The 65148-nt window shown below is 46.2% G+C and overlaps 1 protein-coding gene across 1 annotated transcript; it reads left to right on the top strand.

Moving 5' to 3' along the window:
* The first annotated feature begins 4550 nt into the window (after positions 1-4550).
* Positions 4551-38950, top strand: nuak1b (NUAK family, SNF1-like kinase, 1b). The gene is made up of 7 exons (XM_039017326.1): positions 4551-5768; positions 24365-24485; positions 29219-29370; positions 30544-30609; positions 30833-30952; positions 32477-32609; positions 33976-38950. The coding sequence occupies exons 1-7, from the start codon at positions 5478-5480 to the stop codon at positions 35064-35066; spliced, it is 1974 nt and encodes a 657-aa protein (XP_038873254.1). The 5' UTR covers positions 4551-5477; the 3' UTR covers positions 35067-38950.
* Positions 38951-65148: the final 26198 nt, after the last annotated feature.

Raw genomic sequence — 65148 nt, 5'->3', positions numbered from 1 at the left:
AATCAGTTTATGTAAAAATATATATACATATATTTTGATACAGCGTGTCCTTGTTTCACCTCTGTCCATGTTTCCTCAGGCTATTCCTGGTCTATTGGCAGTTAACACAACTTTCCATCTCAGACAGGTGGGACACTCACTATATACACTTTATGATGAGGTGATTTGGTAAGTCAGTGTGAGTCAAGAAAGATGGAATGATCTGTTGACATTGGGATGAAACTACGCCCAATTAGGCTGACCCCCACCTCTTTTTTTTGTTTCTATTTTTAGAATAGAAGCCGTAGGCCTATTCACCTGTAATGTTTACATTGTTTCTTAATTATTGTTTTTTTTTATGACTGTATCCCAGATATCTAATGTAATCTCAAAGTTTGTCTGAATTCTTGAAGTGTGGATCAGTCCCTATTTTGGGCATTCTAAATAGAGCAGTATTGTTTTCTCTTTATAGTGGCCTAGTTTCTTATGTCATATGAGAAATATTCTATTTTGGATGCCCACTGTGTGCCCAAATAGTTTTGTTGATCTTGAAGTTGTTATTGTGAGTTACCTCTGCCAGTGACCCAGAGGTTCTGAAACCTGGCAGAAACACATAGGCTATGTCCCAAACGGCACCCTATTCCCTATATAGTGCGCTACTTCTGACCAGAGTACCCATAGGTCTCAGTTCAAAAGTAGTGCACTATATAGAGAATAGGGTGCCATTGGGGACGTGGCAATGCATTTCACAGAAATCACTGATCCAGAGTTCAGAGATGTTTTTCGGATTCACCAAGAGCACAACGTGAAATTGTAGTTTGTGAATTATTACTCAGATTTTTTATTTAGTGTTTTGTAACCATAAAGTTACATAACCTCTTTTATAAATATATTTTATAACTTTTCGGTTGGGTACATTGCAGAGAATGGAAATTGGCATTTGGGACAGGGCTATGTATAGTGTTATAGCTGAGGCCTAATATTATTGAACACACTGACATGGAAACATAAAAGACGTTCTATATCAGGTTCCACTGTTTTGGAAATGATCTATAGTGACATCTGTCACTGACTGTCATAGGCTATAACTTATCGTCACCCGGCACAGACAGAAGAGGACTGGCCACCCCTCATAGCCTGGTTCCTCTCTAGGTTTCTTCCTAGGTTCTGGCCTTTCTAGGGAGTTTTTCCTAGTCACCGTGCTTCTACACCTGCATTGCTTTCTGTTTGGGGTTTTAGGCTGAGTTTCTGTACTGCACTTTGGGATATCAGCTGATCTAAGGGCTATACATTTGATTTGATTTTAACCTACATGGGGTAATCTACAAAATACAAGTTTATTGATTAGAGATTATTATTTCAAAAATATGACATAGGGGTCAATATGTTTCTAGAGGCGACTGTGACAAATACAAGCAGATTAACATCTCTTTTATGTAGAAGCCAATCGATTTATTTCCGCAGGTGCTGCCCAGAATCCACTTTTATGGCCATTTGGCAGCCATCATCGTCTGTCTAATGGTTAACTCATTGGGTTCTGACTAGCTGGGAACTCTAAAATCATAAATTAAAAACCTTAGTGGAGAGGAAAACATTTTTATTTGGAACTGCTGCTATTGTTTGGAAATAAATTGCGTTAGGAGAATAATGTGACTGTTAAGACTGTCCTCTTGGTTGACTTGGTAAAGCTTTAGGTCTAATCACCAACAACGACGAGACAGCGTATAGGGAGGAGGTCAGAGACCTGGCCGTGTGGTGCCAGGACAACAACCTCTCCCTCAACGTGATCAAGACTAAAGAGACGATTGTAGACTACAGGAAAAGGAGGACCGAGCACTCCCCCATTCTCATCGACGGGGCAGTAGTGGAGCAGGTTGAGAGCTTCAAGTTCCTTGGTGTCCACATCACCAACAAACTAACATGGTCCAAGCACACCAAGATTTGGCATGGGTCCTCAGATCCTCAAAAGGTTCTACAGCTGCACCATCAAGAGCATCCTGACTGGTTGCATCACTGACTGGTATGGCAACTGCTCGGCCTGCGATCGCAAGGCACTACAGAGGGTAATGCGTACGGCCCAGTACATCACCGGGGCCAAGCTTCCTGCCATCCAGGACCTCTATACCAGGCGGTGTCAGAGGAAGGCCCTAAAAATTGTCAAAGACTCCAGCCACGCTAGTCATAGACTGTTCTCTCCGCTACCGCATGGCAAGCGGTACCGGAGTGCCAAATCTAGGTCCAAGAGGCTTCTAAACAGCTTCTACCCTCAAGCCATAAGACTACTGAACATCTAATCAAATGGCTACCCAGACTACTTGCATTGCCCCCCCCCCCTCCTCTTTTACGCTGCTGCTACTCTCTGTTATTATCTATGCATAAGTCACTTCAATAACTCTACCACATGTATATATTACCTCAATTACCTCGACTAACCGGTGCCCCCACACATTCTGTACCGGTACCCCCTGTATAAAGCCTCACTATTGTTATTTTACTGCTGCTCTTTAATTAGTTGTTACTTTATTTTTTATTTTTTGTTGGTATTTTTCTTAAAACTGCATTGTTGATTAAGGGCTTGTAAGTAAGCATTTCACTGTAAGGTCTACACCTGTTGTATTCGGCGCATGTGACAAATACATTTTGATTTGATTTGATTTGAGGGGACATTTCCATATCTCTCCACACTAGAGGGCAGTATGTACATTATATTTGTCCATGAACAAATATTTGCCCGAGTGCAAATAAGGCCAACTTTGCATCATATCAAATACAAATCTTTGACTGAGTCAGTGTTGCTATAAATGGATACCCCAATGACCATGTTTAGAGAAAGAAAATAACACAAATGTTCTGCATGTATTCTGCTATCGTATAGATCATAGAGGAAAACAGGTCACTCTAATCAGATGATGTTTGACATAAACTTCCCCTCTCTCTAATTAGTGTATAAATTACACCATACACAACCCAACGTTAACAAGAGCAATTGCAGTAAACCCAATGAGCTGCAGGCTGTATCAGGTCATCTCCTGGTAACGTCTCAGAGTCTGGGTCTAGATTAGGACCAGAAGTGAGGTGAGTCTCTCTGGGCATAGTATGTCTGTTCAGAGGTATGCAACATTACAGAACCCTCCGATCGAAATGTATTGTGTAGAACTATGATCGTCTGCCGAGTAGAATTGAAAGTAGATTGAATTTCTAGCTGCAACATTCTGAATGTTTCACTAAATACAAACCAGTTTAGGACCAGAGGTGAGGTGAGGCTCCCTGATCAGAATGGCACTGGGCCATCTGATACTGCAGCTAGCTGGAGCAGGATGATGGCATAGCCCAGGGGTGAAGAATTCACTATGCTATTCTCCTTCCCTGGCTACTAAAGGAAAGTGATATCTTACAGTAGAGGGCTCTTTTTTTTCTCCAGAAGAGGGATAAAACCTGGACTCACTCAGAATAATCTTTCAATATTTAATCTATAAATAATAAATCAAATTAATATATTTATGTGGATTAGTGTTAGAGTTAATATGATCTTAATTAAATATCGACAACAGCTATGGCATCCTTTGACCTCTGCTGCTTAAAAATAAATGTCATATTTCAAGAATATTTCCATGCCAATCTATTATTCCGCAGTAAATGGCCACTGTATCCACTCTGTAGAAACCTACAGACAATAACGTGGTATTCTTGCACACAGTGATCAGTAGTGTTATACAATGTAGCCTTCAGCAAATTGGTAGGCCTTAATTAGAAAATCCCTTATGATATTCTGTTGCGTTCCTTTCCATTATAAGAACCAGATGCAAACATGAATTCATGTTGCATAATGATAACATACATACTGTGGTATCCCCAGGGAATGACAGTAACACTGAGATAGATTGTGAATTCTGCACAGCCAGGTTCTCAATGTGTCTTACTGCATGTCATCCGTCACTGTCATGCCAGAGTATGAATGCATAACATTTATTTTAGTGATAAACCTAACATTGGATACCTGTTTCTGTTTTTGCTTCCTGATTCATAAGTATCATTGGCTCTTATAGACTCGCCCACACTAACAGTAGTGATTGTATTATTAATGGAAAAAATATTGGTTTGAAAGTGAAGGACCTCCTGTGAAAGTGAAGGACCTCCTGTGACTTCATAAAGGTTTCAGCAATATTCATAATTAAACTGCCTCAACCTGAGTTGCCATTCAAAACTATATGTTCTCTTGCACTCTAATAACTTTGACACAGCTAAAATAATGAATGACAGGCATGATGATATTCCTTGACAGGTTATTACGATTTTAGGTTTTATTATGACTTTATATTGTATTTTGTGTCTGAAACACAGTTTAGTCATTAGGCTATAGTAAAATGACTGTAGCTTGCCAAAAACAGGGCTGTACTTCCACAGCCTCTGTCAAGGGAAAAGCAGTCAGCAGCAGCAGTCCAAAATCCAGAGAGAGGCAGAGAGCACAGCGGGAGAGAAGGAAGGAGGACTGTAAACTCCGCCTCCGGACTCGATCATTTCACATTCCTTATTCACAGCCCCTCACGTTAGAGAATATAGAGAAAGGGAGAAGAAGGGCACAAGAAGAAGGAGAGCAAAACGACAATGGCAATAATCAAAACGTCTGAGCTTGACATATCCGATCATAGCGCATCTGCAACGTCGACTTGGGCATGGAGCACTCGCGCCATACACAGAGCTCAGCTGAATGACGTTACACCTGGTTTGAGGACAAAATGAGGGTCATCTTCATCCAGAACGCCGGTTTCGTCGCTGCTTTCTCGGGAGGCAATGACGCTGACGGTTTCGCCTGTTAGTTGTGAGTTAACGATGTTGGCAGCATTTTTACGGTAGATTATGTGAACGGCCTAGAATAAACGAAAGACTATGAGATAATAATGCCAGTATAGGCTACTACACGGATAACGAGAATAGAATAGCCCGATGTTTAAATAACCTAAATCATTTTTTTTCTTTCTGGATTGCTAAATTTTGAGCACCATTGTTCATACCCGAGGAGACATACAATCGAAAGTGGATTCAGCTTCCGACATGCATTCGTCTGTCGAATTCTGAATACATATTTAGAGGACTGTAGCCCTAGAATATACCTTCATAGTAAAACATGTATAATATGCATTGCATTATGTATCAGGCGCGTAAAGACAGGTGATGTCACATGTCTCCTTTATAACCTTTTGCTTTTTTATTTAATCGTATAATAATGACTCACTCTTATAAGCCGACAAAGGAATGACTAGGTGTGGAGAGAATTCTTTGATCAGAAAAGAATGAACAAAGGGAGTGATCATTAGACAATCGGAATAATTTCTATGTTTATTACTATAATATTTACGCATTATTCCTTGTAATTTATTTTATTTATTACGACTATTATTAGGCCTATAATAAGTATAACTATAGTATAAATATTTGTAACAAATAGCTTAGTTTAAGATATTTAACCGTGGGAAGTTAGTTTGAATACTTCCCTAGAGATGGAAACAGCTTGTCTCTCGGCCCACCGAGGGCTGACCCGTCCTGAGGCCAAACAACCCCCCACCGCAGTGGGTAAACCATCTAGGGGTGACCTGTCCCCTCCATCGCTACCTGCCGGTCATTCAATGGCAGAAACACCGGCAGCTAGCGATGGCAGCGGGAGAAATTCAGGCTTCAAGAAACACCACCACAAGCATAACCTGAAACACCGCTACGAATTGCTCGAGACTCTCGGAAGAGGGACCTATGGCAAAGTCAAGAAGGCAATTGAACGACACTCCGGCAGAGAGGTGAGACATTTATTTATGCATAGGGATTTTCAAAACTCTTTATGTATAGGGATTTCAAGAACCATGTATGCCTGAGACATCTGTAAAAGTTATTCTTGCGTTTACACAGGTAGCCAATTCCGACCTATTTTTCACTAATTGATCATTTGACCAATCAGATCCGGAAAATATCTGATGTAATTGGCCAAAATACCAATTAGCGGGAAAAAGATCAGAATTGGGCTGCCTGTGTAATTTAAGTCTACAGACCTGAGACGCCCAATCCTGAGTCATAGAAAACATAGCTACAACAAAGAGGCCCCAAATAGCTACTTTGCTGTGCTCTAGACATGTGTGTCTTTTTCCCCTCTGGGAATTCCCCCGTGCTCATAAGGCCCTAGAGGCCCTGGGAATATCTTTAGCACGCGCTGTCCTCAACGATACACATCATTGAAACAGGCCAACACTCCTCCAAGATACTTCAGCCTACTCACATTGAATGGGCTGGAATGTGCCATTTATTGCTGTAAGGTTAAGAGGTTTCTAGTTTGGCAAACTCAAACTTGAGAGCTGGCCTAGAATAACACCTCTTTTTGATGTTGTTGAAGTAATTGAACTGCATGTTAAAAGAATATGTCTATATTTTTTAATGTAACCTTTATTTACAGTTGAAGTCGGAAGTTTACATACACTTATGTTGGAGTCATTAAAACTCGTTTTTCAACCACTCCACACATTTCTTGTTAACAAACTATTGTTTTGGCAAGTCGGTTAGGACATCTACTTTGTACATGACACAAGTAATTTTTCCAACAATTGTTTCCAGACAGATTATTTCACTTAAAATTCACTGTATCACAATTCCAGTGGGTCAGAAGTTTACATACACTAAGTTGACTGTGCCTTTAAACAGCTTGGAAAATTCCAGAAAATGATGTCATGGCTTTAGAAGCTTCTGATAGGCTAATTGACATCATTTGAGTCAATTGGAGGCGTACCTGTGGATGTAGTTCAAGGTCTACCTTCAAACTCAGTGCCTCTTTGCTTGACATCATGGAAAAATCTAAAGAAATCATCCAAGACCTCAGAAAAAAAATTGTCAACCTCCTCAAGTCTGGTTCATCCTTGGGAGCAATTTCCAAACGCCTGAAGGTACCACGTTCATCTGTACAAACAATAGTACGCAAGTATAAACACCATGGGACCACGCAGCCGTCATACCGCTCAGGAAGGAGACGCGTTGTCTCCTAGAGATGAACGTACTTTGATGCGGAAAGTGCAAATCAATCCCAGGACAACAGCAAAGGACCTTGTGAAGATGCTGGGGGAAACAGATACAAAAGTATCTGTATCCACAGTAAAACGAGTCCTATAGGGAGCACGTGATGCCGCGGAGCTGAGCAGACGTTGACAAACCGAGCTCTTCAAAGTTATTCTATTATTACCTAAATAACAACGTTGAAACAATATTCTAACATCGGCTGATAAATTGTCAAGTACTTACCTTCCCAAAGAGCCATGGACCGCCGAAAGAGAGGCAAGAAGGACGACCAAAACGTCGTTGATTCCCAAGATAACGATAACGCTAGCAAGATTAGCATTAGCCCTCATAACTCAAACGACAGTCCCAGACTGTTGCTCTCGGCCTCTTGCGAGCCTGCCGACATGCTGGCTACTCTCCTCCGGGAAATTCAGGATGGTAACAAAGGTCTTTCTATGAAAATCGATAAGAGAACGGCTGAACTCCATTCTTCCATTGACGACCTGAAATCCTCCATGAATGATCTCCTTTTGAGAACGACTGAGGCAGAGTTGCGCATTAGCACAGTTGAAGACACCATCGCTCGACATGACCAGGTCTTGATACAACTGCAAAAGGACAATGCCTACCTCAAAAACAAGGTAGATCAGATGGAGAACCAGAGCAGACGTAGTAATATCCGTGTGGTGGGATTGAAAGAGGACAGCGAGGGCCGTGACCCGGTCCGTTTCTTCACTCAATGGATCCCGGATGTCCTAGGCACAATCAACTTCACCAAGTCACTGGAAATCGAACGCGCCCACAGAACATCAGCGCCGAAACCCCGGCCAGATGAGCCCCCACGGGCCGTCCTGATCAGGTTCCTCCGTTTCCAAGACAGAGAGAAGGTACTGCAACTCGCAAGAGCCAAAGGGGACATAACCATTGATGGCAAGAGGGTCAGCCTTTTCCCGGATATGAGCGCGGATCTCGCAAGACGTCGCAAGCAGTTCAGACCTGCCGCCAAAGCACTGAAGGAGAAGAACATCATCGGCTACCTCATCCACCCTGCGCGGATGAAAGTTCAGTACAAAGGCCGAAGCCATCTCTTCAACACGCCGGGAGAAGTGTACACTTTTCTCAAAGAACTGAGCAACGTCTGAGCCAGGACGGTCTCTTTGGGGGATAAGATGCAGTTTGTTTGTTTTCTCTTATCCGGACTGAACCGCTGATATCCTCCGGTCGCTATAATTGATTTGTACATTTTCAACTAACCGTATCTTTCCGGGGTGAGTTCTATTACATTTACAGGAGAGTATATTTTGGTTTAGTACATATCACTGGGCGAAGCAAATAAGTGGATTTAGGCCCACTGCTTTTCCCCTCATTTATGTTAATCTTTCGAAAAGAGACTCAAGCAGCCCTTACCGTGGGCAGTAAATATTCAGCCATAAATATCTATTCACAACGTTTGTTTTCAATTTAGAGAGCTCGCAGGTTTTAGTTTACGCCAAGGTTTAGCTAGTAAGAGCAAGATGGAAAGCGAGCAGCAACGTATCTCTACAAGTGTATTCATGTTTGATTGTTGGGATTGTGGTTTTAGTCTAACAATCGGGGTGGGTGGGATTCTTTATTTTTTTCCCCTTTTTTCTATGTTTATTGTTTCCTTCCTAAAGAGACACATAGGTCACTTCTGTGTTCAAACCAAAGTTGAAACATTTCCTAACTATCTACATATGATAGATTTCCATTCAGTTACATATTTGAAACCCTACTATGCTTAACCCACTAAAATATGTCACATTCAACGTAAAAGGTCTTAACAGCCCGATTAAAAGGAAGAGAGTCTATACATACCTTAAGAAATTAAAGGCTGACATTGTGTTTTTACAAGAAACACATCTTACATCCAGTGAACACAAGAAATTGAAGAGGGAATGGGTAGGACAAGTTTTTGCGTCCTCTTTTAACTCCAAAGCAAGAGGAACTGCAATTTTGATAAGTAGACACATCCCCTTCTGCGTCAGCAACACCATCTCTGATCCCTCTGGCAGGTTTGTTTTGGTGCAGGGGCATATGTTTTCAGAGTCTTGGACCCTATTGAATATCTATGCTCCTAACTTCGATGACCATATGTTTATTCAGAATGTCTTCCTTCAGGTCGCTCAAGCACCACCAGGATGGTTACTGGTTGGAGGAGATTTTAATTTTTGTTTAGATACAGTTCTTGATAGGTCCTCTGATAAACCCTCACTTCTTACCAAAGCCAGCAAGCTCACCATGTCATTCATGAAAGATCTCAATTTACTAGACATCTGGAGACAGTTGCACCCACAGGATAGGGACTACTCTTTTTATTCACACCCACACAAGACACACACACGCATAGATAACTTTTTACTGTCGACACAACTGTTTCATAGAGTGTTAGATGTCGAGTATCTCCCCAGATTGCTTAGTGACCATTCTCCCCTGGTATTATCAATCTCCATTCCTACCAAGGTAAATGGAGCATATAGATGGAGACTAAATTCTACACTCCTAAAGCAACCTGAATTTTGTGCATTCATCAAAGAGCAGATCAATATTTTCACTTTGACAAACAAACCCTCCGCTCCTGACAGTTTCATTCTTTGGGACACATTGAAGGCCTACCTGAGGGGACAGATCATTTCCTATACTAAAGGGCTGAAGAGAAAACACGGTGCGGAACTGAGTGCCCTTGAATCTGAAATCTCAGAGCTAGAGAAAACCTACCAAAGAGGCCCAACTAAAGATCTATACAGGCTTTTGGTGAATAAAAAACTGAAATATAATATTCTGAACACATATCAAGCTGAGAGGGCCATCACTAAATCAAAACAGCGTTATTACGAGCTTGGAGAGAAAGCACACAAAGTATTGGCATGGCAACTGAAAGCAGAGGAAAGTAAGAGGACAATTAATGCTATAGAAACTCTTACTAATGAGATATCTTTCGACCCTACTGAAATTAATAATACTTTTAAGAAATACTATGAAGACCTCTACACTTCCCAATCAAGCGATGATCTATCAGAGATCGACTCCTTTCTCTCCTCTCTCAACCTCCCATGCCTGTCAGGGGAAGACAGCGAGCGCCTGAATGAACACTTCTCAGTTCCTGAATTGTTGGAGGCCATTAAATCCTTACCTTCTAATAAATCTCCTGGGGAGGATGGCTTCCCTCCAGAGTTCTATAAAGAATTTAGGGAGCTGTTGGTCCCCTACCTTATGGAGGTACTTAAAAAAGCCAGGGAAGACAACTGCTTTCCAGAGTCTTTCTCTCAAGCAGCGATTACTGTAATCCACAAGAAAGGGAAAAATCCACTAAAGTGCGCCTCATATAGACCAATCTCTCTCCTTAACACAGATTGTAAACTGGTCACCAAGATGCTATCTAAGAGACTGGAGTCATGTCTTCCCCTGTTGGTCAACCCAGATCAGACTGGCTTCATAATTAATAGATTGTCCTCCAATAACCTCAGAAGGTTCTTTGATATAATTCACCTTGCTAACAAAAACAAAATACCTAGTGTCGCAGTCTCCCTCGACGCTGAAAAGGCCTTTGATAGGATTGAATGGTCATACCTCTTTCGCGTCTTGGAAAAGTTTGGTTTAGGTACCGGGTTTGTAAATTTGATAAAATCACTCTACAAATCTCCTAAAGCTAGGATTGCTACCAACGGGATTACTTCCTCCTCTTTCCCTCTCCATAGGGGGAACAGACAAGGTTGCCCAATTAGCCCCCACCTCTTTGCCCTCGCCATCGAACCGTTGGCTGAGGCTATTAGAACGTGCCCTGACATACATGGCTTTGAGGTGGGCCCCCATACCCATAAATTATCACTCTTTGCGGACGACCTTATCTTATTTCTAACAAACCCAGAACACTCCCTCTCTCACTTGCAGATCCTACTACAGGGTTATAGTTCTTTCTCTGGATATAAGGTCAATTTAGATAAAAGCGAAATCTTACCGTTGTCTGTCTTTGACCATCATACCATCAAGCACAAGTTCCCTTTTAGATGGTCGCCTATGGGCTTCACATATTTGGGCATAATGGTGGATGGTAACCTGAACAACCTCTATAAACTCAATCTGGCCAATTTGTTGCAAAAGGTGGAGGGTGACCTTTGTAAATGGATGGACTTACCTCTCACTCTACTGGGTAGAATCAATGTAATTAAAATGAATGTCCTGCCCAGATTTCTATATCTGTTTCAATCTCTCCCTATCCCTGTTCCCGCAGCATTCTTTTCCTCTCTCGACAAGATGACCAGACGGTTTATCTGGCACGGCAAAACCCCTAGGGTTGGCCTGGATAAACTGACCCTGGATTACAGTCAAGGGGGCTTAAACCTCCCCAATTTTAGAATGTACTACTGGGCAGCACAGTAGGTTTCTGGCTCAGAGGTTTGACAAGGGTCCCTCTCCCTCATGGTTGAACATTGAAAAGCTTGAGGTAAAAGATGACACTGGGGCAGAATTGTTTTACAAATGGGACAGAAAATCTATAAAAACCATCACAGACAACCCTTTAATCATACATTCTGTCCTGGCATGGTGCAAACTGCATGAGCTGTTCGGACGAGGGGGATTCCTTTCCCCTAAAACCCCTTTATGGAACAATAGATTGATTCCTATGTTTTTCCAGAATAGTAACTTTAGACCATGGTCTGATAAGGGGATCACTCTTCTGGAACATTGTTACGAGGAGGGAGTTCTTATGTCTTTTGATCAGCTGAAACAGAAATACCACTTGCCTAACAGGGACTTCTTTAGCTACCTACAACTACGAAACTTTATTAGGGTGTCTCTCAAGGGACAATGGAACCTACCTAAGATGTCACCTATTAAACATCTCTGCCACGCAGACCAACCACTGTTCAAGACCATTTCCCGTGTTTACGATGCTCTTATGTCAGGACTAACACTGCCTGGGCTAGATAAACCCCGACTTAGATGGGAAAAAGATCTGGGTATTGATCTTGATGAGGGTCTATGGAGTGACCTATGCAGGGATGGTGTTACATCCACATTGAACTCCAGATACAGACTGATCCAGTTTAATTTCCTCCATCAGCTCTACATCACCCCATCTAGACTGCACAAGTTCAACCCTGATATCTCCTCCCTATGTTTTAGATGTGGCTCAGATGAAGGAACATTCCTCCATTCCACTTGGCAGTGTTCAAAACTACACGGTTTCTGGCAGGGGGTATGCGATACCATATCCTCAATTCATGGGGTTGCATTCCCTCTAGACCCGGAGGTCTGTCTACTGGGCAACTTTACTAACACCAATCTTAGGCAAAGCCATACTATAAAGCTAACAGAAATATTGCTAGCGATTGCCAAGAAATGTATTGCCTTGAAATGGAAAATGGATTCCCCCCTGCCAGTTGCAATGTGGCTATCAGAAGTTAATAGTTGTATCCCACTGGAGAAAATTACTTACCGCTTGAGGAATAAGTTAAATACATTTTATAGAATTTGGCAACCTTTTATTGACTACATGGAGAATCTCCCCCCACATCACATTGAATGAATCTCTATATTATCCTTATATAATGTTTCACACGTAACGTATAATATGTAGCCTACGGCAGGTGACCATATGATCCAATGTCTCATTATAATTTTTTTTTTTATTGTATGTCTGTACATATAATTATAATTTGTTTTATTTTGTCTTTCTTTGTTATGCTCATCTGTTATTGTCACTTTCTCCTATTGTTGTCTAATATCTTTTCACGTTTGTCTTGAATGTTGTTAATTGGAAAATGCAAAAATAAAATATTCCCCCCAAAAAAACGAGTCCTATATCGACCTAACCTGAAAGGCCGCTCAGCAAGGAAGAAGCAACTGCTCTAAAACCACCATAAAAAAGCCAGACTACGGTTTGCAACTGCACTTGGGGGCAAAGATAGTACTTTTTGGAGAAATGTCCTCTGGTCTGATGAAACAAAAATAGAACTGTTTGGCCATAATGACCATCGTTATGTTTGGAGGAAAAAGGGGGAGGCTTGCGAGCTGAAGAACACCATCCCAACCGTGAAGCACGGGGGTGGCAGCATCATGTTGTGGGGGTGCTTTGCTGCAGGAGGGACTGGTGCACTTCACAAAATAGATGGCATCATGAGGGAGGAAAATGATGTGGATATATTGAAGCAACATCTCAAGACATCAGTCAGGAAGTTAAAACTTGTTCGAAAATGGGTCTTCCAAATGGACAATGACCCCAAGCATACTTCCAAAGTTGTGGCAAAATGGCTTCAGGACAGTAAAGTCAAGGTATTGGAGTGGCCATCACATAGCCCTGACCTCAATCCTATAGAACATTTGTGGGCAGAACTGAAAAAGCGTGTGCGAGCAAGGAGGCCTACAAACCTGACTCAGTTACACCAGCTCTGTCAGGAGGAATGGACCAAAATTAACCCAATTTATTGTGGGAAGCTTGTGGAAGGCTACCCAAAACGTTTGACCTAAGTTAAACAATTTAAAAACAATGCTACCAAGTACTAATTGAGTGTATGTAAACTTCTGACCCACTGGGAATGTGATGAAAGAAGTAAAAGCTGAAATAAATAATTCTCTCTACTGTTATTCTGCCATTTCACATTCTTAAAATAAAGTGGTGATCCTAACTGACCTAAGACAGGGAATTTTTACTAGGATTAAATGTCAGGAATTGTGAAAAACTGAGTTTAAATGTATTTGGCTAAGGTGTATGTAAACTTCAGACTTCAACTAGGCAAGTCAGTTAAGAACAAATTCTTACAATGACGGCCCACCGGGGAACAGTGGGTTAACTGCCTTGTTTAGAGGCAGATCTACATATTTTTACCTTGTCAGCTCAGGGATTCAATCCACCGAGCTTTCGGTTACTGGCCCAATGCTTTAACCACTAGGCTACCTACCGCCCCTATGACTGTGTCCCTTTGACCAATGTCCCTCAACTTTTTTGTTTTTGTTTGTGTCTTGGTGTTGGTCAACAATTTCCTGGAGTTTCTCCATGACTTGGAGGACAGCAGCATGTCATTGCATGCTCGTCATCTGCCCCCATGCACCATATTTGGAGACCCATGCACCTCACCTCTTCAGATATTTCTATGTGCTGCATCATTTTACCCATGATCCCCTTTTGGCAGAACGAGAGGAAATTTCCTTACGTGTGTTCAGATTCAGAATGCCAGGGGGGAAACTCAGTCGGGTCAACATGTCCCTCTGTGTTCCATAGCTCCTGGCACATGCATGCTTGGTGGGGGCACCATAAACCCATAGCTCAAATAGCACCCTCACATGACCTGCCTGGCTGATGCCAATGCTTTATGGCATCAATGCCTTATTGCAAGTTTTCCAACTCATTAAACAGACAGGGTGCTTGGTTCAAGTGAAAATCAGGATCTGTTTGGGTCTGTTTTTAAAAGCCTAGTCACATTTGGTGAAATGTTTAAGGCTATTATGTTATATCCCATTAATAACCGCAGTTTCACCACTTTGTATGTCATTGCCATCTCCACATGCCCTGACATCATTCTAGAGATTTATGGAGTGATGGTAATGCCTGATCCCCATGCATTCCTCCTCTATCAGTTAGCCTGGCCTGGCTTAGTTCTTCAGCCCTTAATGATTCCACTTCAAATAGCAGGCAGCAGAGCTGACTCTGGAACAGTGTGTAGGTGGTAGCTAATTATAAATCAACCTGAACTGTTGCCGTTGAATGTGTCACAACATTATTACCAGTACAAGTGGCCATGGGCCCTTTGTAAATCAACACTTGAGTACATTCAGTTCAGAGGCACCCAGACAGAGATAGAGAGGGTGTGCAGACTGTGGCCCCAGGGCACTTGTGTCTGGCATGGTGCTGTGAAAGTGTACATGACCCCTGACCTAAAGAGCCCCTGGTGTCCATATGATAGAGATAGCAACAGGGTGAGAGATCGTTATGGAATCCCTCTGCTGGCCCTGCCCGTATTACTTTCCCTGGCATGCCCCGGCTTCCTTTGCAGCTAGACTAAATGAGAAGAGCAAAAGGGCAAAGAGAAGAGACTGATGACTTGTGTTTGTGGGTTTATCATTGAAGAGAGATTGATTAGATGTCGGGGTGCATGAGAGCATGTGTTCAAGTGTGACAGCCTGTAGACATAGAATCTGCACAACCTTCTGTTGTGTTTGTCGGCTGCTCACTTTGGATGGAAAGTCAGTGTGTCTGTGTCCTCATACAGTATGTGTGGTTTGATTTGACTACTGTATGTGTGGTTTGATTTGACTACTGTATGTGTGGTTTGATTTGACTACTGTATGTGTGCATGGGCTTGGATGTGCAAAGGTCAATGTGTATGCAATTCTGACTCTTGTGTCAGTGTGTTTGGGTGCATAAGGGCTCCCGAGTGGCACAGTGGTCTAAGGCACTGCATCTCAGTGCTATAGGCGTCACTACAGACTCTGGTTCGATTCCAGGCTGTATCACAACCGGCCGTGATTTGGAGTCCCATAGGGTGGCGCACAATTGGCCCAGTGTCGTCTAGGTTAGGGTTTGGCCGGGCTAGGCTGTCATTGTAAATAAGAATTTGTTATTAACTGACTTGCCTTGTTAAATAAACATATATTTTTTAATAAAAGGTGCGTGTGTGTGCTTACATGCGTGTATGCGTGTCCGTTTTAGTGTGTGTGAGGGAGGAGATGCCTTGCGCAAAGGGAAAAGGTTGTGGTGACAGCAGTGGGCATTGACACATGAAAGGCTGTCCCCAGCTGGAAATAAGACACAAATGGAAAGTTATTATCCTGTGGGGGGGTCCAAAGCACAGGGAGGGAGGGAGGGAAAGAGTGAGGGAGGGATGGGGGAGGAGAAGGGAGAGAGGGAGATGGGAGGAGGGGAGCAGTTTAAAGATAGGGGACCCCATCATAATGGGAGGGGTGGGCTTTAGTTTAGGGGTTAGAAAGTCACATTCATATGAGTTTAAAGCACTAGATTACCTCACCCCCAAACAATGGATTCACTGGGGATTAACTGGGAGGAGAAAATTACTGAGATTCACTGTTATGGGCTGTAGTTGTGCAGTTTTCAGCAGTTTATCTTCTTCACTCTGGCACTGTGGTAAAAAGATGGCTCAGCTCTCTCAATCAATCATAGGGTCCTCCCTGCTATTGTTAACTCCCCTGACACACACACACACACACACACACACACACACACACACACACACACACACACACACACACACACACACACACACACACACACACACACACACACACACACACACACACACACACACACACACACACAGTCTCTCCATCCACACAAATGAACATGATCTTCAGAGAGAAAGGGGGAACTAGTGATGGATACCTCATCTATTTTAATGGGCTGAGAAACCGCCGGTCGTTGTCAGGCTCTAGTGGAGCGGAGCGCGGCCTCTCGCATCAAACACACTTCAGCCTACAGCCTGTAGAGGAGGACTATACCTGGCACAGGGTGGCTGGGCAAGGCCGGCAGGGCAGCCATCTGTGTGACTGACAGTAATAGCCCAACACTTAAAGACAAAAGCAGGGCTGCAGTACTGTAGCCAGTCAGCCAGCTGGCAGGTGGATGATACACAGGCCTGCGTGTTTAATGACCCTACCCACTCCAGGGTCCCAGGGGAGTAAGAGACGAGCCCGGTGGGATGGATGGATTTTTTTCTGCTCTCTGTATTGTTGGAATGCTGTTTCTAATAGGCTGACATATTTCTTCTTATTTCTCGTGTGTTTTTTGTTGTTGATTATTGCATTGTTGGGTTTTACGTTCGTAAGAAAGGCATTTCACTGTACTCGTACATGTGACATTAAAAACATAACTCACAGTATAATGAGGGTCAAAGGGCAGTGTATATTGATACTGTACTATCTGCAATACATGCAGCACAGTCGTCTACAAATCTCTCTAAAAATTCAACCACACACACCACAGTAAGACCTTTGTGTATTTATACAGAGGGTTGCACATTTTGGGGAATATTCAGAGGTGTAAACTTTCTGTGGGAATTAACGGGAATATATGGGAATTAACAGGAATATATGGGAATTAATGGAAATATGTCACGTTCCTGACCTTATTTCCTTTATTTTGTCTTTATTTAGTATGGTCAGGGCGTGAGTTGGGGTGGGCATTCTATGTTATGTGTTTCTATTTTGGGTTCAATGTATTAGCCTGATATGGTTCTCAATTAGGGGCAGGTGTTTTACGTTTCCTATGAGAACCATATTAAGGTAGGCTGTTCACACCGTTTGTTTGTGGGTGATTGTTGCTGTGTCTGTGTTTGTTGCACCACACGGTACTGTCTCGTTTCGTTTCTTTCGTTCTTTCCTGTTCGTGCGTTCATTGTTATATGTTCTCAAGTTCAGGTCTGTTTACGTCGTTTTGTTATTTTGTAGTTCGTTCAAGTGTTTTTCGTCTTCGTTTAAATAAATCATTATGTCTTCATACCTCGCTGCATATTGGTCCGATCCTTGTTCCACCTCAGACGAGGAGGAGAACGAACGTTACAAAATATATGCAAATGAATATTAATACCATTTAAATGTAGATGTTTATTGCATTGGATATATTTACCATATCAAATGAAGACAGAAAGAAACATTTTACTTTATCATAAGTAGACAATTGCAAATGATTAAATCCTTCCAATAGAAATTTTAAAAAACAATTTAGTTACGAATTTAACTTTAATTAAATGAGTTGACTTTTCACATGGGATGATTTCACTGAACAACAAAAGAAAGGGAATATTGAATGATCCCCAATGATCCATCGCATCTTCCAAAAACGTATTCAACATACATCTGTAAAATGATAGTCTAGAAACTAAAGCTTTGGTTGTCTTCCTCTCAGGCTTCCATGTCTTCTCCCTGGACCTCCTCAATGTCCACCTCTTGAACATCAGACTCTGAGGCCTCATCTTCACTGTCACTTTCCAACCTTGTTGAGGATGGCTCGTTGTCAGGCTCAAAAAGCCTCAAATCTGCCCGGATGGCCACCAATTTTTCAACCCTTGTATTGGTTAGCCTGTTGCGTGCTTTGGTGTGTGTTCCCAAACAAGGACCAGTTGCGCTCTGAGGCGGCTGATGTTGGTGGGATTTGGAAGATGATGGAGGCAGGAGGTGAAAGAGCCTCAGATCCACAAAGTCCCTTCCACCAGGTGGCTGATGAGATATGTTGGCACGACTGCCATATTGCATCTCCATCCCAAAGCCCTTGCTTGGAAGTGTACTTCGCCAGACTGCCAAGAACCTTGCCCTCATCCAGGCCAAGGTGGCGAGACACGGTTTTGATGACACCATAGGCCTTGTTAATCTCTGCACCATACAGGATGCACTTGCCAGCATACAGTGCCTTGCAAAAGTATTCATCCCCCTTAACGTTTTTCCTAATTTGTTGCATTACAACCTGTAATTTAAATTGATTTTTATTTGGATTTTATGTAATGGACATACACAAAATAGTTCAAATTGAGGGCCTCCCAGGTGGCGCAGTGGTCTAGGGCACTGCATCGCAGTGCTAGCTGCACCACCAGAGTCTCTGGGTTCGCGCCCAGGCTCTGTCGCAGCCGGCCGCGACCGGGAGGTCCGTGGGGCGACGCACAATTGGCCTAGCGTCGTCCGGGTTAGGGAGGGTTTGGCCGGTAGGGATATCCTTGTCTCATCGCGCTCCAGCGACTCCTGTGGCGGGCCGGGCGCAGTGCGCGCTAACCAAGGGGGCCAGGTGCACGGTGTTTCCTCCGACACATTGGTGCGGCTGGCTTCCGGGTTGGAGGCGCGCTGTGTTAAGAAGCAGTGCGGCTTGGTTGGGTTGTGCTTCGGAGGACGCGTGGCTTTCGACCTTTGTCTCTCCCGAGCCCGTACGGGAGTTGCAGCGATGAGACAAGATAGTAATTACTAGCGATTGGATACCACGAAAATTGGGGAGAAAAGGGGGTAAAAAAAAATTAAAAAAAATTCAAAGTTCAAATTGGTGAAGTGAAATGTTAACATGTTACATGTTAAAAAAAATAAAAAACGGAAAAGTGCATATGTATTCACCCCCTTTGCTCTGAAGTCCCTAAATAAGATCTGGTGCAACCAATTACCTTCAGAAGTGACATAATTAGTTAAATAAAGTCCACTTGTGTGCAATCTAAGTGTCACATGATCTGTCACATGATCTCAGTATATATACACCTGTTCTGAAAGGCCTCAGAGTCTGCAGCACCACTAAGCAAGGGGCACCACCAAGCAAGCGGCACCATGAAGACAAAGGAGCTCTCCAAACAGGTCAGGGACAAAGTTGTGGAGAAGTACAGATCAGGGTTGGGTTATAAAAAAATATCTGAAACTTTGAACATCCCACGGAGCACCATTAAATCCATTATTAAAAAATGGAAAGAATATGGCACCACAACAAACCTGCCAAGAGAGGGCCGCCCACCAAAACTCACAGACCAGGCAAGGAGGGCATTAATCAGAGAGGCAACAAAGAGACCAAAGATAACCCTGAAGGAGCTGCAAAGCTCCACAGCGGAGATTGGAGTATCTGTCCATAGGACCACTTTAAGGCGTACACTCCACAGAGCTGGGCTTTACAAAAGAGTGGACAGAAAAAAAGCCATTGCCTAATGAAAAAAATAAGCAAACATGTTTGGTGTTCGCCAAAAGGCATGTGGGAGACTCCCCAAACATATGGAAGAAGGTACTCTGGTCAATTGAGTTTTTTGGCCATCAAGGAAAATGCTATGTCTGGCGCAAACCCACCACCTCTCATCACCCCAAGAACACTATCCACACAGTGAATCATGTTCGCAGCATTGTCTGTCACCAGTGCAAATACCTTCTGTGGTCCAAGGTCATTGATGTCGAGACCGGTGTGTCTGTTGTCCCTTGTGCCTGTGCTCTTGTACAATACTGGTTGAGGGGTGGAGAGGATGTAGTTAATTATTCCTTGCCCAAAAACATTCGACCACCCATCAGAGATGATTACAATACAGTCTGCTTTCTCAATGATTTGCTTGACCTTCACTTGAACACTGTTGAACTCTGCATTCAGCAAATGATTAGATAAAGCATGTCTGGTTGGAGGGGTGTATGCTGGGTGAAGATCATTCAGAAATCTCTTCCAATACACATTGCCTGTGAGCATCAGAGATGAACCAGTTGTATACACAGCTCAACCAAGACATTCATCAGCATTTCTCTGACTACGTTCCTCCATTGAGTCAAAAAAACTTCTCATTCCAGGAGGACCATGAGCTGTTGCTATCGATAAGGTGTCTGCTTCATCATTTTCACCTCGAATAGACGAAGAGGGAATTTTGTCAGAGGTTGCTTGTTGTGAGTGCTGAGGGAACTTTATGCACTTGGCCAGATTATTCTGCATCTGTTGCATTCTTCACATATGATTTGGTACAGTATTTGCAAATGTACACAGCATTTCCTTCTACATTAGCTGCAGTGAAATGTCCCCACACATCAGATAATGCCCGTGGCATTTTCCTGTAAAGATTAGAAAAAAAATGTAAAAAAAACTAAATACAATTCCATGTACATATAAATAGTTAAGCAGTTAGATTAAACAACTCCTTTGTAAGATACATGTTTTTAAACGAAACATGTATGGAAACAGGTGAATTAACACTCCTCAGTTAGCAGGCTCAAGCAAGTTAAAACCCACATGGTAGCAAAAACTAACTAGCAGAAATTGTTAACAAGTTAGAAATGATTTAAACACACTTTGCTGTAGGCTACTATTTACTAGTTAACAAAAAATGATGTATGTCATATAAAATACACTGCTCAAAAAAATAAAGGGAACACTAAAATAACACATCCTAGATCTGAATGAATGAAATATTCTTATTAAATACTTTTTTCTTTACATAGTTGAATGTGCTGACAACAAAATCACACAAAAATGATCAATGGAAATCAAATGTATCAACCCATGGAGGTCTGGATTTGGAGTCACACTCAAAATTAAAGTGGAAAACCACACTACAGGCTGATCCAACTTTGATGTAATGTCCTTAAAACAAGTCAAAATGAGGCTCAGTAGTGTGTGTGGCCTCCACGTGCCTGTATGACCTCCCTACAATGCCTGGGCATGCTCCTGATGAGGTGGCGGATGGTCTCCTGAGACCTGGACTAAAGCATCCGCCAACTCCTGGACAGTCTGTGGTGCAACGTGGCGTTGGTGGATGGAGCGAGACATGATGTCCCAGATGTGCTCAATTGGATTCAGGTCTGGGGAACGGGCGGGCCAGTCCATAGCATCAATGCCTTCCTCTTGCAGGAACTGCTGACACACTCCAGCCACATGAGGTCTAGCATTGTCTTGCATTAGGAGGAACCCAGGGCCAACCGCACCAGCATATGGTCTCACAAGGGGTCTGGGGATCTCATCTCGGTACCTAATGGCAGTCAGGCTACCTCTGGCGAGCACATGGAGGGCTGTGCGGCCCCCCAAAGAAATGCCACCCCACACCATGACTGACCCACCGCCAAACCGGTCATGCTGGAGGATGTTGCAGGCAGCAGAACGTTCTCCACGGCGTCTCCAGACTCTGTCACGTCTGTCACATGTGCTCAGTGTGAACCTGCTTTCATCTGTGAAGAGCACAGGGCGCCAGTGGCGAATTTGCCAATCTTGGTGTTCTCTGGCAAATGCCAAACGTCCTGCACAGTGTTGGGCTGTAAGCACAACCCCCACCTGTGGACGTCGGGCCCTCATACCACCCTCATGGAGTCTGTTTCTGACCGTTTGAGCAGACACATGCACATTTGTGGCCTGCTGGAGGTCATTTTGCAGGGCTCTGGCAGTGCTCGTCCTGCTCCTCCTTGCACAAAGGCGGAGGTAGCGGTCCTGCTGCTGGGTTGTTGCCCTCCTACGGCCTCCTCCACGTCTCCTGATGTACTGGCCTGTCTCCTGGTAGCGCCTCCATGCTCTGGACACTACGCTGACAGACACAGCAAACCTTCTTGCCACAGCTCGCATTGATGTGCCATCCTGGATGAGCTGCACTACCTGAGCCACTTGTGTGGGTTGTAGACTCCGTCTCATGCTACCACGAGAGTGAAAGCACCGCCAGCATTCAAAAGTGACCAAAACATCAGCCAGGAAGCATAGGAACTGAGAAGTGGTCTGTGGTCACCACCTGCAGAACCACTCCTTTATTGGGGGTGTCTTGCTAATTGCCTATAATTTCCACCTGTTGTCTATTCCATTTGCACAACAGCAAACACAGTATTGTCAATCAGTGTTGCTTCCTAAGTGGACAGTTTGATTTCACAGAAGTGTGATTGACTTGGAGTTACATTGTGTTGTTTAAGTGTTCCCTTTATTTTTTTTGAGCAGTGTATATTCACCCAGTATTGTAATAAAAATATACCAGAAAGCATGTAGTTCTTGGCTCAGACAGTGTAGTAGTGTGGGCTCAATAGCATCTCATTAGTGTGCAAGATCTTGAGAATCAGCTGCACATGTGATGGAAGAGTGCACTGCACATGTGATGGAAGAATGCACTGTGCATGTAGAGGGTTGCAATTCCATTGAATTGGGGATAGTTGAACCAAAATATTCCAAAAGACCTAGAATTGCCTTATGTGTATCCCACCAAAAAGGTTCATTGTTATAAGCTACAGTTTTTGACGAATTTAAGCAAAATTCCCCAAAATCCCGGGCTTAACTTCCCATTGAAAATTTTCCGAAAAAATCTGGAAATTTACTGGAAAGTTTCCGACCCTTTGCAACCCTATTTCTACATCACCATCTCCAAGTAGAGTGTGTCCTGTATTGTACTTCTATAGGAACTGACAGATCCCGGCCTTCAATAAAAAACAGCACCAGTGAAAAACGGACCGGCAGTACAGACAGCTGCTTCACATAGAGACATACTGGGGACTTACGTTCCCACTCATGGTTTAGGATTTGGCATGAAGTGAATACAGTACTAATGCTGTTGATAACAGTGGAGGTACAACACTTCACCAATAGAGACCAGCAACTAACTAAGACCTAAAGACTACCACTCAGCGTGTGGAAACAAAACAGGGCCTTTCCTTGTTTATATTTACATCTTTTTTTTATTCTCTGTAATCAAGTCGTGCTCTGGATGAGGAGAGTTATTCTGGTCGGGTTATTTTTATGAATTTACACAGTAATTAGCTTGGCACACTGAGTGTGTGGTTTGTACTGCTGCCTGGCTCTGGAGTAGAATTGGCCTCCACTGTAATGGACCTCTCTCTTAGCAAGGAAAGCTTTTGTCGTCCCTATAGGCTAGCTAACAGAGACCAGGGGGAGGCCAAGTAGGGGGAAGTCTCTGTTGACTTTAATTGTTTTACTCTTATCCAGAACAATTTGGTTTAAGTGCCTTGCTCAAGGGTACATCGACCTAGTCTGCTTGGGGATTCGAACCAGCAACCTTTCGGTTACTGGCCCAATGCTCTTAACCGCTAGGCTACCTGCTACCCTTGACATTAGATCTCTGGTTTGTAGTTTTACATACTGTACGACGTGTGTAAGTGTTTGTGAGCGGCATGGTGTAAATCAACACGATACGTTGGCCTGAAAGTGTGTTCGTTTGGCACTTGCATCTACTGTAATGTCTTCACAGGCTAGTTGAGAAGGTTCAGCTCATCAATCCACTCCCCCTGCTGGCAGGCACACACACCGCCCCCGAGCTGCAGTTACCATGGAAACCCACAGCCCAGAAACTCCCTATTCTCCTTGATGTTCTACCTGATATGTCCATTAGACCAGAGTCAGGCTAGAGGGAGTCGCCCCCGCCCCACTCCACACACATCACAGACTAGATAGACCAAGCCCCTGGCACCAGCTGTCTGTTAATACCAGGGTGAACACTCCGTACAAAGGAGTCCTCATTACTGCACCACGCGCCAACGCTGTTTCTTTCCACCGAGAGCACCTTCCTTTTCTCCTCTAAAGAGACGGGGAATTACACAGCAGGAGCCTCTGATGACCGAGTCTCAGTGCCTCTCCTGTCTGTGTTGACTGGCTGAGTGGAGAGCAGAGGTCACAACGGGTGGGTCACTATGGGGCTCTGGGAAGGAGGGTCAAAGAGTGTTAATTTAGATTATGTTATGTAAGACATACTGTATTTTGCAAAGGTCAACAGAGCAAGCATTCTGGCTGTCCAAATGTCTTTGCTGATGTACGTGCAACGAGGTGTCTGTGATATGCTATGTGGGTGTGTCGACTCGCAGTTTGACCTGCGTTGGTTTATCATCACAACCTCTTTGTGGGTTTGATTTGACCTGCCCACTAATTTTCCACATTAGTCCACGTCAACTGACAAGAACACGTGTCTGTCCTCTCTGTCCTCAGGTGGCTATCAAGTCCATCCGGAAGGAGAAGATCAAGGATGAGCAGGACATGGTTCACATCCGCAGGGAGATAGAGATCATGTCATCCCTGAAACACCCCCACATCATCTCTATTTATGAAGGTAGGGTGTCTGTCTATATGCGCACGCTCACACACATGCTCGCACACACACACACACACAGCTTTCAATCTCTTCCTCCTTCCCCCTGCCTGGTGCTGCTCTAGGATTGTCATGTTATGGCAGGCAGATGTCATAATACAATCTGGACCTCGGGTTTTGAGATGTTATTCATCTTTTTCTTCTCTGTCTGAGCCCAGTGTCTTTCAGAGAGTGTGTGTACACGTGCGTGCACGTGTGTGTGTCGGGTGGGGGGGGGGGTCCGTGAGGTTTTGCCCCTCTCTCCCACATCTGAGAGGTCTCCTCTTGTGTCTTCCGCGGTCTCAGGGCCATACATCTGTTAGTGCTTAGAGAGATCTCCAGCTGGGAGCCAGCCTGAGACTGAGGAGAGTAGGAGGGAGAGCGGGCGAGAGAGAAAGACAGAGAGGAGGCTAGCCCTGAGCCTGACTCCACAGATATGCACAGGGAGGAGAGGCCCTGAGCTCACGCTAACGCCACATCCATACAGTGTATCTGTCCCATCCAAGAGACAAAGGCTTCGCTCATGTCTTGTGTTGCATATTCGCTCATTTGACTTGACCCCACACCTCCGTTTGAGAGGGGAATTCTGATCAACAGAGAATGTTGATGCAGCTGACATTACCTTACATTTTCAATCCAAGTTTGAACCACAAATGAACCGCCATTTCAAAGGGCAGTTAAACAATGAGTCAACATCAGACAATTGCCTAGTACCTATTTCTATATCCCAAGTCGTTCAAAAACAGTTTTCTCTGCCACGTCAGAACTGTTGTGCCACATCGCCTAACAACAGTGCCTAAACCGGTTGACTATGACTGTTCTGATTGGGTTCAAAGTCTACCAAACCCCACGTGTTGGTGACGAACAGTCAAACAGAGACATTTGTCATGGGAACGGGCCAGTCGTCTGTGAGTGTTGTGGTTATTGTTTTTTAACCAAGTTTGTGTGTGTCTGAGAGGCTGATTAGGAGAACACTTTTATAAACTAGCTTATAAGGAGACGGGGTGCTGCTCCCTCCTATGCGTGTGCCGTGCAGTCAGACCCACTGTCTGCTACCAACCCGTGCCAGTCGTTTCTTTGGAGAGGTTGCCTGGTTTCTGGTGTTTCTCTTGTTTACTGTTGTGGGCTGGCCTCCGACCAGAATAGCGTTGCAAATGTATAGACACACACATGTGTATCCGGCAACACCCGTGTCAACAGCTAACTGCTTGTGTGAAACAAAGCTGAACCAGATGTGCAGTGTTGATTGATTTTTTTGAAAAATATATTTTTCTGCATCCATCAGCAGGCCTGCGAGCAATTAAAGCACATTTGCTTGTCGCTTCGAGCATAATTCATAACCTCATAACTCAATTTTAAAGGAACAATTTCAAGACAAGTCTTCCTGAAGCAGTCAATATGGTCCATTCCGTTTAAATGGTATTCACAACGGCTATTTGTGTAGTGTTTTGTGTTTTGTTCCCTAGCAAACTTAAAGGCTGTGAAACAAGCCTGGTGTGACAGTGACAAGCACCTCCCTCTGGTTTAGAAAAGACAGGACTTTAAGAAGAGAGATTTCTCCTACTCATTCTCTGGTTTGAATGGAAACAGCTCTGCATTATGAGTACTGTACATTGCCCTCCTTGTGAAATATGACAAAGCACTAAATGTCCATGTTAAAGGCCTCTGTCAGACAACACACATTTAAACACACAAAGTAAATGTTCTTTGTAACTCCATTGTCCTCTGCTCTCCGCTGAAGTAGCGATTTAGCGTGACTCTCATGTCAACAGCTCAGAGGGCTAGGCCCTAAGCTGACCAAGCAAAGTCCAGGGCAGTGGGACAATAGGTGCTAATTAGTTTGATCTGAGACCTGCTGGCCGCGGAACAAAGAAACAATGAGTGACAGACGGAGGGGGCAGCTAGCTAGCTACCCATCCCAGCGGGCCGTGGATAACACGCCTCCGTTATGTAAACCAGGTAATTATCCCTGTGAATCTTGGGGGGCTGGCTCTCAATCGGACCCCCGCCACGGCTCGCCGGAGGGGTCGTCCCGGGTCGAAGCTTTGTCAGCCAATCAGATCCGACCCCCAGGACAGCTGGCCCGGTTTCCGTGCTGCCTGCCCTGCCCGGCGGAACAGCCACAATCAGGGAGGGTTACCATCAATCAGCATCAACATGTTTTTACCACAGGATTATTCTCTGGAGGGGAGAGGGAAGAAGAGGGGAGGGGTGGGCCTGTGAAGGTGCTCGCTCATGGGTGACTAGGTCTCCACCCTTGGAGCCCCTGTTGTGTGTGAAAATACATTGACAGTTCTCATCCCTCACATGGTGCACTGCTGTTGGCACGGCAACATGCCCTGGCGGTAGACGTAATGATACATGGGAGGCTAGATAGATAGTGGTGGAACAGGTTGTCCTGTGTCTAGTCTGTAGGGCGTTGAGGCTTCCTATCTCTTCTTCATGTGAATAGGGCTTAGTGTGGGGGCTTGGAATGTGGGAGAGAGTGGTGAAAGTTAGTGGCATGATGAGAAGTTGATGATTTACTGTCCAGGTCAAGGCAAGAAGACACTATGGACCTTCTGTTAACTAGGCCCCCTCCTGTATTTATCTTCTATTTAACTTCTTCCCTTCTCTTCCTTTCTCTTCCTTTCTCTACTAGTTTCTTCTAGTCTCTCATGTCCTCTTCTCTCTGCTCTTCTCCTCTCCTCTTATGTCCTCCCCTCTCATGTCCTCTTCTCTCATGTCCTCTCCTCTCCTCTCATGTCCTCTTCTCTCCTCTCTCCTCTCTTCTCCTCTCCTCTCCTCCTAGGTCCTCTCCTCTCATGTCCTCTCCTCTCCAAGGCGTTTAGCTGATTGCTAAAACACCCCCTCCCTCCCAGAAGTGTTGTTAAGACTCAAGCCAGACACATGAGGTGGGGTTGGTGGTGATGTAATGTAATCAGAGATGCAACGTTCTCTGGAGTTTGAACACAACCAGTTTGCTGTGAATCTGGCAGAGGTTCTCATCTAGATGATATTCAACATGTCCACTGAGAAGATGAAGTAGATTTTTCCACAAATGTTTTGTGATGAAACCTCTGCTTTGAAACAGATGGTATCTGTCTGTGTGTCCGTGCTGACTGAAACAGATGGTATCTGTCTCTGTGTCCACGCTGACTGAAACAGATGGTATCTGTCTGTGTGTCCACGCTGACTGAAACAGATGGTATCTGACTCTGTGTCCACGCTGACTGAAACAGATGGTATCTGTCTGTGTGTCCATGCTGACTGAAACAGATGGTATCTGTCTGTGTGTCCATGCTGACTGAAACAGATGGTATCTGTCTGTGTCCATGCTGACTGAAACAGATGGTATCTGACTCTGTGTCCACGCTGACTGAAACAGATGGTATCTGTCTGTGTGTCCATGCTGACTGAAACAGATGGTATCTGTCTGTGTGTCCACGCTGACTGAAACAGATGGTATCTGTCTGTGTGTCCACGCTGACTGAAACAGATGGTATCTGTCTGTGTGTCCACGCTGACTGAAACAGATGGTATCTGTCTGTGTGTCCACGCTGACTGAAACAGATGGTATATGTCTGTGTCCACGCTGACTGAAACAGATGGTATATGTCTGTGTCCACGCTGACTGAAACAGATGGTATCTGTCTGTGTCCACGCTGACTGAAACAGATGGTATCTGTCTGTGTGTCCACGCTGACTGAAACAGATGGTATCTGTCTGTGTGTCCATGCTGACTGAAACAGATGGTATCTGTCTGTGTGTCCACGCTGACTGAAACAGATGGTATCTGTCTGTGTCCATGCTGACTGAAACAGATGGTATCTGTCTGTGTGTCCACGCTGACTGAAACAGATGGTATCTGTCTCTGTGTCCATGCTGACTGAAACAGATGGTATCTGTCTGTGTGTCCACGCTGACTGAAACAGATGGTATCTGTCTGTGTGTCCACGCTGACTGAAACAGATGGTATCTGTCTGTGTGTCCATGCTGACTGAAACAGATGGTATCTGTCTCTGTGTCCACGCTGACTGAAACAGATGGTATCTGTCTGTGTGTCCACGCTGACTGAAACAGATGGTATCTGTCTGTGTGTCCATGCTGACTGAAACAGATGGTATCTGTCTCTGTGTCCACGCTGACTGAAACAGATGGTATCTGTCTGTGTGTCCACGCTGACTGAAACAGATGGTATCTGTCTGTGTGTCCACGCTGACTGAAACAGATGGTATCTGTCTGTGTGTCCATGCTGACTGAAACAGATGGTATCTGACTCTGTGTCCATGCTGACTGAAATAGATGGTATCTGACTCTGTGTCCACGCTGACTGAAACAGATGGTATCTGTCTGTGTGTCCACGCTGACTGAAACAGATGGTATCTGTCTGTGTGTCCACGCTGACTGAAACAAATGGTATCTGTCTGTGTGTCCACGCTGACTGAAACAGATGGTATCTGTCTGTGTGTCCACGCTGACTGAAACAGATGGTATCTGTCTGTGTGTCCATGCTGACTGAAACAGATGGTATCTGTCTGTGTGTCCACGCTGACTGAAACAGATGGTATCTGTCTCTGTGTCCACGCTGACTGAAACAGATGGTATCTGTCTCTGTGTCCACGCTGACTGAAACAGATGGTATCTGTCTCTGTGTCCACGCTGACTGAAACAGATGGTATCTGTCTGTGTGTCCACGCTGACCGTGTCCATTCCACTGCTTCTGCCTCTTCCAGTGTTTGAGAACAAGGACAAGATCGTGATCGTGATGGAGTACGCCAGTAAGGGCGAGCTGTACGACTACATCAGTGAGCGCCGGCGGCTGAGCGAGAGAGAGACACGACACTTCTTTAGACAGATAGTCTCTGCTGTGCACCACTGTCATAAGGTAAGATTCTGTAGAGAAACACACACACACACACACACACACACACACACACACACACACACACACACACACACACACACTTCTGCTAATCAGACGCAGGGCGAAATATCAGAACCGTGTGCCTATAACCGTATATATCCCTCACATTGTCAAGCAGTCTGATGTATTAGCTATGCTTTCCTTGGACTCTTGGTGTTCGGGAGGACAGATTCAATGCAAGCCAGTGTCACCCATAGTGCGCTGAGCAGACCCAGTCTCTGCCGTGGTTCCCTGGGTCCTCATCTGCGGTCATGTCTCCATGTCCCTGGATCACCCCCTCGCTCAAACCGGGACACTCCATCATCTCTCCCCCCCATAGAATGGATCCTGGCCCACACCCTCTCCTCCTCTCCCCTCGACCATGGTCCTCCAGAGAGGGTGGATGTCTGGCTGCCCCCCCCCCCCATAGTTATCATCTCTACAGCTGGGATAGGATGATGTCATCTCCCCAGCATAGATAGGGGGAGTGGAGACAGCAATCACAGCGTATTGGGATGAGTCACGAGTGGCAACCGCACTGGGGGGGGGGGGGGGGGTGAAGTAGCATGGGGTGGGGTGATATAGTGTGGTTGACTGACACAGGAAGGAAGTGCACTGTGAGAGGGCTGATTAGAGACACCTCCCCCACTCTCCAATCAGAAGCATGTGAACAAGTGTTCCCTGTCACTGCTAACCAATTGAAGACGCACAGCACAACACAGAACCCGGCCACAGCTGTAATGAAGTCACCCCATCACTTCCAGATCTGAAATGGCTGCATGTGTTTCCTGTCCCTGTGTGTACCACATGTTAGTGCCTGCCTTGAAAGGGTCACTAACTACAGAGTTGTTTTTAATCCGGGGCTGTTGTGAGAACATGATTTATCTGGGTCCGTAATTACAGGCTCTTTTTTTTATTGTGACACGTTCGAGGGAAAATCTCAGCAGATGTCAACACAACGACGATAGAGTGTGAGGCAGGGAAATTAAACAGCACTAAGACCAATTGGCCCACTCTGACTCTATCCCCTGAGAGCAACACAGGAGTTTGTTCTCTGTAAATCACCACACCGTCAGCAAGCAGATTGAACTGCGAACGAATGGCCCTCTACTGTACCGACCTAGAGCCAATGGATGGACTGTTTGTCTTTCACAGAACGGCGTGGTGCACAGGGATCTGAAGCTGGAAAATGTGCTACTGGATGAAAACTGTAACATTAAGGTAAGAAATAGTCATTTTTAATCAGCTCTACAAACCTTGCTTGTGACCTTGGAACAGAGTCTGTAAATGTTTAACAGAGTCTGTAACTTTGAATGGAGTTTAGATATGCCGGTGCTTGAAGGCGTCCTTTCTGTCACCTTGTCAGTGCCATGAGACTTAGAATGACCTTTGTTATGATGTTTTACCAAACCACTATGATGTTCTGTCTCCGTCTCCCCGCCAGATTGCTGACTTTGGGCTATCCAACCTCTACCATAAGGACAAACTGCTGCAGACGTTTTGTGGCAGCCCGCTCTACGCATCACCGGAGATAGTCAACGGAAGACCCTACCACGGCCCAGAGGTAGGGACTAGGCAACACACAGGTCAGAGGTCACAGACGGACACAATGAGACTGGGTATCTTTTGTCCCTGGGAGAAGTTATTACTAATCTCCTGGACCTGGCACTGTGGGGTTGGAGTCCCAGAGCTAATAGAGAGAGAGCGAGAGAGAGAGAGAGGCATTAGGTCTCCTCTTTGATGGGATTACTCCCCAGTCAGTTACTACTCCCAGCAACGCTCACATCCTCAGTGGGAGGCCTCAGATGGTGTCTCAGCTCCCTTTGAAGACTTTACATTTCCAGACTTTAGGTGTTACACAGACAGGCCCAGTAACTTCACTGCCAAGGATGGGTGGGACTGAGAAATTGTTTGGTTGAGAAAAAGGGAGAGAGAGTGACAAAATAGCCCCAAACTATTTATTGACTAATTCCAAAGTAATTGTTCTTCAGGGCGTTTCCCGAATTGCAAGAAGAGTTGTGCTTTATAAAATAAAGTCGTAATTTTATATAATTCACTGTGCAAAAAAACCCAACAGAGATTGTAATTAAAATGGCAGAACCCAGTTGCTGAAAATCCACAAATTACAGCTAACACAAAAACAGAACACAACAATGGCACTCGCTCTGTCTCACCCTCCCAGCGGCCTTGCCAGCCGACCAATGACAGAGGAGAGGTCTCAGTCAGTGAACCAATGACAGAGCGGTTCCAGGGTGAGGTATTCCTGGCTTTGGCCCTAGAGGAAGTCCAGTCAGTATGGAGCTGCTGGGGCAGCCCTATCTAATTTCCTGTGCCCTGACAGTCAGTCCCAGACCTCAGTCCCAGCGCTGGGCTGGCTATAACCCTGTGGCCATCAACAGCCAGCCACATTCCTCCAGGAGTCTTGTCCTTCCCTTCCCAAGCCTGCCGTCTGGCTAATCAGTGGCTGGCAGTGTGTCTCCTGAGATCTGTCAGGGCCAGGATATCACAGCTCTGCCATCTCTGCTGGACTCATTAACCACCCTCCATGCCCCAGACACTGGTCTTACATAACCCGTTTACTAAGAAAGCCACATTGCATTAGGTTAGTGGTCACAAAGTGCAGGCTTCTGGCTGACACACAGACAGAGACAGAAAGTAAGACAGAGGGAGAACTGGAGAGTTCTATCTACATGGAAACAAACTGGCACACTCCCGACTCCACACTCTGGTGTTTATCACTGTTTCTATGGCTGAGGGGATGGAGAAGGAAAGTAGGGCCAAGAGCAATATGGTATAGCTGTGCGGTGCTTACAGTGTTTCAGCTGTTGCTACACCACAGCTACGTTGTTCCAGTTCAGACACAGTGCGCTCCTTGTTAATGTTTTGATAATCTGTTGCTAACTCAGTAATGGCATTGAGCCTCATTTATCAGTTACTGGAAATTGGAAAAGGGAAATGTGAGATTCCTTTTCAACTGCGTCTCCGGTGACTGTTTTAACTGACTGATCTCTCACGTTCAGTCTATCTGATCCTGATCCTGATCTGTGTAGAGACCTGTCTATTGACACGTGTGTTTGTATTGCTGTAGGTGGACAGCTGGGCTCTAGGGGTGCTGCTGTACACCCTGGTCTATGGGACCATGCCGTTCGATGGAGGAGACCACAAGAACCTCATCCGCCAGATCAGCAATGGAGAGTACAGAGAGCCCACCCAGTCCTCAGGTGCAGAACAAAACCCTCAACCTACACAGTCGAAGATCTAGTCTCCCTCTATCTATACACTCTCTACTCTACACTCCTAGAGAAAAGGGTTCCAAAAGGATTCTATGGCTGTCCCCATAGGAGAACCATTTTTGGTTCCAGGTTCCCTCTGTGAAAAGGGTTCTATGTGGAACCCAAAAGAGTTTTCTACCTGGCACCAAAAAGTGGTTCTTACTGGAACCAAAAAGGGTTCTTCAAAGGGTTCTCCTATGGGGACAACCAATGAAACATTTTAGGGTCTAGATAGCACTTTTGTAAGACTGTATACAGTAAGTACACTGTCTAAGTGCGGCCCACAGCCCCCCTTTTGAAGGCCCTCGGATCAATCCCCCCCTCAACTTACTGTTGCGAGTTAGAATAGTAGAATACACAAGGTGCAATTTGGAAATGTGGTTGTGCATCAGCAGTTTCTCTCTTGTTATGTCAGTCACTGACAGTCAGTCAATTAGCCCGTGTCAGCTAACATTTGTTAGATTGCTAAAGTAGTTTATCATGGTCAAATTACCGGCCGGGCTCCCGGGTGGCGCAGTGGTCTAAGGCACTCCATCGCAGTGCTAGCTGTGCCACCAGAGATTCTGGGTTCGAGCTCAGGCTCTGTCGCAGCCGGCCACGACCGGGAGGCCCATGGGGCGGCGTACAATTGGCCCAGCGTCGTCCGGGTTAGGGAGGGTTTGGCCGGCAGGGATATCCTTGTCTCATCGCGCACTAGCGACTCCTGTGGCGGGCCGGGCGCAGTGCACGCTGACCAGGTCGCCAGGTGTATGGTGTTTCCTCCGACACATTGGTGCGGCTGGCTTCCATGTTGGATGTGCATTGTGTCAAGAAGCAGTGCGGCTTGGTTGGGTTGTGTTTCGGAGGACGCATGGATCTCGACCTTCGCCTCTCCCGAGTCCGTACAGGAGTTGCAGCGATGAGACAAGACAATAACTACTAAAATTGGGGAGAAAAAAGGGGTAAAATACGGGGGGCCCCCGTTGATCTTTCATTGTGCGTCTCACTCAGATATCATATTAAAAACTGCAAGCATTCATCTAAAGCAAAATATGTAGAATTGCATGAAATTGGCTGTAAAACAACTCAGTTTCCTCTCTGCCCCATGGCAAAATGAGTAGAATTGCACAAAATAGACTCTAAAACGTACAGTACATTTCTCTGCGCTGTAAAGACAGAGGCCACTAACGTTGCCGTCCCTGGTCTAAGTAGAACTATTATTAGATAATACTGTAGCAACAATAAAACACTGAAGTGTAACCCGGCTCATACATGCCTTCTGCTGTGCTCATATCCAGAATGTCAGTTTATGCTCCCCTCATGTTGCCCCTCCCAGATGCCCGCGGTCTGATCCGTTGGATGATGATGGTGAACCCAGAGCGGCGGGCCACAGTGGAAGACATCGCCAACCACTGGTGGGTCAACTGGGGCTGGAAGAGCAGCGTGTGCGACTGTGAGACACAGCGGGACAGCGGCACCTCCTCTCCCATGCTGGCCCGCTTCATTGACTGGCAGAACCGCACCGAGCCCCGGCCGGGAAAACCCACCACCCTGCTGCCCCTGCTCCTCCGCCAGCGTCCCAAGAAGTCCAAGAAGGAGAATGAAGTGGGGGATGGACCCCACGGTGGAGGGGAGGGGGACAAGCCAGGGCTGAAGAGGCCCAAGGGGATTCTCAAGACCAGGGTGACGGAGGAGCAGCGCTCGCCCAGCCTAGAGGAGGTGGAGCTGGGGAGTGGTGGAGCGATGATGGGGCTCAGGCCAGCCAAGGGAGAAGGAAGCTGCTCTAGCCCCGATAGAGAGGAGGAGGAGGAGGAGGAGCCTGCCCTGGCAGGGGGCTCGCCAGCTAAGATGGTGCCCACCCTCCCCAAGAAGGGCATCCTGAAGAACAACCAACAACGGGAATCAGGGTACTACTCCTCCCCGGAGCGCAGCGAGTCCTCCGAGCTGCTAGGGGGCGCCACCATGTCCCTGGTCACCGCCTGCAGCTCCCCTCCTAGGAGAGTGGTGGGGAGGAAGGGCATCTTGAAGCGCAACGGGAAGTATTCCACCTACAGCGGTCCTCCCTCAGCTGGTGCTCTCGGGGAGCCTTCCTCGGGGGTTGACTCAGGCCTGTCCCGTAGCCAGAGCCGTCCGTCCAGCATGGTGTTGGAGGACGACGTCGTGTCCCCCAGACTGTCCCCTGACTGGCCCCCCACCGCCCCACACCGCCCCAACATCAGGGCCTGCGTGTCAGCCGAAAACCTGCTGCAACTGGCCAGCTTCAAGGGCTTCCAGGCGGCCCCACCGCTCCACGGGTCAAAGTTCAGCCGGACCCCCAGAGAGCTGGGGTCCCCGGGGGACAACGGCAGCTTCTCCCTGCTGGGGGACCTGGACGACATGACTCAGGTGTACCAGCAAGCTCTGGACATCAGCAGCAACCTCACCTAGCCGGGGAGGGCCCGGGGGGGAAGAGAAGAGGCAGCCAGCTGGCCAGGCTGAGGCTATAACATCTGTCTCTGTTGATGTGTATGTACATGAATGTGTATGTCATTGACAACCATTGTCCAGTGTGTGGCTGGGATAGCCTGCCTACACTTTTTGGGAGGTTATCATTTTCTTACCAGGAATTGAATCCTTGTTAGAAACTATATCATACACACACTCATACATACACTATTATGCACTTCTCAGTCAAAGGAAATTCAGTTAGCAGAGTTTTCAAACGATGTAGAGCGAAAAACCACTGGCACGAGAGAATGCCACCCAGCCTGCCTCCTCCATCTGCCCGTAGACTTTGCTGTATTCAAATGTTTACATATTCAGCAAAAGGCAAGTTAGAATCACAATTGCAGCAACCAGAAACTAGTTGGCTCTCGAAGCGAGCCATGAATTGAGTTGGAGTTTAAAAAAGCACCTTAAAACTCACACAGAGCACATGTTTTTGTGATCTTTTACTTCCTGTAAAAAACAAACCAGGGTCTTGCTCCATAATAACTGACAATGTTAATTATTTATTCATATTTGTGTAGATTTTAGTTGAATAGAAAACTGGTGGGTTCTGGCAGTACTGGAAGAGTCCAAAGCTCATTGTCTCCAACCCTTTGTGTGGATTGACATATATAATTATTATGTTACCCATTAAAATGAAACATGTATACATGATATATTAATATGGCCGCATATGTAAAACATGCAGCTATGTATATCACCATAAAAGCGCATGTCCTAAAATTAGCATATGGTATTAGGGAATATGTAGTAAGTGCCTTTTAGATCCATATAAAATTATGTATGTCATTTCCTGAAAGTGGAGAGAGATGGTTGCCAGGCCAACCTGTAACCAGTTGTGCTGTTTTGATTCATATACATGTGAATGTGGTGAGAGAGACCCAGGACCTTAATGGAACCCACAGCAGCCTATAGCCTTACACAGTCACAGGTCAGGGGCCACACAGACCTAAAACAGCAGTTGAGATGAAACAGTCCCGTCTCCATCCCCCATAAAACACTGTCAGGAACAAGAACCAAGCCCAGAGAGATGACCAGCCTTTTCGTGCAGTGCTTGCTTGTTTTTTTGTTCCCCCATAGATGTGTCAGCAGTTTGGGGATTTGGTTTAAACACACAGCCTGGCCAGGCGAGCTGGAGGGGTCTGGAGCTGCTCACCTTAGTGAAGGTAGATGGCTCAGATGCCCTCTCATAGCCCTGGAATGTCCTTGGCAAATAAACAGCCATGTCTGTGGTTGTTTTGTCTGTCTGTTTATAGTGCTGTAGTTGCCTCTGGTTTGAGAACTTCTCTCTCAATTGGCATAACTTGGCTACAGAGTCATACCAGCTGGAAATGGCAAAGAAACCCTACACTCTTAGAAAAAAGGTTTCCAAATTGGTTCTTCAGCTGTCCCCATAGGATAAACTTTTTTGTCTCTATGTAGAACCTTTTTTGGCTCTAAGTAGAACCCTTTTGGAACCGAAAAGGGCTCTTCAAAGGGTTCTCCTATGGGGACAGCCGAAGAACCCTTTTAGGTTCTAGATAGCACCGTTTATTTTTTCTAAGAGTGTACATGTCATGTGTAGACCCACACAATGCTCAGGTTGATATTTGTGGATGTTATAGCCTAGTTAATTTTTAACCCAGGCGCCCCCTCCCACTCCACAAAGGGCTAAGCAGGAGGATTTGTTTCAGTGCTCTGATGACACAGCACATTCCACAGACAATGGCTGGAGACGTGTTGGTGCGGGAGATGTTATCGGCACCTGGCAGGGGGGGGTTCTGTGGTGTGTGTGCTGTCAGGCCTCCAGCTGTGTGTACAGGGCAATTATGTCAACTTAGCATAATTAGCCAGCTATTGTTTCTATTAGAGGAAAGTAGCGTGTAGCAGAGAGGAAAATGATGGTGGAGTGAAAGTGAGAGGTAGAGTGTAGTAGAGGTTTGAGTGGGGAACAAGTGTTGGAGGGAAAGAGAAATGTTCCTGGTGATGATGAGATTTGAGAGGCCTTTCCTGTTGGAAAGGGCGAAAGAGTTGAAGGAAACAGATATGTAGACTAGTGAAAGTGACATAGAGAAAGTGAGTTCGAGTAAAAAGAAAGGAAATTGAACATTAAAAAAATAAATAATAATTTAAACCAAAGATGAGAAGAAGCTTCAATGATTCAGGGGATGAAATGGATTGGGTACTGTATGTGCCCCTGGAACTTTTAAACATAGATGGGAAACCCCATATGAAAATGAATTCATTTTACAACAATAATAGTCTGGCAGGCGTTTGTTATATTTGTACTTCAGTGTTAAGAAATAGTTTTAAGCCAAACGCTAGAGGCTGTTAAAGCAAGTTGTGTCATAGGCTGAGTGTGTTCTGTGGAATGTGTTTGTGTGGCGTGTTTAGAATGGCCTTAGTGTGCAACACCTTTTCAACCCTGGGATGGGGCGTCAGATCTGTGACTGATACTTCCGATATATTATCAGAACATGTGTATGGGAAACTATAGCAACCCCCAAGCACCAGAATGAACATGTTGAATGTTGTCAAAGGTCCGCTGGTGCAAAGTCCTGGGTAATGATTGAAACGACAGACCCCTTCTGTATTATATTGCATTTTATTGCCCTTTGTATTGCCTTTTATTGTCAACTGGATTTACAGTGATAAAATTATACTATGTTAGTATTTTGTTTCATTACGCTTCTGTTTTTGATTCTCCAAAATATAGAAACTTTATATTGCTTTATGTTATGGCAGAAAGTATTTCTTCCCTGAGTTTGGCCGTAAGAGATCAGAGGACTGATCTGACATCAGTGGGATCTGCATATTTCCTCTGTTTTGGTACACCTGAGGGGTGAGAGCAGCTGACCTAAGTTCAGTCATGTTGCGGTGCTGTACCTGTGAACTGACATCACCTAGATAGAGAATCAACTGTGTTATAGAGCCTGGTGACCCAACCACAGAGAACAGGGCCTTGTACATTTGTACACTTCCAAAGAAAGAGGTGCCCATTGACACCCCCCAAAGGGGAAATCCATGGCCTCTTATTATGACCGTGACCTCTCTAAAATGCTAACACATAGCATAACACAGGGATAAACACATACTTGTAGGTGCCATCACATTGACAACCACTTGTTTGACCCCAAACAAGTCATGGTAAGACTCCATCTGTACCAAAGCAGGGAATTCCTAAACTAAGGGAGTGATATCAGGAAAAACAAAGGAAAGAATCTGATTAAACTCTATCTGCCAAACTGGAATTAACTGGTGCATATCCGTTAGTAGCAGAAAGTCTAATCATAGGAAAACTTGACTGGATAATGGTATTAAGACAATAATAATAATAGTATTATTATGTTATTTAAGTATTATTTTTGTTACGGCTCATTCTTTTTCTTGGCTGTTGCCATGGTTCGGATTTTGATTTGGTATCAGTTGGTGAACCTGGACTGCCAAGGTGGTTTAAGTTCAATGCCCTTTCTATCTTTTATGATCCAGGTATTTCTTTGTTGATAATGCTAATTATTATCAAGGTGTTTTTTATACTTGTATTTATTGGTGATTAAGCCATTTCATTTGATGTATAAAGCTACTCTGTCCATGCTTTGGCCTGCTTGGGGATGTGTTCATAACGTAAATGGAGAGATATCATTGTCTGGGATACAGCCTTAAGGGAGTGATGATGTCTCATTTCATTGTGAAAGCATTGGTCGAGTATGTGTTTTGGGAGTTACAATCTGATTTCATCATATATGAATAAGTCTTAAGACATTTTCTGGTGAGGAACCAAACTTCATGTGTCCCTCTGCTACAAACCGTCTACTGTAGTACTGTACCAACTCAAATAAATGGATCACGTCAAAGAAGTTGTGTTTCGCGTCTGTCTTTCTGTGTTCTGTGTTGTTCATTTTTTTGTCTGTCTTGCTTCTCTTGGCATTTAAATCCTACTGTAATCTACTTGCAAATTGGTAGAATTGGTAGAATCTGACTGGGGAAAAGTGGTTGAAACAACGTTGTTTCCATGTCATTTCAACCAAAACATTCAACGTGGTGATGTTGAATCAACGTGGAAAACTGACTGTCATCAACGTCGGGGAATTTCATCTTTTCTTCACCCAACTAACCTAAGTCCACTGACAGGGTGACATTTGTGGTTGATTTCACATTGAATTCACATTAGCTGACAACTCAACCAAATGTAAATCAAAGCTAGACGTTGAACTGACGTCTGTGCCCAGTGGGATCTCTCCGAGAAACTTCAAGGTCAGACAAGAAAGTGCGTGAGTGTGTGTGTCTTGGAGAAAGAATAGTTTCTGTTTGTGAGAGCAGAACTGAGAATCGGTTGGTTGTCATTGGAGAACATTTCTGCTGTGAGGTTCATTTGATCCACTTTAAGAGGGAGTGGATGGCTTGCTGGCTGGCTGGCTGGCAGGCTGGTCTGGCTGGCTGGCTGGCTGGCTGGTCTGGCTGTAGCTAAGGAGTCTTTGGGCTTTGGTTTCTGATGTGTGGGGCGGCACCCCTGGCTCGTGCTGTCCAGACTAGACAGGGCAACAAGCCCAGGAAGAGAAACATGGTATATCTAAAGTGATCTACAAACTTCTCACCAAATATCATGCTAGGTAGCTAGCTTACTCAATATCTACATGATATAGGGTATAATCTGTCACGTGTTTATATCTACAGGACAACTACTGCACCTGCAGCAGTTTTTAGTCTCAAACATAATTACTGTTATACGTGTTGTGCTTCATAAACTGTTGGGCCCTGAAAACACTAACGAATTCAACCATTCATTACACACCACTATGAATCAGTCTTTTTCATTTGTAACTAGATTCCTGGCATTGAGTTTCCATAACGTATGTTTCTTCAGCCAACAGTTTCCCGAAATGAATAGCAGGTCAGAACAGAGATAGGAAGTTACAAAACACTGCAGCTAGGTACAAAGGAATAATACGGCCCTTATGTAATAAATCTGATGTCTGTCATCATCTAGGTAAAATAATGCAGACAGTCAGCAATAGCATGGATTAAAACTGCTATGTTCAAATCAGAACTGCACACTATAACTACACTCCTGACATTGATTTGACCCGAGTTTCAAATAATGGTTTTTTCTTCTGGCTTCTTCAGAAAAAACTGTTTCACTTTTTGACCCTCAAATAAAATGCAGCTGCCAGACCTTCTGAACTACCTCCCTTCCCCCCCCCCCCCCCCCTCCTTTCTGTTGAAGGTAAGCCTGTGAGTTTATCCATGGATGGGAAGGAGAGGGGAGGGGGTTAGACCCAATACCCAGACTCAAATCCCCCATCCGGTCCTATATTTTGACCCTGATTCTGCCTGGGAGACATGGAAGTCGACATACTATACATTAGGGTTTGGATCCTACTACAGCTTGCCTTGGAGCGTCCAGTCAAAAGGGACCACTGCTTTTTCCATTCTATTTAACTAAGCTGCAATGGACAAAAGACAACCCGTAGAGAGGAATTTGCTGCGTACGGGGTAGAGAATCTATATAAAATGCAAATAATACTTCTGTTCAGATGACTAGTCTTTAGGCTGAATAAAAAACGGTTTTAAATGAGAGCCAATTAGGAGAATTTCTGCAAATAGAGCAAGAACAGCAGTTGAGATCTGGCCTAGTCAGTGCTGCCTTGGCACGTTTGGCTGCTGCTGCAAGCAGCCGTCAGGATATTCCACATTGAGGGTTTTAGGGTGGGTGTTGTAAACCGAGCTGCCCGTTCATAGCCGGAAAAATAAACACAGGGTCGGGCCCAGAGCAGGCCTGAGTACAGGGGAGCGTGTGTTCCTCAGATAGCTGACACGTTGTTTTAAAAGGAGCTAGGGGCTGTGTGTGAGTGAAGGCCACTATGTATACACGCCGGTCACAAGTTCAGATCTCCCCAGTGTTCCTTTCCCTCTGAGCCACTGTGATAACATGGTGAATGGAGATGGAATAAACCACCCCTTTCCATCTCCTCTCCTTTCCTCTCTCCTCTCCTTTCAATCTCCTCTCCTTTCCTCTCCTCTCCTTTCCTCTCTCCTCTCTTTTCCATCTCCTCTCATTTCCATCTCCTCTCCTTTCCATCTCCTCTCCTTTCCTCTCTCCTCTCCTTTCCTCTCTCCTCTCCTTTCCATCTCCTCTCCTTTCCTCTCTCCTCTCCTTTCCATCTCCTCTCCTTTCCTCTCTCCTCTCCTTTCCTCTCTCCTTTCCATCTCCTCTCCTTTCCATCTCCTCTACTTTCCTCTCTCCTCTCCTTTCCTCTCTCCTCTTTTGTCCCCCCATCCTGCACCCGGTCCTGTCCCCCTCGCACCCTGGCTCTCCTGTCTAGAGGAACATTTTTAGCGGGGGCACTGCTATTCTGGAATTCGGTGCTGACTGGCTGCTGCTGGATGTCTGGGCGGCGATCTTTTCAGGAATGTCTGGCCCCAGGGCACGGCGGACGGCCCGGGGCATTGATTACAGACCCTAGCTCTGTTCTGCTCTGCCCTCTCTCTCCACCAGAGCAGAGCTACAGACCCAGAAGAAAGGAAAGGAGAAAGTGCAGATGAGTCGGTTTTTCATGTTGTTTATTATGATTGACTTCCGAAGAGGATGTGCCATGTGTGTGTGTGTGTGTGTGTGTGTGTGTGTGTGTGTGTGTGTGTGTGTGTGTGTGTGTGTGTGTGTGTGTGTGTGTGTGTGTGTGTGTGTGTGTGTGTGTGTGTGTGTGTGTGTGTGTGTGTGTGTGTGCGTGCGTGTGTATATGTATATATATGCGTACATGCGCACGCTTGTGTGGTCCATGAAAAGAAAATAAGCAGCACTAATGGGACGTTTTCCCTGTCTTGGATCGGCTTTTTGGGTTTCAAAGCAAATTGTTTGCAGTGGAAGTAACGGCATCCAGCACACCTGTTGTTCATGATTACTCAGATCCGCTGGAGCTGCTCTCTGTGCAGAGAGGCACACTGCATGCCACTCAACTACATCAGCGGACCAAATCTTTTCCACAAGGCTAGTAAAACATAGAGGATGGTGCTCTACAAGGATAGGGAACGTAGGGCATCCTTGATTAACAGAGTAAACAAACAGTTTCTGTTGGGGACAGTAGGTCAGTTGTTTCAAGGGGACTTTGCAAGAAGAAGAAATGTACAGCAGTTGATTGAAGGAGAAATTAAAATAGCAGACAATTTGTTTTGGTCCCTCCTTTAGATTTTTCCACATTTCATTGGCACATCTGACAAGCTCTCACAGAACACAAGGGCTCAGTGTCAACAGCAGATCATTTTGATAGAAACTCTCTGCCTCGGGCCAAATCAAAAGCCAAGGGGCGTATACTACATGCTTGTCTTGCGTATTTAATGACATGAACCAGCCCTTTAGAATGGCATTGAAAAAGTTCATCCGGTTTGAGAAGGGAATTGGGATTCCCCCCGAGGGCGAGTGGTTTGGGCGTGCAAAACAATGATGAAGTGACACACAGCCAAGCTCGCAAAGAAGGGTTACCTGGAGCTTTCACTTCTTCTGGAGCTGACGATGGAATAACATTGCAGCAGAGAACGCTTTGATTTGAATTGCAGTGTCAATGCATTCTAGGCCTGTGCAAGCTGATGAGAAAGAGAAAGGGTTTCTTTTTTCAATTCCATCCATATTCCTCTTGTTAACGTAGCGTGTGCTTACAGTAAGAGAGCATGAAATGTGAATAGTGTGCTCTGTTAGCATGTAGCCTCCAGTGTGTGTATCAGTGGGCCTGGCTCCCAGTACAGAAGGGGATGTGGTTAGCTTTAGTATGCAACTGGGGTGTGGAGACCGGCCTGGGCCAGGAGGGAGGAAGCCTGTCAGACAGACGCTGCTGTGGCCGATCCTGCTGGCCCGGCTGGGCCAGTCAGATAATTAAACAGCCCTGCTGTCTGCCTGTTCCCGACTCTCCTCTCCTCTCACCTTTTATTCTCTCCTCTCCTCTCCTCTCCTCTCCTCTCCTCTCCTCTCCTCTCCTCTCCTCTCCTCTCCTCTCCTCTCCTCTCCTCTCCTCTCCTCTCCTCTCCTCTCCTCTCCTCTCCTCTCCTCTCCTCTCACCTTTTATTCTCTCCTCTCCTCTCCTCTCCTCTCCTCTCCTCTCCTCTCCTCTCCTCTCCTCTCCTTTTCTCTCCTCTCCTCTCCTCTCCTCTCCTCTCCTCTCCTCTCCTCTCCTCTCCTCTCCTCTCCTCTCCTCTCCTCTCCTCTCCTCTCCTCTCCTCTCCTCTCCTTTTCTCTTCCCTCCTCTCCGCTCCTCTCTTCTCCTCTCCTTTTCTCTTCCCTCCTCTCCTCTCCTCTCCTCTCCTTTTCTCTTCCCCCCTCTCCTCTCCTTTTCTCTTCCCTCCTCTCCTCTCCTCTCCTCTCCTTTTCTCTTCCCTTTTCTCCTCTCCTCTCCTCTCACCTTTTATTCTCTCCTCTCCTTTTCTCCTCTCCTCTCCTTTTCTCCTCTCCTCTCCTCTCCTCTCCTCTCCTCTCCTCTCCTCTCCTCTCCTCTCCTCTCCTCTCCTCTTCTCCCCAGGGTGTGAAGACTAGAGGGAGGGCTGAGAAAGGGGAAGGAGTCTTGGCCAGGGTCCAGAGATGTGTGGCCAGCAGACCTGCAGCTCTGCAGCTCTGGGACTCAGTCCCGGCCACAGGGTTTTAGCGGTGCTGGTTTTAGCTCTTCCTTCAATTTGGTTTTTGTTTCCGGACCTTTCCCTTCCCCCACCACCATCCTCCAGCTCACCCCTGCCTCCCGTCTAGGTACAAATGCAGCAGAATGGGCTGGATGGCTGGACGGGCTGGATGCATCCCCCAGCTGGATCGAATTCCTCTGGTTTCCATTTGTGTCTTCCTCTCCTTTTTTCTGGGTCAGTGTTTCTGTGATTAAAGTTTATTTAATTTTTTTCTTCTTTTCCCTCTCTTTCCGCTCACTGCCATTTTCCTCTCTGACGAACCATTTTTCATATAAAGTTTAAATTGTCTCAAAACTGGTGAAGGAAACTCAATATACTATAGGCCTAAAATATGACAAGAAAGGACAGGCCTGCAACACTTCGGATTGGTAATAGGCTCGTTACGTAGTAGTGGAGATCAGAAACATCTGTAAAAGTGGCAGCTTTGTTCATCTTTTAGTTCCTAGATTTTCTGTAGCACAATTCACATTAAGATGAGGATTTAAGTGTCTATGTCTATGGTGTACAGTACTGCATTGCCTCATTCCTCCATCCTCCATCACTGACACTCTTTCTTACCATCTTGTTCCTGACACAATGGCTCTTGTCACATGCCCTTATCACCCAGGGCAACAGACTGCACGTCTTCAAACTGACATGATTATGACTGATGTGACCAGTCCAGGGCTGTGGCCTCCTTGTCTCACTTCCTCTTCCTCTCTGTTCTTCAGAAGTAGCCATTCACACGGAGGGGGGTCTGGTTACAGCCAGGGCTCTGATATGACCCACCGACAGACAGAGATAGGTGGAGGTTCCTGCTTTGGAGAAGGAGAATAACAGCAGACACAAACAGGTTAGTGTTTTGGCAGATGAAAGGACCTACTAAGTGTCGATGATTTGCTTGTTAGCTGCTACGAAACGCAGGTTTAGTTTAGCATGTTAGCATGTTAGCCAGACCCGTCCATTCCAAGACAACTGTCTACTCTAAAGCATCAGTTAAGCTTGTGTAACGGAGATAATAATGTGCCGCGAGCTCACTCCACAGACAGCTTGAAAATGTTGCCAGTGGAGCTATCGAAATTGGGTTCTTTTCAATAGCTCAATTGGTTTGGCACGTTGTCAAGGAGGGCAGTACATGTGTTTGCAATCAGAGGATCACGAGTTCGAGCCCGGTATGGGACAGGGACAGTGGAGGAAGCTATACTGTTAGCAACACACTGACTTTGGTTTCACTTGCTGGTAAATTCATTTACCGGTCTGTAAGTAAACAGATATGCTTCGGCTGTCAGCTTCAGCATGAGCAGGTTTGCAAATCCACTCAGACCAAATCATCTGAATAGCAACTGAGACCACTTTCTAGCCTACACTGTAATCTGACCTCTTTGAACCGGGGACAATAGATAGCTGGCTTGCAGAAACGCCTGAGCTAGCGGCTCCAGGTTGCCTGACATCAGGGTGGTCTACGGTGTCTCAGGAACAAGAGTGAGTGTGTGGGGCCTGACATCCACTATCCTGTTACAGCCGACCAAAGACACGGCAGTTCACATAAAACAAGGTAATGGAGTGCTAAACACTGAGACAATCTCTCTCTCTCTGTGTGTGTGTCTCTCTCTCTCTCTCTCTCTCTCTCTCTCTCTCTCTCTCTCTCTCTCTCTCTCTCTCTCTCCCTCTCTCTGTCTCTCTCTCTCTCTCTCTCTCTCTCTCAATTAAATTCAATTCAATTTACTTTATTGACATGGCAAGTTCATTATTACTTACATTGTCAAAGTATACATATCGAAAAATAAAAATAAAATATATATGTATATATATACAAAATATATATATATTTATATATAAATAAATGGTGGGATCAACAGTAAATAATAATAGTAGGGGCGTGGAGTTTCTCTCTCTCTTTCTCTCTCTCTCTCTCTCTCAGCCACGACAGTATGTCAATGTCAAATGATATAAGAACCCTTCAGATAAATTAATTAAAATGTTCCTTTTGTCCTAAGCAGGCTTGTGGGAAGGTATATTTGTGGCTTTGTGGTTGTTCTGATGATGGCAGATTAAAGCAGCCCTCAGGTGATCTATTCATACATTCTGGTTACATTTGAAGGAGGTAGTGTCTCAGACAGATATCTAGCCCTGCTAATGGCTGCCAAGACGGGGTGGAGGAGTTCTTCTGGGGGTGTCAGGTTTCAATCAAAAGCAACCACTCAGCAACTTCAGGTGAGTCCCGTTTGACGCTCGCTTAAGGTGACAGCTGGAAAGGGAGAGACGCTTTGCTGTTTGGGCACAGATACTGTACTATCTGCCCCTTCCCTGGCAGCCACATGCATGGGGGACGTCTTCTCCTAATGCAGAGGGTGAGTCGTCCCTGAAAGATTCCTTTTATGACTGATGGCCATCTGGACCATTTCTGGGAGTTTTTTTCTGCTTTTTTTCTTCCCCTTTTAAATAGCAGTGAAATGTTGAAGGAAAACAAATGAAGAGACAACCCTTTGAAAATGGATCTGTCCCAGCAGCCCCCTCCCTCGATCCCGCTGCTCCCCCTTTCCTCTTTCCCTCTTTCCCTCCCTCCCCTCATTCTGACCCACTCTTTTCACTTGCACGGGCGGGCTTGACGAAAGACTACACTTTACCCGTCTCACGCGACGCTCCAAACTGGTCTGGGGATTGGTTGGGGTAGGAGGGGGGAAGGAGATGTGAATGGAAGGATGTCACGAGAGAGGATGATGCATATGGGGAGGGGGAGAAATGCAGTTGAGTAGTCTGGACTGGATGTAAATTGAGGTGGGACAGAGGGAAAACAAAGGGGGCATATGATGGAGGGATAGAGAGAGGTAGAGAGAGCGGTAGAGAGCGGGATAGAGAGCAGGATAAAGAGCGGTAGAGAACGGGATAGAGAGCGGGATAGAGAGAGGTAGAGAGAGCGGTAGAGAGCGGGATAGAGAGCGGGATAGAGAGCGGGATAGAGAGCGGTAGAGAACGGGATAGAGAGCGGGATAGAGAGCGGGATAGAGAGAGGTAGAGAGAGCGGTAGAGAGCGGGATAGAGAGCGGGATAGAGAGAGGTAGAGAGAGCGGTAGAGAGGGGGATAGAGAGCGGGATAGAGAGCGGGATAGAGAGAGGTAGAGAGAGCAGTAGAGAGCGGGATAGAGAGCGGGATAGAGAGAGGTAGAGAGAGCGGTAGAGAGCGGGATAGAGAGCGGGATAGAGAGCGGGATAGAGAGAGGTAGAGAGAGCGGTAGAGAGCGGGATAGAGAGCGGTAGAGAGAGCGGGATAGAGAGCGGGATAGAGAGCGGGATAGAGAGAGGTAGACAGCGGGATAGAGAGCGGTAGAGAGAGCGGTAGAGAGCGGGATAGAGAGCGGGATAGAGAGAGGTAGAGAGAGCGGTAGAGAGCGGGATAGAGAGCGGGATAGAGAGCGGTAGAGAACGGGATAGAGAGCGGGATAGAGAGCGGGATAGAGAGAGGTAGAGAGAGCGGGATAGAGAGCGGGATAGAGAGCGGGATAGAGAGCGGTAGAGAACGGGATAGAGAGCGGGATAGAGAGAGGTAGAGAGAGGTAGAGAGAGCGGTAGAGAGCGGGATAGAGAACGGGATAGAGAGAGGTAGAGAGAGCGGTAGAGAGCGGGATAGAGAGCGGGATAGAGAGCGGGATAGAGAGAGGTAGAGAGAGCAGTAGAGAGCGGGATAGAGAGAGGTAGAGAGAGCGGTAGAGAGCGGGATAGAGAGCGGGATAGAGAGCGGGATAGAGAGAGGTAGAGAGAGCGGTAGAGAGCGGGATAGAGAGCGGTAGAGAGAGCGGTAGAGAGCGGGATAGAGAGCGGGATAGAGAGCGGGATAGAGAGAGGTAGAGAGTGGTTTAGAGAGCGGTAGAGAGAGCGGGATAGAGAGCGGTAGAGAGCGGGATAGAGAGCGGTAGAGAGAGCGGGATAGAGAGCGGGATAGAGAGCGGGATAGAGAGCGGGATAGAGAGAGGTAGACAGCGGGATAGAGAGCGGTAGAGAGAGCGGTAGAGAGCGGGATAGAGAGCGGGATAGAGAGAGGTAGAGAGAGCGGTAGAGAGCGGGATAGAGAGCGGGATAGAGAGCGGTAGAGAACGGGATAGAGAGCGGGATAGAGAGCGGGATAGAGAGAGGTAGAGAGAGCGGGATAGAGAGCGGGATAGAGAGCGGTAGAGAACGGGATAGAGAGCGGGATAGAGAGAGGTAGAGAGAGCGGTAGAGAGCGGGATAGAGAACGGGATAGAGAGAGGTAGAGAGAGCGGTAGAGAGCGGGATAGAGAGCGGGATAGAGAGCGGGATAGAGAGCGGGATAGAGAGCGGGATAGAGAGAGGTAGAGAGAGCAGTAGAGAGCGGGATAGAGAGCGGGATAGAGAGAGGTAGAGAGAGCGGTAGAGAGCGGGATAGAGAGCGGGATAGAGAGCGGGATAGAGAGAGGTAGAGAGTGGTTTAGAGAGCGGTAGAGAGCGGGATAGAGAGCGGGATAGAGAGAGGTAGAGAGAGCGGGATAGAGAGCGGGATAGAGAGAGGTAGAGAGAGGTAGAGAGCGGGATAGAGAGAGGTAGAGAGAGCGGTAGAGAGCGGGATAGAGAGCAGGATAAAGAGCGGTAGAGAGCGGGATAGAGAGCGGGATAGAGAGCGGGATAGAGAGAGGTAGAGAGAGCGGATAGAGAGAGGTAGAGAGAGCGGTAGAGAGCGGGATAGAGAGAGGTAGAGAGAGCGGTAGAGAGCGGGATAGAGAGCGGGATAGAGAGCGGGATAGAGAGCGGGAGAGAGAGAGGTAGAGAGAGCGGTAGAGAGCGGGATAGAGAGCGGTAGAGAGCGGGATAGAGAGCGGGATAGAGAGCGGGATAGAGAGCGGTAGAGAGAGGTAGAGAGAGCGGTAGAGAGCGGGATAGAGAGCGGGATAGAGAGCGGGATAGAGAGAGCGGTAGAGAGCGGGATAGAGAGAGGTAGAGAGAGCGGGATAGAGAGCAGGATAAAGAGCGGTAGAGAGCGGGATAGAGAGAGGTAGAGAGAGGTAGAGAGCGGGATAGAGAGCGGTAGAGAGCGGGATAGAGAGCGGTAGAGAGAGCGGTAGAGAGAGGTAGAGAGCGGGATAGAGAGCGGTAGAGAGAGGTAGAGAGAGCGGTAGAGAGCGGGATAGAGAGCGGTAGAGAGAGCGGTAGAGAGAGGTAGAGAGCGGGATAGAGAGCGGGATAGAGAGCGGGATAGAGAGCGGGATAGAGAGAGGTAGAGAGAGCGGGATAGAGAGCAGGATAAAGAGCGGTAGAGAGCGGGATAGAGAGAGGTAGAGAGCGGTAGAGAGCGGGATAGAGAGCGGGATAGAGAGAGGTAGAGAGCGGTAGAGAGAGCGGTAGAGAGCGGGATAGAGAGCGGGATAGAGAGCGGGATAGAGAGCTGGATAGAGAGAGGTAGAGAGCGGTAGAGAGAGCGGTAGAGAGCGGGATAGAGAGCGGGATAGAGAGAGGTAGAGAGCGGGATAGAGAGAGGTAGAGAGAGCGGTAGAGAGCGGGATAGAGAGAGGTAGAGAGCGGGATAGAGAGAGGTAGAGAGCGGGATAGAGAGCGGGATAGAGAGCGGGATAGAGAGCGGGATAGAGAGCGGGATAGAGAGCGGGATAGAGAGAGGTAGAGAGAGCGGGATAGAGAGCGGGATAGAGAGAGGTAGAGAGAGCGGGATAGAGAGCAGGATAAAGAGCGGTAGAGAGCGGGATAGAGAGAGGTAGAGAGAGGTAGAGAGCGGGATAGAGAGCGGTAGAGAGCGGGATAGAGAGCGGTAGAGAGAGCGGTAGAGAGAGGTAGAGAGCGGGATAGAGAGCGGTAGAGAGAGGTAGAGAGAGCAGTAGAGAGCGGGATAGAGAGCGGTAGAGAGAGCGGTAGAGAGAGGTAGAGAGCGGGATAGAGAGCGGGATAGAGAGCGGGATAGAGAGAGGTAGAGAGAGCGGGATAGAGAGCAGGATAAAGAGCGGTAGAGAGCGGGATAGAGAGCGGGATAGAGAGCGGGATAGAGAGAGGTAGAGAGCGGTAGAGAGAGCGGTAGAGAGCGGGATAGAGAGCGGGATAGAGAGCGGGATAGAGAGCTGGATAGAGAGAGGTAGAGAGCGGTAGAGAGAGCGGTAGAGAGCGGGATAGAGAGAGGGATAGAGAGAGGTAGAGAGCGGGATAGAGAAAGGTAGAGAGCGGTAGAGAGAGCGGTAGAGAGCGGGATAGAGAGAGGTAGAGAGAGCGGTAGAGAGCGGGATAGAGAGAGGTAGAGAGCGGTAGAGAGCGGGATAGAGAGCGGGATAGAGAGCGGGATAGAGAGCGGTAGAGAGCGGGATAGAGAGCGGGATAGAGAGCGGGATAGAGAGCGGGATAGAGAGAGGTAGAGAGAGCGGTAGAGAGCGGGATAGAGAGCGGGATAGAGAGAGGTAGAGAGAGCGGGATAGAGAGCGGGATAGAGAGCGGGATAGAGAGCGGGATAGAGAGCGGGATAGAGAGAGGTAGAGAGAGCGGTAGAGAGCGGGATAGAGAGCAGGATAAAGAGCGGTAGAGAGCGGGATAGAGAGCGGGATAGAGAGCGGGATAGAGAGCGGTAGAGAGCGGGATAGAGAGAGGTAGAGAGCGGGATAGAGAGCGGGATAGAGAGCGGGATAGAGAGCGGTAGAGAGCGGGATAGAGAGCGGGATAGAGAGCGGGATAGAGAGCGGGATAGAGAGCGGGATAGAGAGCGGGATAGAGAGAGGTAGAGAGAGCGGTAGAGAGCGGGATAGAGAGCGGGATAGAGAGAGGTAGAGAGAGTGGTAGAGAGCGGGATAGAGAGAGGTAGAGAGTTGGGGAAAGGGGTCTTTGTTCTGGACAGCTGAAGAATATTAGAGGGCTCAAACTGTTTGAGTGCCAGGGGCTTCAGGTGGTAGAGAGGCAGAGGTTGTGGAAGAGCTCAACAGAGGAGAGGGGTGCACGGCACATCCATGTGGTTTGAGGAGAGTGAGAAGAGAAAGACAATGGTAAACATTGGAGAACAGAGAGAGAGCGAGAGAGAGAGACTGTGTTTACATTCACAGAGGAGAGATTCCATCCCATTTCCTAGTTGCTGAAGTGTTGCTTCTCTTCAAACCACTGTGTTTAAAACTACAATTCCTCATCATCACTTTGGCAACATGACGACTGTATGATTGGCCAGTCAAGAGCTGCCATATCTTGTTTCTCTTTCTGACCACTCTAACATATTTCTGCAGTGGTATTCAGGACCTGACAAACATCAAAGGAAGTAATACACACCTCCCACACGTCCCCTTTTCAAAACAGAGTGATACGCTACACTCAACTATGTGTTGAGCCGGGTGGGAAAGATTAGTGCATTGACAGACATTCCTAACAACTGATGTCAACACAGTATCAGGAGTGTATGCTCAATATGCCCTTACAAACCAAAATATAACCTTCTGTACAATGTGAGAGATGGGCTGTTGGGTTGGAGCAGGGTGGTCTCCCTATCTCTCTCTCTCTCTCTCTCTCTCTCTCTCTCTCTCTCTCTCTCTCTCTCTCTCTCTCTCTCTCTCTCTCTCTCTCTCTCTCTCTCTCTCTCTCCCTCTCCCTCTCCTTCTCTCTACCAGGTCTCAAGGGGCAATAACAAAACTCCTAGCAGGACATTCCTCAGTCTGGGCCGAGAGAAACTGAGGGTGTGAGTTCTTCTGACCTGGGATGCCTCCGATGGATGGCTGGTAGACTGGCCGACCGCTCTGGCCGATTGACCAAGTATTGAACTCGCATTCCTGACATTCTGGCCCCAGTCAGTCAGGTGAGGTCCCTTAGGCCTGCTGTGGACAGATGTCACCTTACACCCTGAGAGAGAGAGCGAGAGAGAGAGGGAGAGAGAGAGACCCAGTTCAGAGGCAAGAGATGGGGGAGTGAGCAGGGGAACAAACTACTGTTTTGTAGGCTACTGTGGTCTGCAGGATTGTGCTTTTAGATTGTTCTCCTTTCCCACATCCTAGAGAGAGAGAGAGAGCAAGAGATAGGGAGAGATAGCAGGAGAGAGGGAGAGCAGGAGAGAGAGAGAGAGAGAGAGAGAGCAAGAGAGAGAGCAGGAGAGAGCAGGAGAGAGAGAGAGAGCAAGAGAGAGAGAGAGCAAGAGAGAGAAAGAGCAGGAGAGAGAGAGAGAGCAGGAGAAAGAGAGAGAGAGAGCAAGAAAGAGAGAGAGCGCAGGAGAGAGGGAGAGAGAGCAGGAGAGAGAGAGAGAGAGCAGGAGAGAGAGAGAGAGAGAGAGAGAGCAAGAGAGAGAAAGAGCAGGAGAGAGAGAGCAGGAGAGAGAGAGAGCAGGAGAAAGAGAGAGAGAGAGAGAGAGCAAGAGAGAGGGAGAGAGAGCAGGAAAGAGGGAGAGAGAGCAGGAGAGAGAGAGAGAGCAAGAGAGAGAAAGAACAGGAGAGAGAGAGCAGGAGAGCGAGAGAGAGAGCAGGAGAAAGAGAGAGAGAGAAAGCAAGAGAGAGAGAGAGAGCAGGAGAGAGGGAGAGAGCAAGAGGGAGAGAGAGCAGGAGAGAGAGAGAGCAGGAGACAGAAAGAGAGCAGGAGAGAGGGAGAGAGAGCAGGAGAGAGAGAGAGAGAGCAAGAGCAGGAGAGAGGGAGAGAGAGCAGGAGGGAGAGAGAGAGGGAGAGAGAGCAGGAGAGAGGGAGGGAGAGAGAGAGGGAGAAAGAGCAGGAGGGAGAGAGAGAGAGAGAGCAAGAGAGAGAGAGCAGGAGATAGAGATAGAGAGCAAGAGCAAGAGAGACAGAGAGCAGGAGAGAGGGAGAGAGAGCAGGAGAGAGAGAGAGAGCAGAAGAGAGGGAGAGAGAGCAGGAGAGAGGGAGAGAGAGCAGTGGCGGTCGGTGACATTTAAGATTAAGGAGGATGGCCTTATTTCTGTTACTGGATATTGGATGACTGTCATTCAGATTCCATTCACCCAATGTAACATTGATAGGTTAAGGCATTATATATTTAATTTGCCCTATAACCATCATGAGGTTGCTACAACTTAACAGGTCGAGAGACAAATTGGAGTAACGAAGGTGACAGACAGTGACACATTCCACACCGCCTTGCACATTCTTGCCTGCATCTAGCTGATCTGAGGTGTAATCATTAGTCAAAGCAAGCGTTTCTATTGGACAAATTCAGGTAAGTCCCACCCCGTTTTATTTGATTCTGTTTAAGAAACGTTTTGCAACAGAATTGGCGGAATGAATACACCCCTGATCACCCGCACACACAGTTCACTTTCATAGGAGCCACATACAGCATCATCACTTTGCTTGTTGTATAATTCCTTCTCGGATCTACGGGCTCCTCTCAACTTTTCCCTTCACTTGTGGACTTCAGTGCACAGCACAACAGCTGTCTATGACCAGTCGCAAAAAAAACCTCTTCAAGCAAGACCTTCACACTATAAGCTCTAACCGCTACACAGCCGACATCACTGTCACCATATTAACGTTATTGTCAACAAATTAGAACTAACGTGCTAGTAAACCCACAATCCATGTGTACAATCAGGCAGTACAGTGTACAGCAAGCAGTTTAGCAGCTCTGATAGGTTGGAGGACGCCTTCCTGAAGTCCTCATAATTACTGTGTAAGTCCATGAGCCTCCTAGGTTTTGTATTGAAGTCAACGTACCCAGAGGATGACGAAAAATATCTGTCCTCTGGCTACACCATGGTGCTCCCCTAGAGGGTGCTGTTGAGGCCACTGTAAACCTTCATCGTAAAACAGTGTGTTTTAATCTGGTGACGTGAATATATTTAGTATAGTTTTATGTAAAAATGATAAATTTCTGAATGTTCCACTATTAAAAAATTTCTGAGATTCACTGAGTAGGATGGTCCTCCCCTTCCTCCTCTGAGAAGCCTCCACTGATAGAGAGACGGCGAGGAGAGAAGGAGAGCAGATAACCTTACATTAACATCTGCGTTGTGGTCCTACTGATTTAACCCTGGTGCAGCACGTCCACCCATCCAACCAAACACTTGCCTTGTGTCCCTTGGGTAAACAGCACAATGATTGGTGCTCTTTACATACACCCCCCCCCCCCTGCATTGACACACTACAAAAGGATTTATCTAGCACTGTAACTGTGTTTGACTTCTTTTCCGGGGCCCGGCTGCACACATTACTTGTCTTTCATTCAGGCACGGCCAGACGCACGGCTCGGGTCTATTGGTCACTTCCTGTAGGAAAGAGAAAGAGGTGAAGCTGAAAGGTTAAAGTGGAGTCCACTGACCCACATAACAAACAGCCAGGACCATTCATGCCGACTCCGTCATTTCTGAGCCCTCACTCACAACGTTCAAACAACCAGAGAGCCAGAGAACTAACCCCCGCCCCCCCATCGCCTGACCCCCATCCACGCAATCCACCCACACCAGCTAAGCTCTCAGTCTCTCAGTCCAGACCCCCCCCCCCCCCATCTCTCTGAGGTACAGACGCTCCTATCACTGTGAAAGAGAGAGAGGTCAACATAACTCTTTCCCTCAAGAATGCAACGGAAGTTTATATTGCCGTTGGAAAAGGAGAGAGAGAATAAGTCCTCTTGGGTGAGTTCAGATGAGCAATTATCCTTTTCACCACACAGAAAGACTTTATTCTGGGAACATGCCCCCCCCCCCCCCCCCCACACACACACACACACATATTTCTACTCCAAACAGCCCAGGGAGTACAGCAACATTTGGACTAAATGGGTAAATGTCAAACTGTCACAATATCATGCCATTGGAATGTGTTATTTTTACCATGTACTATTTTTACCTTGGTTTACTTTTAACGATCCAAGTTGAACATTTTACGTTGGAAATGAAAGGTGCGCCTTAAACGTTTCATCTGGAGATCAGTTTTCAAATGTTATTACATTGTAATGCTTAGAATTTAGCATGAGAGTTATGGCCGGTGGATATTGCATTTTGAAGGACAGGCTGTATGACTGTTTAGTTTATGGTTGTAACAACTTGTAATTTACCAAGATGTGGTGACATCACAGTGTCACGGCTCTTTACACACACAATAAGTAAGTCTACATGTAAGCTGTTATGATGGAAAACAAGCCGTAACCACGGCAACAAAAACCGGTTTCTACTTTCGTAACAGGAACCCTATGATACTCAGCAAACTTCTTAATATGGTTAAATGTTGACAGTACATTTCAAATAGGTTTTGGGTTGGTGCAGGGTTTGGGCTGGTGAAAGGGGCAGGGCCCCCCCCATCTACTATAACAAATAGGACCAATCCCACAGCATCTGGAAACAAGTCAAAACACAGGAGGGCTTTCATCTGAAATGTACACAACACTTCCAACACCCCCCAACTTCTACACACAAACAGGCACGCACACACACACACACACACACACACACACACACACACACACACACACACACACACACACACACACACACACACACACACACACACACACACACACACACACACACACACACACACACACACACACACACACACACACACTCTCTCTCTCTCTCTCTCTCCATCTCCTTCACTAATAGACACTTTTTACTACAATTAATCAACAAAGAACAGCGAGCCAGCCAGCCAGCCAGCCAGCCAGCCAGCCAGCCAGCCAGCCAGCCAGCCAGCCAGCCAGCCAGCCAGCCAGCCAGCCAGCCAGCCAGCCAGCCAGCCAGCCAGCCACTGTGTTGCGGCATGTCACTAGGATGTTTATTTGGAGCCTCCTCTCCTCTCCTCTGCTCTGCTCTGTGGTAGGCAGTCAGTGTGGCTTCTGTCTGGGGCATCCCACGTTTCCATTCAACCCAACCATCCAGCCCATCCATCCTAGACAGGTAGAGAACAGGTAGGTGTATCAATGTTTGTATCCCAGGCTGATTTCTCCTCTCTCTCTTACCAGCAGAACAGTGTTCGCCTCCCAAATGACACCGTACTCTCGATATAGTGCATTACTTTTCACACTCTGGGCCCTGGATAAAGGTACTGCACTATATAGGGCCCTGGTTAAAGGCAGTGTACTATATAGTGTTCTGGTTAAAGGTACTGCACTATATAGGGCCTTAGTTAAAGGTACTGCACTATATAGGGCCCTGGTTAAAGGCAGTGCACTATATAGGGCCCTGGTTAAAGGTACTGCACTATATAGGGCCCTCAAACTCAACTCTGGACCTCGAAGCCAGTTCCACTGCAAAACAAAACAAAAATCCCTCTCATCAGGGACTGATTTAGACCTGGGACACCAGGTGGATGCAGGGTAAGTGTTGAATACCCATGACATAGGGGATAGGGTACTCCATGCCCTCCTCATTCCCTCCACTCTGCTCTCAGAGGACCGTTTTCTGGTGTCCTTACTCTCCTCAATGTGGAGAAATGGGAGGTATGCGGAGTGTTTACAGTTCATTTCTCCAGTTGGCAACTCAAATAGGCTCTGTGTTTTGCTTTGCCTCTTCAACCCCTGCTAGAAAAACAAAAGAGCAGACATTACAGTCTAGGAGCTATGAACAGCTCCTTCAAAACAAACACATCAAAGTCTCACTACTCTGACTATTATCACATGGGGCTGTTTTCATTAACTCCTGTTGTGGCGTTGGTGGCTGTTGTGTGTGTACTGTCTGTCTGTGAATGTGTATCAACAGAAATGTCTGTACTCTCTGTCTGTGAATGTGTATCAACAGAAATGTCTGTACTCTCTGTCTGTGAATGTGTATCAACAGAAATGTCTGTACTGTCTGTCTGTGAACGTGTATCAACAGCAATGTCTGTACTGTCTGTCTGTGAACGTGTATCAACAGAAATGTGTGTACTGTCTGTCTGTGAACGTGTATCAACAGAAATGTCTGTACTGTCTGTCTGTGAACGTGTATCAACAGAAATGTCTGTACTGTCTGTCGGTGAACGTGTATCAACAGAAATGTGTGTACTGCCTGTCTGTGAATGTGTATCAACAGAAATGTGTGTACTGTCTGTCGGTGAACGTGTAACAACAGAAATGTGTGTACTGTCTGTCTGTGAACGTGTATCAACAGAAATGTGTGTACTGCCTGTCTGTGAATGTGTATCAACAGAAATGTCTGTACTGTCTGTCTGTGAACGTGTATCAACAGAAATGTGTGTACTGTCTGTCGGTGAACGTGTAACAACAGAAATGTGTGTACTGTCTGTCTGTGAACGTGTATCAACAGAAATGTCTGTACTGTCTGTCGCTGAACGTGTATCAACAGAAATGTGTGTACTGTCTGTCTGTGAACGTGTAACAACAGAAATGTGTGTACTGTCTTTCTGTAAATGTGTATCAACAGAAATGTGTGTACTGCCTGTCTGTGAATGTGTATCAACAGAAATGTGTGTACTGTCTGTCTGTGAACGTGTATCAACAGAAATGTGTGTACTGTCTGTCGCTGAACGTGTATCAACAGAAATGTCTGTACTGTCTGTCTGTGAACGTGTATCAACAGAAATGTGTGTACTGTCTGTCTGTGAACGTGTATCAACAGAAATGTGTGTACTGTCTGTCTGTAAATGTGTAACAACAGAAATGTCTGTACTGTCTGTCTGTGAACGTGTATCAACAGAAATGTCTGTACTGTCTGTCTGTGAACGTGTATCAACAGAAATGTGTGTACTGTCTGTCGCTGAACGTGTATCAACAGAAATGTCTGTACTGTCTGTCTGTGAACGTGTAACAACAGAAAAGTGTGTACTGTCTGTATGTGAACGTGTAACAACAGAAATGTGTGTACTGTCTGTCGCTGAACGTGTATCAACAGAAATGTGTGTGAAATTTCTCAACTTTTGCCTGAAGCATTGACTTTCTCAAGATCAACTCCCAAGAATCATGTCTCATGGGAGGACTTAGAATGGAGTAATGAAACAATAATAACAATACAATACTTGAAGCTGCTCATTCTATTCTCCTGGCTGGTTAGTCGTCACAATCCATAAGGATGTGTGATGTAACTGTACATAGGCCTACAGTACATAGACAATGTTAGGGGTCTGCCATGAAGTGCTATATTCCCTACCGCTCTTTGCGACCATCCTCCCAGGATGCGTTGTGGATGGAGCCCGGTGCAGATGAAGACAGGAGCCCTTATTTACTGTCCAGATAAGGATTCTGGGCCGTAGAGCCGAGTGGGGGAAGGGTGGAAGGCGGTGGGAGACTTACTGGCACATTGGCCTGTTTTCGGGAAGCACCATCCCTGGATCACTGTGATAAGAACACAGAGACGGAGGGGGCTCATTTGCAAACAATCACAGCATGCTTAGCATCACGAAGCTAAGCCAGTCACAGCATTACTGAATAGGCTGACGCCATTGAAACTGAAGGGCTTACGTCAGTTTGCTGTGGGTTTTATGTTTCATATATTGTAGACATAACTGACACTACTAACGGTTTTTCTATGTAGAAAACGTCATGGGAAACTAAATCACAAACACATGCACTCACTGACACACGCACGCACGCACGCACGCACGCACGCACGCACGCACGCACGCACGCACGCACGCACGCACGCACGCACGCACGCACGCACGCACGCACGCACACAGACAGACAGACAGACAGACAGACAGACAGACAGACAGACAGACAGACAGACAGACAGACAGACAGACAGACAGACAGACAGACAGACAGACAGACAGACAGACAGACAGACAGACAGACAGACAGACAGACAGACAGAAAAACAAGGTGCTCAATCTATCTCTGAAAGTGAGCATAGGAATGCATATTTATTGGCGTAGCGTGCCTAGACCAGCCACAGTAGAGCTGAGATAAGGCAGTAAAGTGTGTCAGGTGAGAATTACAGTAATGTGTCATCAGTGAGATTATAGACCTGGTACTATCTTACACTCTACTCATTACTCCAACACAGAGGGGACGACTGTCTGCGTGTGTGTGTGTGTGTGTGTGTGTGTGTGTGTGTGTGTGTGTGTGTGTGTGTGTGTGTGTGTGTGTGTGTGTGTGTGTGTGTGTGTGTGTGTGTGTGTGTGTGTGTGTGTGTGTGTGTGTGTGTGTGTAGGCACGCACTTGCATGCATGCATTTTGTTGTGTGGGCATGCGTGTGTGCATGGCCAAAAACAAAGCACTGAAAAATATTGGCACACAAGTCAATTGTTGAGGCATGAGCAAAACAAACTCTGTTTTTAGAAAACTCTCTCACGTGATAAGCACTGGAGCGCACAGGTGTTTGAGGCCCTCAAATGAACCATCTGCCATGTCTCTTCATATCCCATCTTCCTATCTGATCCCTGATCCATGCTCCAGCAGCCATGACTGATTGACTTCTCCCAGGGTATTTTTCCACCCGTACACCCATTCCCGACTCATTCACGCCAGTCTTCCCCGCTCCAATGTCTGTTGGCATCCGCCCTGGACATCCTTCCCTGAGATCCCTGTCTCCACAGTCAGGAGACCATGGAGGAATTAGGGCAACAACAAGCCTCCCAGCATTCCCAAAACATCCTTCTCAGCTTCGCTAGAATGAGAGTCAAACCAGTGATGTTGACATACACGATGGGAGAGAGTAGAGGACACCTGCACTGGGGGTCATTTGGGTCTCCAGGGCATTACTGTAGTATCTGTGATGGGAGGGAGTTGTGTGTCAGTATCTGAAAAGTCTACTGTACTTATAATGTATGAAGGATCGGAAGGACTATGTTATTGTTCATGGTAGTCAGACCTGGGTTCAAATACATGTGTATTTGATTATTTGTTATTGAAATAGTTATTATTCTGTGTATTTGAGTATTTTCAAATAATGTAGCCCGAATCAACTACTTCTATTTGAAAGTATTTGAAAGTATTTTCAGATAATTCGCTACAAATAGCCTACTATTTGAAAATATTTTTAAATACTTATTTCCAAATAAATTATTTCAAATGTCAAACAGACCTTTTGAATGTGTATAACTTTAAATATTTGTATAAATACTGTATATTTGAGTATTTCAAATACGTGCTGATACTTTCCAAATGTATTTCCAAATACTGTACATTACAACATTCAACAACTTGTGTTTTCAAATAAAAATATATAAAATACTTAGTATTTGAACCCAGGTCTGATGGTAGTAGGTGAAATGTTCACAGGACTGACAAGCCACATTTCCTATAGTAATTATAGTAATGCTATAATGCCAAATGAACAATGGCGTCATCTCTGGTCCAATCTCACGTCCGCAATGATAGGCTAATACTAGGGTTGCAAAGCTACCGGTAGTTTACCAAAGTTACTGAAATCTTCGGTCATTTTGGTCATTAACATAAAGTCGACAGCAATCTATTGTCACGCCCTGACCTTAGAGAGCCTTTTTATGTCTCTAGTTGGTTTGGTCAGGGTGTGATTTGGGGTGGGCATTCTATGTTTTGTTTTCTATGTTTCTTTATTTCTATGTTTTGGCCGGTATGGTTCTCAATCAGGGACAGCTGTCTATCGTTGTCTCTGATTGGGAATCATACTTAGGTAGCCCTTTTTCCGTCCTTTCCGGGTGGGTAGTTAACTTTGTTTGTGGCACTATTGCCCTGTAAGCTTCACGGTTGTTTTCTTCATTTGTTGTTTTGTTGGCGTCATTTTCTAAAATAAAAGGAATATGTACGCTCACCACGCTGCACTTTGGTCCACTTCTTTTGACGTCCGTGACATCTATCCTAACTTTGGTAATTTATACTTGAATAACTATGTTTTATTCATATATATTATAGAATTTGTTTTATATCTGTGTCCATATTGTCCATGAGTATCTAGTAGATAAACCACATTGTTCAAGAGAAAATAGCCTAATTAATGAAAAAAGCATACTTTTACATGTAATAAGGCCACACAGATGGCCGGAGATAATTACAGACACCTGCGATAATCTGAAGTACCCAAAAGGGCCACTAGATGTCTTGTGATAGATTACATAAAATCCTTGAAAGATACAACATTCTGGTAGTTTACTAATAAACTTCAATAGTTTCCGGTAATATACCCTCCCTTCGCAACCCTAGCTAATACCATGGATGCTTCGTTTGGATACTTTAGGACGGTAAATTAAATTGACCTTACGTAGGTTTTTAGTCTTATTTACACCCTGTTTGTGTGTTTACGAGATGGTGGCTGCTCGCTCACCGGATTCCCAAATCACACATTAACATTTTATACTAGTATCTTCAAAGATGAAAACATGTCACTTATATCTGACACTCACTCAACAATAATGTCCCCAAAACATCAACATAACGTCCCCTTAATGTTCCCATAACATCAATATAATGTCCCCATAACGTTCCCCCGTTCCCATAACATCCCCATAAGGGTCCCATAAAACGTCCCCATAATGCTTCCATAACATCAATATAACGTGCCCAAAGTGTTCCCATAACATCAATATAACATCCCCATAGTGTTCCAATAACATCAATATAACGTGCCCAAAGTGTTCCCATAACATCAATATAACATCCCCATAGTGTTCCAATAACATCAATATAACGTGCCCAAAGTGTTCCCATAACATCAATATAACATCCCCATAGTGTTCCAATAACATCAATATAACATCCCCATAGTGTTCCCATAACATCAATGTAACATCCCCATAGTGTTCCCATAACATCAATATAACATCCCCATAGTGTTCCAATAACATCAATATAACATCCCCATAGTGTTCCCATAACATCAATGTAACATCCCCATAGTGTTCCCATATCATCAATGTAACATCCCCATAGTGTTCCCATATCATCAATGTAACATCCCCATAGTGTTCCCATAATATCAATATAATGTCCCCATAACATTCCCCCGTTCCCATAACATCCCTGTAGTGTTCCCATAACATCAATGTAACATTCAGATAATGTTCCCAGAACATCAATATAGCATTCCCATAATGTTTACATAAAACCAACATATGGTGCGTGCGAGCCTGCGTGCACGTGTTTGCAAACCCCAAGTAATACATCACGGATCCAATCTGACTTCAGGCCATCTGTCTCTGCCACTAGAAATTATAGGGTAAACAGTGATAAATTATTTCTCTGCTTGTGATCTCGGGGCAACTTTCTTCCCCCCTCCGCAACCAAATGTGACCTCCGTCTTCTTTCTAATGCTGCCTTCCTCCTCTTTACTCTGCTTTAATCTTTGTCCAAATTCACCAGTTCCTCACCCATTCTTCCTGTGGTGGGTTTTGTGTGGTGGTTGTAGCCTTGCGTGCGGCCCCCACCCTGGGATGGGTCCGATAGCCATGCGTGCGGCCCCCACCCTGGGATGGGTCCGATAGCCATGCGTGCGGCCCCCACCCTGGGATGGGTCCGATAGCCTAGCGTGTGGCCCCCTCCCTGGGATGGGTCCGATAGCCTAGCGTGTGGCCCCCTCCCTGGGATGAGTCCGATAGCCTAGCGTGTGGCCCCCTCCCTGGGATGGGTCCGACAGCCTAGCGTGCGGTCCCCACCCTGGGATGGGTCCGATAGCCTAGCGTGCGGCCCCCTCCCTGGGATGGGTCCGATAGCCCAGCGTGCGGCCCCCTCCCTGGGATGGGTCCGATAGCCCAGCGTGCGGCCCCCTCCCTGGGATGGGTCCGATAGCCTAGCGTGCGGTCCCCACCCTGGGATGGGTCCGATAGCCTACCGTGTGGCCCCCTTCCTGGGATGGGTCTGATCCCGGAAGCCCCTATGGGCACCAGATGGGGAGGATGACAGGGGAAATGAGCGCTCCGCTCCCTAACCAAGACCATGTGACACCCAAGGGGGCAACAGTTATGTCATCCACAGACTCCAAGCCATCACCTCCCTGTTTATGTTGAATACGTTTGGGACAAACTGTTACTGAACAGATGCTGAATGAATCTAAAGATGTAGTTTGTTTAGGGTAATACAGTGAGATATTGTACACACATAGGCTGTGAATACTGCTCACACACATGCACATTGCATTCACATACACACATGCACGCACGCATGCACGAACGCACACACTCACATACACACACACGCACACACAGGCTTTTATTGGCCATCATAAATACCTGTGCCAGTGGGTTAAAGAGGGAGAGTTCTGCTGGGGAGAAGCAACTGTGTGCCAGCTGTGATAAGCTCCATTATTGGGGAACGAGGGTGTTGTGGGGGGGCTACCTGGCCATGGGCAGACTCCTCTCCATCTCCCTTCTTGGCATGCATGGAATCCCTTTGTATACAACCACTTCATCTGCAGCCAGTAATACTGCCCTATTCCCCATATCTCTCTCTCTCTCTCTCTCTCTCTCTCTCTCTCTCTCTCTCTCTCTCTCTCTCTCTCTCTCTCTCTCTCTCTCTCTCTCTCTCTCTCTCTCTCTCTCTCTCTCTCTCTCTCTCTCTCTCTCTCTCTCTCTCTCTCTCTCTCTCTCTCTCTCTCTCTCTCTCTCTCTCAGAAGACTTTATGACGGCCCATTTAAAGCTTTCTGGGCTAAAACTTCCATTCCAGAGTTCAGTGATCACAGCCAAGCCTGGCATTTAATTGTTCACCAGTTGACCCTGTTGCTTTGGATTACAGCCGTCCACACGTGCTGGGCAGGCCCACTGCTGTTATGCCTCGTCCACTGAGGCCAGTGAGACTCACAAACCAACCGCCCTGCCCTACAATACTCTGGCTGTTGGACGGACTATGTTTTCACTCAAATTAAAACCCTCAGTCTCCATGCCCCTTCCACCCTGCTGTCGCTCAATCAATGTTCACGTTGTGTGCCAATTTCTCTGAAATGAGAGGCCCAAGGCGATCTACGGGCTACAAGCTTCCTTTGATTTATTATTCCATGACAGATCTGGACTACAAACACATAAAACACACAACTCACAAATGCAGCTGCACACGCAGACGCAATGTCAAACGAGGTCTCAAATGAATTGGTCAATTGTTGCTAATTATGAGATTTATATTATTCTCCCCGAAAGGACGGGCAATCTGGCCCGCGTTAGGCTTTCCCGGACGGGGTAGAGCCCTGCTGCCTGCATTGCGACCCGCTGCAACCCAGACGGACATACCTTCAGGATGAAATGGCTGGCCCATCTTTCCACATGTTGCCTGGAAGTCAGTTACTCTCAAAGACAAAAGCTCCCTCTGTTGCATTTCAAAATACTGGCCATTCTGAAAAACGAAACCGGCTTTTTAAAAAGCATCCAGATGTCTACAGGACCGTCTGAGAGTCATGTTCAACTATAACTATAACTGCCGTTCAGTCTGCTCGGTCGGGAAATAGTCCTGTTATTAAAGCTAGGGTTAGGGTTATTTTTGGCTTCGGTTGATTCCCATGTCTTCTAGCCACAACAGAGATTGCGTGCCTGAGAGGTGGAATACATTGCCTGAACAATGGAGCGCATTTTGGTTCTTCAGCCACGTTAGTTCTGTATGCTTCTCTAACAGTGTGAGTGTTAACAGAGGATGTGTGGATAACAGGGGTTGTGTTCAGTCCTCGACCTCCTCCGTTTTCCCTGGTGGCATGTTACAGGCCCTCTCTCTGGGGGGGGGGGGGGGGGGGGGGGGGGGTCCATTGGGGTTGTTAATTGGGTGTAATTGGTCCAGTGTTCCTGTGTAATGAGCCGTGACAGGCTGAGACTACTCCGTGCTCTGTCGCCCTGCAGCACAAGGCTCTGAAGCCGTGTCAATCTCAATCACGTGTCCCAACTGACCAACCGGTACTATAGCCAAGCTGCTCTGAGAAATATGTAAAGATGTGATGTTGACTGAGTTAACAGCCAGGCATTTGAATTGGACAACACTCCACAAGTGTTAGGTGACGTGCAAGTCCACAGTACCACCACAGGTTTACAATATTCTTCATGCTTTTCTAAGATTCAAATGTACAACTGGTAAATTGTCTATAAAAGTTTTAAAAGAAAATGACCTGCTGTTTTGAAGTATTGTTATACAAGAAAGTGGTGAAAGCTGCGTAGAATATAGTAACAGAAAAGTACATTGTGTTCCCGATATTTGAAAAGCTGGTGTTTTGTATCATGCATCGCCTTTATCTCATCATGGATCTTTTCTCTGTTCAGGATCTGTGGAGCCTGGGTTAGGCTGGGTTAGGACCAGGTTTAAAGTAAACCCAAACGACTGTAAGCTATCATACCATTATGACACTGAGGGTCGCCACCACGGACATGTACAATAACAAGATGACAGGTAGTTGGCAGAGCTGTTGTATGAAAATCAATACTCACTGACCAGAGCACCCACTGATGGGAGTGGCCATTTATATTGTATTGTATTGTATTGTATTGTATTTGTGTATAGTATTGTATAGTAAAACAATTATAACATACAACAAAAAACTAAAACTTTTGTACTGAAACTTTTGGTGCATGTCTGTCTGGTAAACTATTCTAACAGCATCAACTGCCAGAATGATGTGGCAATAGGAACAACTAACAGCAGTATCGTTGCATCTTAGTCAGACCACAGTGTTACTC

Source organism: Salvelinus namaycush, chromosome 21 (genome assembly GCF_016432855.1).
Source record: "Salvelinus namaycush isolate Seneca chromosome 21, SaNama_1.0, whole genome shotgun sequence".
NCBI classification, from domain to species: domain Eukaryota; kingdom Metazoa; phylum Chordata; class Actinopteri; order Salmoniformes; family Salmonidae; genus Salvelinus; species Salvelinus namaycush.
Note: the sequence above shows the minus strand (reverse complement) of the source record. Positions and strands in the feature narration are given on the sequence as shown.

Excerpts from the sequence above, each read along its gene's own strand:
- nuak1b (XM_039017326.1), top strand. The coding sequence starts at position 5,478 with ATGGAAACAGCTTGTCTCTCGGCCCACCGAGGGCTGACCCGTCCTGAG. Across the intron at positions 30,953-32,476 it reads GACCCTACCACGGCCCAGAG|GTGGACAGCTGGGCTCTAGG; the intron begins GTAGGGACTAGG and ends GTATTGCTGTAG. Across the intron at positions 32,610-33,975 it reads AGAGCCCACCCAGTCCTCAG|ATGCCCGCGGTCTGATCCGT; the intron begins GTGCAGAACAAA and ends TGCCCCTCCCAG.